At 37.6% G+C, this 72,089-nt stretch overlaps 1 protein-coding gene across 7 annotated transcripts; it reads left to right on the forward strand.

The window, feature by feature from the left end:
• The first annotated feature begins 11,425 nt into the window (after positions 1–11,425).
• Positions 11,426–32,218, forward strand: LOC135585885 (uncharacterized). Of its 7 annotated transcripts, XM_065127500.1 has the most exons (15): positions 11,426–11,673; positions 12,556–12,660; positions 12,743–12,886; positions 13,091–13,207; positions 15,159–15,269; positions 16,038–16,100; positions 16,182–16,308; positions 17,515–17,597; positions 17,681–17,897; positions 28,846–28,973; positions 29,339–29,413; positions 29,544–29,664; positions 30,991–31,019; positions 31,117–31,219; positions 31,605–32,216. In XM_065127500.1, exons 1-14 carry the CDS (start codon positions 11,548–11,550, stop codon positions 31,174–31,176), a joined length of 1,506 nt encoding a protein of 501 aa, XP_064983572.1. In that variant the 5' UTR covers positions 11,426–11,547; the 3' UTR covers positions 31,177–31,219; positions 31,605–32,216. The 7 variants fall into 7 exon arrangements, with proteins under 7 accessions (XP_064983572.1, XP_064983564.1, XP_064983555.1 ...); XM_065127492.1 differs by having other exon boundaries at positions 31,117–32,218; XM_065127483.1 differs by lacking the exons at positions 30,991–31,019; positions 31,117–31,219; positions 31,605–32,216 and adding an exon at positions 30,463–30,786.
• The last annotated feature ends 39,871 nt before the right edge of the window (positions 32,219–72,089 follow it).

Raw genomic sequence — 72,089 nt, forward strand, 5'->3', positions numbered from 1 at the left:
CTAGTTCGTAGATTTTTACGTACCAATCTTCACACGACGACAAACATATCTTTGGGAATTAGGGATTTTGTTTTCTGTTCTTCTACTACATATGTGATGTTGCCCCCAAGATTTCCCAACACATGTGACATGATACATTTTTTTTTTTACTTATTATATTTTAGTATTTTATCATTGTATATTGCTTATTGCATATATGCATATATATTGTGATGTCGGATCTATGTAATGAGAATTGGATAATGATGAGATCATAATAATGAGACCGATTCACCTTTAAACACAGACCTTAAATAATCCTGGTCATAGGTTACTCGAAAGGAATATTGAGATAACCAGACAAACTAGTGTGCTGTACACCCATCTATATGATAGAGGCAACTGGTCTCATAGCTGCTAGTGTGGGGACACTAAGAGTGCAGTGTAAGTGCTCATCGGAGAATGAGTTCACTAATTGATCTGCTCACGGAATACTGGATGGTTGATGATGCCTTATTGTCAAACAATGATTCTGTAATCCTAGTAGTGTATCTGGTCCTTAGACTTAAGATACCAAGGATGTCCTATATGAGTACTCAACTCTTTGATACCAGACTTAAATATAGTACAACCAGTTATTGGGAGTGACAGCCAACCTTACGAGGGCTATTGAGTGTCGATAGAGGATCATCCACTCTTGGTATAATGAGAGGAATATCCTGTGTATTCTTATTCAGACAAATCCTTAGCCAAGGTCATTTAGATTAAGAGAGAAAGAGTTATTTGGGAGAATTTGATTAGGGTGAGACTCGAGGAGAAACTATATGGGCTTGACGACACCATGTCCGATATATGGCCTCTAGGATATTAGATGGTTAAAGGACTATAGGTACACGATAACTAAGGATAGATAGGTCCAAAGTATTAGATTTCCTTATATTATTTAGGGACTACAGCGTAGTGACCTAGTACGTCCTATCACAGACAAAATTCTAAATAGGATGTTTGATGTAATACTTATGTATATTCGTATCTTTTGGTTTGTTCATGCTTTGTACAGCATATAGAGGAACGGTTGAAGGCTTAATAATCCTATTTTAGTTGGGTTTGGTGGTCGTTTTAGGCTTATAAATAAAGGTTGTATCATATGGACACTTGTGAGAGATATTCGATCTGTAATGGACCATTTTGACCCTTTGTTGTGCAACCGTTCAGAGCTTGTAAAGTCTGTTTGTAATTTGCATTGTCTATGAAGTATTTCGTGAAATGTTTGCTTATGAATCCCGAGTGAGGCACTTTCTCTAACCCGTTTTCTCTTTTGTAGGTCCTAAGGGACTATGGGAGGTTTTAGGGAGGCTAACCTTTGTGGACAAATACGCAAGGGTGTCGTACGACTTAGGCAAAACCAGCTAAGTTCATGACAGTCCGTAGTCGATAAGTCGAGTGAATTATTATGGAGATTATAATTTACTGAGCTAGAAGGAGTTTTGATAGGTATGACTCACAGCCAGCTCGATATTGGGCCTAGAGAGTCACACACATATGGTAGGTGTTGCAACGAGTAAAGGTTCATATATGAGATATCCGTTGGAACTCCTATCTTATTGGATATCCAATAAGCCCCTGAATTATTGGATCCCATGGATGAGATCCAATAAGAGCTAATAAGATATTATTAGGTAAAGACCCACTAATTTAAGAGGCTTGGGTAATTGGATGGAGATCCAGTGCCCAATAGGGTAGGATCCATTAGGGTTAACTAGGGACCTCTATAAATATGAGGGAAGTAAAGGCCCATGGGCTAGGGCTTTTTGGTGGCCACCTCCTATTCTCCTCTCATTTTCTCTTCTTTAGATAGTAGGCATGGAGATTTGAGGAGCGTCGTCATAGCCTTGTTGAATCTCGGATTTTGATGATGAAGTCAATTATCATTTGGTTATCTAATCCATATGTTGAGATAAGTGTGTAGGATTAACTACGATGATAGTAAGATATGCAGTAGGTGTTGAGTCGGAGTCAAGACCAAGATCACACTAGGGGTTTGAGAGTTCGTCGGAAGTCCGGACAATCGTCGGAGGTTCTGCGGGAACAATCCAAGAAGTCCAGGATCTTACTAAAGAAGCTCGTCGGAACTCACCAAGCGGATCATCGCAAGTCTAGGAGTTTGCCGGAAGTCCACCGGAGCATCGCCGAGGGTTCGTCGGATGTTCACCGGAAACTCGCCGGAAGAAGCGATTGACGCACCAGAGCAAGTTGCAGTATTAATGTCTTAGATATCGCAGTTAGCATGTAGATTAAGTTAGGAATGGGAGGTGATCCCATTAATTTTATCTGGGGGCAATTGGGCCCTTGATAGACCCAAATTGGGTCGAATGGATTAGCCTATTCGGACCCAGAATTCTTGGCTGGTGGTGGCACCGCATAGGAGTTTAGTCTCCCAAGAATGTCAAGCAGTGGTACCGCCTGAGCTCGGTCTCCGAGCGAAGCTAAGCGGTGGTACCGCCCCTGTCAGGCGGTGGTACCACCTGAGCTCGGTCTCTGAGCAATGCTAGGCGGAAGTACCGCCCAATTATGGCGGTAGTATCGCCAAGACCCCGAAAATCCGGGAGATGACATTTTTGAGCTCCAAATTCAAACCAGTTGGGGCCTATATAAACCCCACCCTTTCCTACATGAAAGGGCATCGAAAATCGTGATCTTATTCTGAAAATTTGAGAGCTCAAAAGTGTTGTAAAAGGCCAAAAGTTCTTCCTCTTTTCATCTAAGTTTTGATCATTCAAGAGGGGAGTGAAAATCTGTAAGGGTTGTTTCCTAAGCCTGTCAAAAGGAGTAAAGCTATAAAAGGGTAGTTGGCCTTCGCCTATTGAAGGAAGGCCTCTAGTGGACGTCGGTGACCTCATCGGAGGAGGAAGCCAAAGTGGATGTAGGTCAAGATTGATTGAACCACTCTAAATCTCGGTTTGCATTTACATTATGCTCTCTATCTTAACTGCAAACTGCCTCCATTGCTTTTCTTCAACGGTACTTTCCTTAATCTTAAGTTGAAGAACTTTCCGAAATGATTTTTCATCAAAAGTGTTTTTATCGTATGAACGTCGTTTTAAATCACTAAAAGTTATCCGCTGCACTAATTCACCACCCTCCCCCCCCCCTCTTAGTGCTCTTGATCCTAACAATTAGTATCAGAGCAGGGTTAACTCTCAATCAGATTAAAACCTAAGAAAGATGGCATACGTTGGAAACCAAGAGGGACACTTTATTACATGTCCACCCATGTTCAATGGGACGGACTACACCTACTGGAAGACCCGAATGAGGATCTTCCTTATTTTCATGGATTTTGAACTTTGGAATCTCATTGAAAATGGATTTTCAATGTCTTCTCCTCCAATGAGCGATTGGAATGAATCGGAGAAGAAGACTTTCACTCTTAATGCAAAGGCTATGAATGCCTTATTTTGTGCGCTTGATAAAAATGAGTTCAATCGTGTTTCAGTTTGTGAAACTACATTTGATATTTGGCACACACTCGAAGTGACTCACAAAAGCACGAGTAGAGTGAAAGAGTCAAAAATCAATCTTTTAATACATTCTTTTGAACTTTTTCAAATGAAACCGAGCAAGACTATAGGCGACATGTATACCCGTTTCACGGATGTCGTCAATGGTCTAAAAGGACTCGGTAAAAGTTTTTCGGATTTTGAGCTCATGAATAAGATTCTAAGATCCCTTCCAAAGAGTTGGGACCCTAAAGTTACTACTATTCAAGAGGCTAAAGATTTAAACAACTTCCCTCTTGAAGAATTAATCGAGTCATTAATGACCTATAAAATGACTTGCAAAGCTCACGAAGAGCATAAAGACATCCTTCCAAAGAATAGGAAGGATATGATACTTATAACTCAAGAAGACCACTTGAGGGAAAACTCAAGTGATAGGACTTTGACGATGACTTGGCACTTCTAACAAGGAAATTTAAAAAATTCATTAAAAGAAACAAGTTTACAAATGACACTAAAAATAAATTTGAACCCAAAAAGGACCAAGTTATTCGCTACGAATGCAAGAAGTCGGGACACTATAAAAGTGATTGTCCCCAAGCCAAGAAGAGAACACCAAAGAAGAAGGCGCTCAAAGCAACGTGGGATGACTCAAGCGCGTCCGAACAAGAGGAGTCCAACACCGAGCAAGTTGCTCACTACGCCCTAATGGCCATCGGAGAGGAGGTAACGAATTTAATTGATGCAGATTTATCATTTAATGAATTGTTAAATGCTTTCCATGACTTAGTTGATGAATGCAAAACAATTAGTAGAAAATATAAATTGTTAAAAAAGGAGCATGATATTCTTATTAGTAATTTTGATAAATTAAAAACTGAACATAATGATAGTTTAGCTCCATGTATGAAATGCCATGATCTAGAAACTCTCCAAAATGAGAACTTGCTACTTAAAGACACCTTGAAGAAATTCGAGGTTGGTAGCAAGTCTTTGAATATGATCCTTACAAATAAGGGTCACGTTCCTAAACGAAGTGGAATTGGATTTGTGAGAAGTCCTCACCAAAATCCAACTACCTTCATTAAAGGTCCTATCTTGCATATTTCATACCAAAGAAAATGTAACTTTTGTTACAAATATGGACATAGAATTTATCATTGTCCATTTAAGAAAATTAGTCTGAACGAATTGATTTAGGTTCCTAAAGGAACCATGATAAATTCATGCAACATGACAAACAATTTAGATCAGTTTTTGAGGCACCCAAGATTAAATGGGTACCTAAAAATCATCCTTTCTTATAGAAACATATACCATCACAAGCTAGGAGCAAGAGATGGTACCTTGATAGTGGATGCTCAAGGCATATGACCGGAGATCCATCTCAATTCTCTAAGCTCACTAGCATAGACGAAGGCTATGTCACCTTCGGAGACAACAACAAGGGTAAAATCATTGGCAAAGGAACCATATGTAACAAATCCAACTTCTTTATTGAAGATGTTTTGTTAGTTGATGGTTTATAACATAACCTCTTAAGTATTAGTCAATTGTGTGATAAATGATATATTATTAAATTCGAATCTAATGCTTGCATTATTGAAAAACCACACAAGAACACATCTATGATTGCATTAAAACAAAATAACGTATACACTATTGACATCAATGATCTTTGCAATGAAATGTGTTTTTCGGTTTTGAATGACAATGTTTGGCTTTGGCATAGGAGATTAGTTGATGGTTTATAACATAACCTCTTAAGTATTAGTCAATTGTGTGATAAATGATATATTATTAAATTCGAATCTAATGCTTGCATTATTGAAAAACCACACAAGAACACATCTATGATTGCATTAAAACAAAATAACGTATACACTATTGACATCAATGATCTTTGCAATGAAATGTGTTTTTCGGTTTTGAATGACAATGTTTGGCTTTGGCATAGGAGATTAGGTCATGCTAGCATGAAACTAATCACCCAAATTTCATCCAAAGAACTTATAAGAGGAATTCCTTATATCAAGTTTATCAAAAATAATGTGTGTGATGCTTGTCAATTAGGAAAATAAATAAAGGGTAGCTTCAAATCTAAGAATCAAATAAGCACCTCTAGACCTTTGCAATTGATCAATATTCGGACCAATCTCTACATCAAGCCTAGGAGGTACGCTTTTGTTATAATAGATAATTATAGTAGATATACATGGACTTATTTCTTGAAATACAAAAGTGAATGCTTTAGATATTTCACTAAGTTTTGTAAACTTGTTCAAAATGAAAAGGGATTTATGATTTCATCAATTCGAAGTGATCACGGTGGTGAATTTCAAAACTATGATTTCCAAGAATTTTGTGAATCTAATGGATACAACTACAACTTCTCTACTCTAAGAAATCCTCAACAAAATGGAGTAGTAGAAAGAAAGAATAGAAATTTATAAGAAATGACAAGAACCATGTTGAATGAACATAGTCTACCCAAATATTTTTGGGCCGAAGCCGCAAACATGGTATGCTATGTTATGAATAGAGTTCTAGTAAGACCCTTACTCACCAAAACTCCTTATGAGTTGTGGAACAACAAAAAACCCAGTGTTTCACATTTTAAAGTTTTTGGGTGTAAGTGTTTTATCTTGAATGAAAAAGATGCCTTAGGAAAATTTGATGCTAAATCCGATGAAATTTTTTTTTTTTATTCCTCGATTTTTAAAGCATTTCATATTTTCAATAAGAGAACTTTAATTATAGAAGAATTCATTCATATTGTTTTCAATGAGATTTCCAAAATCAGGAAAAATGATTTTGATGATGATGTTAATTTTGATACATTAAATTTAAATGAAACCCCTTCTCCAACTAGCAACTTGGATGCATCCACTTCCGAAATATCCTTACCCAAGGATTGGAAGTATGTAGATGCTCATCCTAATGAGCTAATCATAGGAGATACATCTAAAGAGGTTCAAACACATTCTTCTCTTAAAATTTTTTGTGCCAATGCCGCTTTTCTCTCCCAAATTGAACCTAAATATATTGATGAAGCCATGAAGGATTATTCATGGATTATCGTAATGCAAAATGAGTTAAATCAATTTGAGAGAAATGAGGTGTGAAAGCTTGTTCCTAGGCCAAATGACCATCTAGTTATTGGTACTAAATGGGTCTTTAGAAACAAGCAAGATGAATCTGGTATTGTTGTTAGAAACAAGGCTAGATTAGTAGCTAAAGGTTTCAACTAAGAAGAAGGCATCGATTACGAAGAAACCTTCACTCCTATGGCTCGATTAGAAGCTATAAGGATTCTCTTTACCTATGCTAATAGTAATAATTTTAAGTTATTTCAAATGGATGTTAAAAGTGCTTTTCTTAATAGCTTTATTTCTGAAGAAATTTATGTTGAACTACCTCCCGGATTTGAGAATAATAGTCTCCCTAATCATGTGTTTAAATTAACTAAAGCTCTCTATGGTTTAAAACAAGCCCCAAGGGCTTGGTATGAGAGACTTAGTTCTTTTCTTATTGAAAATAATTTCTCTAAAGGCAAGGTCGATACTACATTGTTTACAAAAATTTTGAAAATAATTTTCTCATTGTTCAGATTTATGTTGAAGATATTATCTTCGGTTCTACGAATAAATCTCTTTGTGAATCTTTTGCTAAAACTATGAGCCTTGAATTTGAAATGAGTTTGATGGAAGAATTAATCTTTATTTTAGACTTACAAATTAAGCATCTAAGCAAGCATCTTTATTAGTCAAACTAAATAAACTTTAGATTTGCTAAAAATATTTAATATGGATAGCTCAAAAGCTATCAACACTCCTAAAAGCACCTCTACTGAGTTAGAAATAGACGAGAGTGGAGAAAGCATTGATCAAAAAACTTATAGGGGTATGATAGGAAGTTTAATTTACCTCACTACAACTAGACCGGATATCATGTTCAGTGTAGGACTTTATGCTAGGTTTCAATTGAATCCTAAGATATCTCATCTTAAAGTTGTTAAAAGAATACTTAGATATCTTAAAGGTACCACAAATCTAGGATTATGGTATCCAAAATCCGAAAATTTTAAGCTAATTGCTTATACTAATGCAGATTTTGTTGGGTGTAGACTAGATAGAAAAAACACATTAGGAACATGTCAATTTTTAGGACATGCCCTTATTTTCTAGTCATCTAAGAAATAAAACTCGATTGCACTATCAACAACCGAAGCTGAGTATATTGTAGCTAGTGCATGCTGTGCACAAGTTGTGTGGATGAAAAACACCTTAGAAGATTATAAAATTCATCTTAAAAATATTTCCATTAAATGTGATAACACAAGTGCAATATGCTTAACAAAGAATCTCATTCAACACTCAAGAATAAAGCATATTGATATTAGACATCACTTTATACGAGATCATGTCACTAATCACGATGTAATTATAGAGTTCATTGATACTAAACATCAACTAGCTGATATTTTTACAAAGTCTTTAAGTGAAGAACAATTTGATTTCATTAGAAGAGAATTAGGAATGTTGATTTGTCCGAATACATGAATTTATTGAATTTATTTTTTCGGACTTTCTTGATTCTATGATTCAATCACTTAATGATGAAAATCTCATTATACAAATTTTACGTATATGCTTTAATAACATGTTGGAAATTGTGTGGTTTGGATGCAAAAATTTCCATGATGATGAGCATGTTTTACCTCTATGATTGTGTTTGTAAAGCCTTGGCAAAACTTTGTCTAAATGCATGAATTTCATTTTCGGACTTTCTTGATCCTAACAATATTGTCCGAATAAATGATTTTGTATTTCTCTTCCGGACTTAATGGAGCTTTCATGAGCCTAAATGATTTTATATCAAGTTCATTTCATATCAATGCTCCATGATTTTTGACATATGGAATTGATTAACAAATGCATCTCTTATGGATTTACCTTATGAAAAATAATTTTTAATCAAGAAATGAAATCCTTCTTGATGAAGGAAGACTTTTTTTTTAAATGAACACTTGCAAGAATTTAATTTCACATGTATATCTTGATTTGTGTAAAAATGAAGCATGATTTAATCTCTTATCGTTTTGTTTAACTTCATTTAAGTAAGCTCACAATGGCTTTCCTCCTTCATGCAAATAGATAATGACAAATAAAAAGGAAGATATAATGAAAGCTATCTCCATGTCATGTTTCCTTGAAATGTTTGTATCCTATCATTTATTATTGAAAAATGACATGAACCTTTCTATGACACGAATCATTACCGCACTTATGCTCGATGCTTAAATCGTTCTCCTTTTTGTTGATGACAAAGGGGGAGAAATATGTGGTAAATTGATGATAGATAAAATTACTATAATTATCATATTTGTATTATTTTAAAATATCAGAGAAATATGTGGTAAATTGATGATAGAATTACTATAATTGCTATGATTGTGATATTTGTATTATGATAAGATATCAAAAGCTTACATCACAATTTTACAAATTGATATCTTGCCATACGATGAATTGCTATGATAGAATGAATTGCTATACATAGAGCTTACATTTGAAATATTTGCATTATGATATCAAGGGCTTACATTGTAATTTTACAATGTTGATATCTTGCCATGTGATGAATTGCTATGAATGTCATATTTGCATTATGTTAAGATATCAAGAGTTAACATTACTTACATTGTAATTTTACAAAATGATATCTTACCATGTGATGAATTGCTATGATTACTATCTTTCATATTTGAAATATAAGACTTGAAAATGGATATCAAGCCTTGATATCATTTTCAGAGAGAGTTCATCGGAAGTCCGGACGGTCATCGGAGTTCTACGGGAATAATCCGAGAAGTCCAAGAGCTTGCCAAAGAAGCTCGTCGGAACTCACCAAGAGGATCGTCGCAAGTCCAGGAGTTTGCCGGAAGTCCGCCGGAGCATCGCCGAGGGTTCGTCGGATGTTCACCGGAAGTTCGTCGGAAACTCACTAGAAGAAGCACTTGATGCACCGGAGCAAGTTATAGTATTAATGTCTTAAATATCGTAATTAGCATGTAGATTAAGTTAGAAATGAGAGGTGATCCTATTAACTTAATCTGGGGGTAATTGGGCCTTTGATAGACCTAAATTGGGCTGAATAGATCAGCACATTCAGACCCAGAATTTCTGGCCGACGGTGGCACCGCTTGGGAGCTCAGTCTCCCAAGAATGCCAAGCGGTGGTATCGCTTGAGCTCGGTCTCCGAGCGAAGTTGAGCGGTGGTACTGCCCCTGTCAGGCGATGGTACCGCCTGAGCTCGGTCTCCGAGCAATGCCAGGCGGAAGTACCGCCAGGACCCTAGAAATCCGGGAGATAATATTTTTGAGCTCCAAATTCGAACTAGTTGGAGCCTATATAAACCCCACCCTTTCTTGCATGAAAGGGCACCGAAAATCTTAATCTTATTATGAGAATTTGAGAGCTCAAAAGTATTGTAAAGGCCAAAAGTTCTTCTCCCTCTTTTTATCTAAGTTTTGATCATTCAAGAGAGGAGTGAAAATCTGTAAGGGTTGTCTCCTATCAAAAAGAGGAAAGCTGTAAAAGGGTGGTTGGCCTTCACCTATTGAAGGAAAGCCTCTAGTGGACATCGGTGACCTCATCGGAGGAGGAAGCCAAAAGTAGATATAGGTCAAGATTGACCGAACCACTCTAAATCTCGGTTTGCATTTACATTCTGCTCTTTATCTTAACTGCAAATTGCCTCAATTGTTTTTTCTTCAATTGTACTTCACTTAATCTTAAGTTGAAGAACTTTTCGAAATGGTTTTTCATCGAAAGTGTTTTTATCGTATGAACGTCATTTTAAATCGTCGAAAGTTATCCACTGCACTAATTGACCCCCCCCTCTTAGTGCTCTTGATCCTAATATTACTATGTGAATCACCACTAGAGAGGAGGATGCTTGACTTCCTTTATAATCTCTAATAGATCTATAAGGATTCAGGGATATACGATCTTCCTATGTAACATAACTATCTCATACGTGGTTTTCTATATTGCGAGTTTTGTGCACTAATCTTCGCTCGACGATGAACACCTTTTGGGAAATTTAGGATTTTTGTTTTCTGTTCTTCCGTTACGCATGATGTCACCTATATATTTCCCTATAAAGAGCCTATTTGAATCATGTATAATATTTTAAAATAAATTTTATAGTAATTTTATTTTGATGATCAAAACACTAAGTAGGTCATTTTTAATTTATATTTATACGATGATATTTTAAATTATTATAAATATATATTTGAATCTCGGTTTTATCAAATGGTTTTTGGTATGTTTCGATTCTATTGGTTTAGTTACAGTGTTTTCAATAGCGTTATAATATTTTTATTAAGGTACTAAAAATATTATAGTACTATTAAAAAAATATAAATAATATTTTATTATGTCTTTCTGATTGCTCATAGACACTGTTATAAAATCAAATTTTTAGACTGAGAAGTTCGATTGTGAATCCATTTATATTATTATTTATAATGTTTTCAAATAATTTTTATAATATTTTTATTGTGATGACTAAAACACTATAATAAGTCATAGTATGGACGGATCATAAGATGACTCCAAAAAGGATGAGGATGATATTTTTGAAACTGATACGAGGGTAGTATACGAGGGTATTTTGGGATATCATTTTAAAAAATAAAACAGGAGGCCTTTTAAAAAAAAAATGAAAAAGGAGGCATTTTAGGAAAATCACCTTTTCTTACGAAATTTTCTTTTTCACCATTTCCATGTTTCTATCTAAATTGGTTATAAAACTTCCCAATGTTCATATGTGACTAAATATATAAAATAAATTTTACAATTTTTTAAAACATTAGAAGCAATTTTTGCAGTAGAAAGACAAGAAATGCCTTCACTCCACTCACAGGAGATCCCGTTTCTCGTTTCCTGCCGTCCAAGATCGTTTCGCGATGGGAAGAGCCAACCTCCACACTTGCAATTGGTTGATCGCCTCCGAGAAGTGAAACGGCTGCTCGCGTTGCTCTCCAAATCCCGTCGAAATGGCGGCTCTCGCGGCCTCTATTGGCCTTCGTCCTAAGCCTCCGAGCTCTCTCAAGTCTTTTCCTTATACACTTTTTCGTAGGATTCAGTGCTCCATCGAGGATCTCAAGGGCCAGAGAGTTGCGGTCAGTCTTCCTCACTCTCCTCCTCCTCCTCCTCCGGAAATATATTGTTCTTGTAGTTTCTGTCGATCTTTTCCCTTAGAGGTGACAACAAATCCAAGAATAGAAAATCTTTGTACTGATCAACAGATGTTGGATCGAGTTCCTCAAGGTACTTTCATAGTCCACTCTACCAAATGTCAATATGTTCACAGTCGAATGTCCTTTTCCTTTTAAACCTTCTGTTTAGAATCTCAAGCATACTTACATTTGACGAATCACAACCGACGAAATAAGTGAAAAGTTTTGAATTTTTTTACCAATTTTCATTTAGAGAGACTTAGGGCTTGCTTCAACAGGGTGTTCCATTACTAATAATTTCTTTTCCATTTTGGATGGTATTGGAGAATTTGCTCGAACAAGGGAGAGAAGACATGGGATGGTCTTGTTAATGGAAGAGCATGAATGCAATTCATTGAGTTTCCTGGGTTTTGCATGTGATTTTGCCTATGGAATATTGTTCAGTAGAGGTCTATCCTTGTTTATGGGGTAAAACACACGCAATTCATTGATTTTGGTGGGACATTTATGTGAATTTTCCCGTTAAAATTGTTCAGTAGAGGTCTATCCTTGTTTATGGAATATCACGTTTGCAATTTTGGTGGAAGTTTTAGAGAAAAATACCTAATGCACTACATGTATCAGATTGAAGAACTGAAAGCCTAGAGTGTCACCATTTATGTTGTTTACTGCTTTACTTTACATGAGAAACTGTTTTAGATTATCTTAAATGCTGCAAACTCTCATAGTTTAAATTATGTGTTGCTGCTTAGCTTGCGGGTCTGCCTTAAGGCTTCTTACAGCATTACCACACTTCATTGAGTTGATGTTATCCTAGTTTGGCAGGTTGTAGGCCTAGGTGTTTCTGGGAGAGCCGCGGTTAAGCTTGCACTTTCTAGAGGTGCTTCTGTTCTTGCGATTGATAAAAATGAGCAAATGGTTCCTCTGGAGGTTTGTTATCATATTGATCATGTCAAAATTATTTTGTATTCATTTTTGTCTTTAATCTAATCACAGACATCCATGATGTCAGAGAGATCCTCAGTTTGTGGAATATGCTGATTTGCAAACCATGCTTGGTTATTGTGACAACATGCACCTTGCTAATGCAGATAGAATAGTTGTATCTCCTGGGGTTCCCCTCCAGGAGTATGACCTTTCCTCTTTGCTGCATTCTGTAAGTTTCATTGGCCAACCCTTTCCTACCTCTTGGTTTCTTCTATACTCCGTCTACCTAGAGATAGAAGTCAATGAAAGTGTTCACTGAGTAGTTCAGGGCTCAGATATAATGGCTCAATAGATTTTTATATTTATATTGTATTTCATGAAAGAACTTTGACATATGGCAAAACAAAACTAGTTATGTTGTCACTAACTGCAGGGAAAGCTAGTGATGTCTGAACTGGACTTTGCAGCTGAAGCATTGCCTCAGAGCATGAAGATTTTAGCAGTGACAGGAACAAATGGAAAATCCACCGTCACTACTTTTGCTGGACAGGTAACTTGATATTTTTTTTCTGTACTTAGGAGTTACACCTAGGCTTTCTCCCTAGACAACTTCCTGTGGCATTGTTATCAAATTAATTATTATGGCTAAAGATATCTCTGCCTTTCTGATCTATGATAGCTTGGCCATCGGTTTTAATATAACCAGTGATTTAAAAAGCTTTAGGCGCCAGAAGGCGCCAAGGTCCAAAAACGTCCGAGGCGCTAGGCGCTCGCTCGAGCGAAGCGATGCGCTAAAATATAAAAATATATAATATAATTAATAAATATAATTATTTAAAATTTTAAATAAAAATATGCTATTAAATTAAGAAAATCTAAGATACAAAATCACAATGTCACATTAACAAAAAGTTTCAAAATTCAAAACAATAAAATTTTACATCAAAATAAAAATTAACAACATTAAAATCAAAATAATATATTATTAATCTATTAACAGTATTGAAAATTAATCATTTCAAAATTCAAATAAACTTAATATTAAGAGTATACTGTATACTGAGCCTGACAGAGAAACGAGGAAGCAGCGGCGAGCAGCGGCAGTGGCAGCGGGAAAGGGAAAGGGAGCGGGAGGCGCGAGCAGCGGGAGGGATCGCGGGAGTTGCGAGCAGCGGGAAGGCTCGCGGGAGGGCTCGCGGGAGGCGCGAGCAGCGGGAGGGCTCGCGGGAGTCGCGAGCAACGGGAAGGCTCGCGGGAGGCGCGAGCAGCAGCAGCGGGAGCAGGAGCGACAAGCAGCGAGATCGGGAGCGGCAGCGGCCGCGGGTTAGGGTTGGGTAAGAGTTATATCGTTTTAGTTGGTTCGATTGAACCAACTAACAACTGAACCAGGACTGAACCAGACCTAAAATCCTGGTTCGGTCACTTGGTTTACCCAGGCGCTCGCCCGAAGCGCCCAGCGCCTAGGCTCGGGCGAGCACCCAGGCGGCGCCTGTTTGAAACACGCCGCCTGAGACATTAGCGAGGCGCTCGGGCCTCGCCTCGCCTCGCCCGAGCGCCTAGGCGAGCGCCCGAGCACCTCTTTCAATCATTGAATATAACTGGAATGAGACCTTGATAAAGTTTATGATTTTTTCCTGTTATCATTCTGAACAAGCAATTGAGAATTCTAGCATGTTATCTTTTGATAGATATACATTTTTAAGACATTGAAATAGAGAGGAGTCCTACTAGTGGCACTTTAAGTTTCCCACACCACATTGTAAATCAATTTTTTTAATTTTGACTGGTTAATTTGAGGTTTGTCAGCAAACCTGCTCCGGGTCAGGTTCAGGTAGGAAAAATCTGAACAATTATTGATAAAACAGCCAGACCTGCTCTGTACACAATCCCCAGTCTTCGGATGCTGCCTTTTCCAACTGAATTTTTTTTTCTTGACAAACTAAACATGACCTAATTTGATCCAAATTTTGACTAAAAATAATAAATGGATACAATCAATGTATTTAATCAGTCTTGATTTTCTCAATCTACCTGTATTTGTCATGGTTTGACCCTGAGATTTCTACAAACATATAAAAAAGTAGCTGCTTTACATTTTATTAACAAAAAACAACATAGAACAAGATGTAACAAAACCTGTTGTGGACCTATCTGAAGCAGACCTGGTATGTTGGACTTAATGTTAACATAGTAATTCAGACCCATTTAATTCCTAATTCAGACCTGACAGAAATTATCCATGTGATTTTTCATGTTCTAAAAGATAGTTTAGAACATGCATCATGCAGGTTATTGGTGTTAATATTTATTATACTGAGTTTATCACCACTAATCAAAATTTGTTTTGGATGACATAGGTGGAAACTGGCTGCATTTGTTACTTTCTACCTTGGTGTTAATATTTATTTTACTGAGTTTATTACCACTAATCAAAGTTTGTTTTGGATGACATAGGTGGAAACTGGCTGCATTTGATTACTTTCTACCTTTATTGGATACAGATGCTTCATCATTTTGGCATTGAAATCTTTGTTGGAGGGAACCTTGGAAAGCCACTCTCAGATGCTGCCTTCCTCTGTTTGCATGCAAATTCCATTGAGGATATGATTCAGGCAAATCTGATTATCTCTCTGTCAATGGAATACATGTTTATTTTCTTTCTTCAAGATTTCACGCTTTCAAAATAAGAATTACGCGAATTATGTTAATTCTGGATCAGTTGCCTGGTCATTGAAAGATGTTATTCTCTACCATAGTAATCATGGGTGGTTGATTTATTCAAGATAAAAATTGCTAGGATGGTATAGATTCAAGTATTCTTTGTTGGACAAATTTAATGACATTGGACATCACAGTTGTGATATATATTGTCAAAATGAGGCTTGTAATGCTCTTGGGCTATGCACCTTAATAAGCAATCCCGCTGCAGTCGTCTCACCATTGCTTGGTTGGATTACGTGCACAACTGTTTGATTTGTTTTAGCTAATGCATGTGCTAACATTTTCTTTTTTGACAGAATAGTTTGTTGATAAATGATACTAAAATACTCTATGTATGCATCTTTTGGCAGTATCATTATTCCTTGATAAATTTAATGCAAAAGATAGTCTTAACTCTCTGCTTATATGTCTTTTTATCAATTGCAAAGATGGACTAGGGTATGTGATAAGCATAAAAAAGTGAAGTACCTTTTGCAATTTTGATAATGGTAGGACATAAGCAGCACAAGCAATAAACTTCTAGCATTTCACATGTGGCATAATATCCATAATTCAACCTTTATTATCTTATAACCTCTATACTTACAACATTGGTGAGGCTTTATGTGATCATCTCAATTAGATTTATGTGTTAATGACATCTAATTTTGTTGTCTTAGGTTGCTGTGGTGGAGGTTAGTAGCTACCAGCTAGAAATTCCAACCAAATACTTCTCCCCATCAGTAAGTTTGATTTGTTTGTTTTTTTCTATATAGCATCCAATTAGCAAATTATTGATTGATTAATCTCAATTATCTTTGAAGGTTGCAGTCATTCTAAATCTCACTCCTGATCATCTAGAGAGGCACAAGACGTTGAAGAATTATGCTGAAACAAAATGCCGTTTGTTTTCTCATTTGAAGCATAACAAGCTTGCGATCCTCCCCGTTGGTACATTTCTACAAAGTTTTAGATATGTGTCTAGATTGAGATCAAGATATTTACATTGCGTTTGTTGGTCGAAATTGAAGTGTTATAACACATCAACATGAGAATAGTGAAGCAATTGTTGGTTTAGAAAATTCATGTTGACAATTTTATTGATGCTGAAATATTTAGTTTATCATCAGCCTTGATTCATTTATCTCATGTAGGAATAATTCTAGTGTCTAGGAAGTATGCAAGTGTTCTAATTATTCTGATATGCACTATTATTTTTCATTTTGGTTATCTGCTTGTCAATAACACTATCTGATAGCTAACACATCTCATGTACTTGCTGTCATATATGACTGAGAACTGAAAACAATTACTCCTAGGATTATGCTATGAAGATAGACTGAGAACTGCAGATGCATATGTTTCTTAAAAATTTAGTGCATGAGGGGTTAAGTATAGTTGTTAAGTTACTGACTCTTCTCTTAATGGTGCTGCATTTGGATTCTATGTAGCTACCCCATTGTTCTGTTACAGAGATGCCCTTTGCATACTCTTTAATCAACTCCTCAAAGAGCATATAAATTAGTGCATCTTGCATATTACTGCTCACTACAGTAATCTCCTGAACACAATGTGAAGTATGATGACACCATGACTCGACTAATATCATTAATTCCTTGAGTTGGAGATCCCATGATCTTCAAATTCAGTAGTAACAACAATGCAAGGGACAAGGGTGAAGTCCATTTGCTATGTCTTCTCTCAACATTAATGTAATACGTGGTGTATTCTATTTAAAGTTGAATTTGCTTTCCATTTTGGCTTTGACTGCTTTGTTATGTTTTTCACCTGATCATTGACATGACTTAAATACATAAGTGATGCATGTAATTTTCTGGTAACTGTTATTTAAATTTTTTTAGCATGCATCTCTTTTGGAAATGGTGCTGTAGTTAGGCATCAGGAACAAACATGGGAAATTGATATCAGGCTAATTGGTAGAGCAAAATGTTTGAGTTAAATGCATCAGACTATAAAGGAAACTAAGATATGGGATCCATATGTAGTTAGATGTTGAAAATAAAAACCAAAAATCAAACATGTTCCGGAAAACTGGATAATAAGAGGAAGTGAACTTTAAATTCAATATCCTATCACCTTGTTTCATTTTAATATCCCATTGCTTTCTGTATTCTTAAGATTTGACTCTCATGGTAGGAAATCAATACATGGAGGAAGCTTACAGCAAATATACTGATAAGTGCAATCTAGCTTGGATTGAAGGAAACCCAGGCATTAAGGTAATCTTGAGTTCTCTGTTTCTGTTTGGTCTTTTAAATGTTTTTTTTACTTATAGTCTTTGACTTTGTGTTTTGTTTTGAAGACTGATTTTGGGTCAAAGGTCGCCACATTTAGCTTTCCTACAACTGGGATTGTGACACATCTACAACTAGGAGATCTAAAGGCAATAGGGGCCCACAATCATAGTAATGCAGCTGTGGCTGCATTTTCAGTTCTTGGGTTGGATGTTGGAATTGATTGTGACTTCATTAAATCCACAGTGGGTATTCTCAGTATTCTGCCACATCGGATGCAAGTAGGTTAGTTTGCTAAATTCTTTAACATGGTGGGGCTTTGTTCAATAATGAAATTTGTACTTAACTACCAGTAGGTTCTCTCACACTCTCTTAGTACACTTACATTTCTGTTAATAACAGGTTCAACTTCATGATGATTTGATGCTCCGCTAACAAGCAATGGGATTACTAACTTTGAGGTTCCCTGGAAATGATATAATTTCACAAAACCAGTGTAGAATACTGAATTGCTTCTATTAAGAAAAGTCATATTTTGATGTATGATATTGGTGTGATGTAGAATAGGGGTAAAGTAGAATAGATTTCGAAAGAAAACTGATGATACAATTTTTCAGATAGAAAATGTACGAACTCAGGATAATACTTAATAAGATCGAAAAAAAATAGCTCACCACCAAGTTTAAAATCACAAAGGGATACAGAGAGTTCACCACCCTAAGGAAATTAAACAAGGATACAAAACTGAAAATAAAAGACTCACCACTCAAGAAAGCATCCAAGAGACAGAGTTTTAGAAAGAACTCCAAGAGAGCTTCTACCAAAATATCATCAGTTTTTAAAGTCCTTTCTAAGCCCTAAATACCAAAATAAGTACTAGTGCACGAAACAACCCTTCGTGCATAGGGAATTTCAAAATTAAGTGTTATACAGTTGCAAACCAATTTCTTTAAAGCATTCCTTGGTCATGAAGAAAAGTACCTTGAAATAGCTTTAACTTTGTGCAGGAAATATGCTGATAAGCTGTCATATTTGAGTGGGCTGAGTTGAAGATTATGAGGCAACATTGTTGGCTGAAAAAATACCATATCATCAGCTAGGTCCTTATGAGCAGATTGTAGCAAATTAGACACTCCCGTGTCAATCTCCCATGGTTGAAAAAGGCTTGTCCTCAAGTCCTTGTTTGTTTCGTCAACATAATTGTGTAAAAGACTTAAATCAACAATATTAAATGTTGGGGACACTCCATAATCTTCAAGTAGCTCAACCTTATAAGCGTTTTTGCCAATTCTCTTAAGCACTTTGAATGGACCATCAGCCTTTGGTTTCAATTTTCCAAATTTGCCCAATGGAAACCTCTCATTCCTTAGATGAATCCAGACCAAATCACCAATATTAAACACCATATGTTTTTTGTGTTTGTCGGCAGCTTTCATGTACCTCTTATTTTGCTTTTCTATATTTGCTTTAACACCCTCATATAGTTTCTTTATCTGCTTTACTCTCTCATTAACATCTCCACTAAATTGCTTAGTTGTCGAATAAGAGACGAAGTCTAAAGGACCAGTAGGATTAGCACTATAAACAACCTAAAAAGGACTCTTTCCAATACTATGATGCATAGAACGATTGTAGGCAAACTCAATTTATGGAAGAATGAGATCCCACTGCTTAATATTCTTGCCAACATAGCTTCTAAGCAAATTTCCCAAGCTTCTGTTCGTTATCTCAGTTTGCCCATTTGTCACGGACTTAGCTGGTTTTGCCTAAGTCGTGCAGTACACTTGCGTGTCCGTCCGCAAAGGTCAGTCTCCCCGAAGCCTCCTATGTCCCTTAGGACCCACAAAAGAGAGAACGGGTTAGAGAAAATGCCTCATTCGGGATCCACAAGCAAACATTTCTGAAAACACTTCATAGATAATGCAAATTACAAACAAACTTTACAAGCTCTGAACAGTTGCACAACAAAGGGTAAAATGGTCCACTACAGACCAAAAATCTCTCACAAGTGTCCATATGACACAACCTTTATTTACAAGCCTAAAACGGCCACCAAACCCAACTAAAATGGGACTATTAAGCCTTCGACTGTCTCTCTACATGTTAGGCAAAGCATGAACATACGAAAAGACACGGACATACATAAGCATTACATCAAACATCCTGTTTCGAAGTTTGTCCGTGACATTCTCCCACACTTACTCCTTCGACGTCCTCGTCGAAGCCTTTGCCGACACTGCAACTCCTTGCCTTTGCTGAGTCTTCAATATTCTACTCTAGCTGCAATTCGCCTCCTGGCTCCCAGCTGCTCTCCGCTGTTGTTTTTGAGTAGTCGAACCTTTGATCCGCCATACTGCTTCAACTCGCCAATGACTCTGACTCTAGTGTGGGGTTGGCTGAGTTGTGTTGATCCCTGTTGGTTCCTGCGGATCCTCCAGATGAAGGAAAAGACCATCCTTACTGCGTTAGTCTCTCAAATGCCTCATGCTGCTTGAACTGGGTGGATGCTTGTTGGAGCTTTAACGAGCATCGTCTCGCAAACTTCTGAAGTTTTGGGTCTTTCCTCCATAAAATTTGTCCATTGACTCTTCTTTCACTTAGTTGTCACTTCCAAGTAGGTTCGCATCACTTCCACTTTCGATTGGCATTTCGTTGGGAAATGAAGCGGACAATCTACTCTCAGTAGCACTGATCACCGTTGGTGAGGATTTGATAACTATTGTCTTCCATTATCTTCGAAGGGTATTTGAACTTGTGCAGAGCTCCTCTGCTGGATAGATAAGAGAATTGGGGTACTCGGTTTCGCCCATTCTCTTAAGGGTTGAGAAGGCAAAGGTTACTTGACTTCGCCCGCCTCCTCGAGGTTGTACTCCATGCATCGAGCTGGTTCATGACCTTCGCTTGCTCTTTGCTCACACTTCTGAAGCACTTGAAGTGTTTGCACTCCTTGCGTTGAGTTAGCTACTGTGATTCACCTTCTCAATGCCATCGAACTTCTGGAATGCAAGAAGTTTTCATCCCAACTTGGAGTAATTCTCTAATAGATTTGGTCGCCTCTGGGATTGTACCGTCTTCTCCATCAACCCTGTCGCCTACTCCATTGAGTAGCAAAGGTACAGCACCGCGTACTGCTTGCTTCGTTCCTTGGTCGTGCACTCTTGCATGACCCGAAGTCCTTCACTTTCGGCTATCTTGATGAGAAGCTCGTTGACACCGGTCTTACGAAGTTCCTTGGCCTCTACGCTTCAGCTTTGTCTCGGTACTTGGAGTTTGCCTCTGCATGCTCTACCTCCTCGGCCCTTTTCACGACCAAGCGCTCTCCCTCCATGAGAGTAAGGGATCAATGACTTTCACGGAAGTCCCGCCTCTGCAGTACCATGGCGCTACCATGCCCATGGCCCTACTATCCGTCGCCTCGCATCTGCGTTCCTTTTCTTCCCGCTCAGTAGATATGTCTCTGTGACACTCGTTTGAGTCCACCTCCATTCTAACTGATGCTTGATTTTGGGTAGCTAAGTCCCTCTGGACTCGTCGTTGCTTCCTCGTCCCTTTCGACCCCTTACTTCAACACCTCTGTGTTTTCCAAACAGCTCCCTTTGGTCGATGGAAAGACAGACTGCAACTTTCATGCATGGCCTCTGCCATCACGTTGTAGGATTTGCACCGATTCTGTTCTCCTTAGCTTCCTTAGTAGCAACGTTCGTTTACTCGACCTTGTCCTCTAACTTGTCGGGCTCCCTTAAGCGAATATGGGCTCTGGAGCAGTCCAACTCTCCAGCTGCTTCGATCATATCTCTGCATGATCAAGTCCCTCCCATAGGACTTACTGGTACTTGCATTCGAACTTTTTCCTTGGTGAAACACAGCCCCCATATGCTGATGACCAAGGCTTCCATCCGATGCAAAATCCGATGCACGTATGGAAGACCCACCTCTGTGGTACCATGGCCTTCACTCCTTGAATCCATAGCCCTTCTTGCTGTCATGTTGTTCACCGAAGTGGAGCTTCCAGAAGCTCCCGATCATACCTTTATATGATCTAGTCCCTCACGGGACTCATTCATGTGTATCGCATTGCCACGAACTGTTCCACCACGATCCGCTGTATCATGTCGCCTCCTGGTGACATCTCCATTGCATTCTGATCCTTGTGGGATGAACTCGAATTGTGATCCCTCCATGTGTGGCCTCTGCCAATACATCGCAGGGTTTCTTCCGCCTTCGATTTTGTTCGCTCCTTTGCCAATCGACCTTCATCCACCCACTCTTGGGTCACACCTAGATGAAGCACCGCTCTAGGACAGTCCGTTGCCTAGTAGCTCCCGAAGTCCCCCGACTTCGCTGCAATTAGTGCACCATTGTCTAGATCCTAGGCCTCTGCCCCTACCAACACAATTTTCGCTGCGCACCGCTTCCTTCATGGCAACTTGAATGGCAACATTGTGGCATATTCTTCAAGAGTACCCGCCTCCGCGTCCTCTTACCCCGTGCCAAGGCCTTCTAAACCCAACTTCGCCTCCGCAACTTGAGTTGCCTTAGTTCCTCCATCAAATGCTTTTCCGAGATAAGGCGTATGTGCCTAGAAGCTCCCTTCGTCTTTGGCACCATGCAAGATGAGTCTGCTCCGACAGAATGAAGGACCCATAGAACAACATGATCCTGCTCTTGCCTCTGCAAGAGTTCATGTCCTTGACCATTGTCCAAGGAAAGCACTGTGCCTTTGCTCCATGTTCCATCTTCTAAGTTGGCTCCCTTCATGCGGCTTGGGTACTTTGCCAAGTTACACCCAAGTTGCTCCGCTCCTCGTTTTTGCATTGAGTTGATGATGGCCTTCTTGCCCACCATTCCACGGGTCAGCCCTCCCTCGAGTCCGATCTCCATATCGACTCCATGTTTGCCTTCATTTGTGTTGCTTTGGGTCGCTCCCCCACTTGATCTCGCAATGCATCCACTAATGTATTCTCTCGAGCGAGATCATGCGACGACTCCTCGCCGCTTGCTCAGTCCATTGAGCTTCGTGGAGTTGTTGTTTGTTGAGGTACTCCTCCTCAACATGTGAGGTTCGTCCCACATGATTCTCCCTTTGGAGAGCCGGGACTTATCTCTCCTGGATAACTATCCCGTTGGAGCAACATCTCTCTTCGTTTCGGAGTCCACCATCCCCTTGGACTACTCCGATTTGCTGAACAAACTATGCATTGTTCTGCCTCCTACAAACGCACTTGCTAGATTGTGACTCCACGTCAATACAACCCCCGTTGCACCACTCAAGGCCTAGCAACATGCTGAACTCGTTGCACACTTTAGCCTCCTACGGACGTATCCTTCACATGCCGAAGAGAAAGTTTCAATGCTCCATGGCGTTGAGTTTTGGTCGCCTTGGGATGGCCGTGAACATTCCATCGTCCACATACAAGCTCATGCATGAGTACCAAATTCTTTGAGTTAGCAATTCCCCTTACCTCTGTGAGCATTGCACAACTCTTTCGGTCGCTGAGCAATTCATTCCACCTTACATGGTCTTATCTTTTACTAAGCGCCTCGCTTGCCTTGAGCACCATCAAGTCTAGTTGTCAACGTTGAGCCGTAGCTCAAACTCACCCATCCCAACCTTTGTGTGCTCCGCATTCTTCCAAGCTTGCCTGTTCTCGTGGTGCCTCTTGTGCGAAGGGTTGGCCATTCCTCTGAATACCAATCTCAAATGCGCGCTCCTCCGAGCGACTCCTTTTCCTTGCATCTCCATGCCCGTTTTCCCCCAAAAGGTCACGCGTGTGCTGACTGCCCTCAACACAGCCCCGCTAGGTCCCCCACGTTTGCATGCTAAGTGTTTCTATGAGTGCTTGTCCCGCTCTGATACCATCTGTCACGGACTTAGCTGGTTTTGCCTAAGTCGTGCGGCACCCTTGCGTGTCTGTCCGCAAAGGTCAGCCTCCCCGAAGCCTCCCATGTCCTTTAGGACCCACAAACGAGAGAACGTGTTAGAGAAAACGCCTCATTCGGGATCCATAATCAAACATTTTCGAAAACACTTCATAGACAATGCAAATTACAAACAGACTTTACAAGCTCTGAACAGTTGCACAACAAAGGGTAAAATGGTCCACTACAGATCGAAAATCTCTCATAAGTGTCCACATGACATAACCTTTATTTACAAGCCTAAAACAACCACCAAACCCAACTAAAATGGGACTATTAAACCTTCGGTTGTCCCTCTACATGTTAGGCAAAGCATGAACATACGAAAAGACACGGACATACATAAGCATTACATCAAACATCCTGTTTCGAAGTTTGTCCGTAACACATTGGTTTGTGGATGATGCGAGCTACTGAAATTCACAGAAGTACTCATCTTCCTCCAAAGAGTTCTCCAAAAATGACTAAGAAATTTTGAATCTCGATCATACACTATAGTTCTTGGAATACCATGCAATTTAATAATCTCCTTAAAATACAAATCAACAATATGAGATGCATTATTCAATTTATTGTAGGGAACAAAGTGAGACATTTTTGAAAATCTGTTAATAACAACCGTGATAGAATTCTTGTTCCTTTGAGTTCTTGGCAGTCCCAAAACGAAATCAAAACTCACTTCCTCCCATGGAGCATTTGACACAGACAATAGAGTGTACAATCCAGAATTTTAACTTCTTGTTTTTGCCAAATGATACACTCGGTATTGTCTCTCCACATCTCTAAACATCTTAGGCCAATAAAAGTTTTATTGAACAAGAGCTAGTCTTGTCTCTATCGAAATATCCACCCAAAACACCACCGTGAGCTTTAGCTAGAATTACTTGTCTCAAAGAACAAGATGGAACACATAAAACATTAGCTCGAAAAAGAAAATCATCAAAGATAGAAAATTGTTGAAAGGAACATAATTTACAATTCTACCATATTGAGCCGAAATCCATATTGTTCTCATAAAGATATTTGAATGTTTTAAATCCAACCACTTTGGCTTTCATTGCTGATAATAAAAAATACTTTCTGCTCAATGCGTTCGCAACTACATTTTGAACACCAGATTTATGCTTGATTGTAAAGTTATAAGATTGCAAAAACTCCACCCAAGCTGCATGCCTCTTGTTTAGCTTGTGTTGGTGATTAAAGAACTTTAATGCCTCATGATCAGAATATAGGACAAATGGCTTGACAAGAAGATATTGACTCCAATGAGATAAAGCTCGATAAGTGACATAAAACTTCTCGTATCATTTAGTTTTTCACTAAATAATGCAATAGGCTTTCTGTCTTGACTCAAAACAGCACCAATTCCCACATTAGATGCATCATATTCAACCTCAAACACATTTTCAAAATTTGGTAGAACTAAGATAGGAGCTTCGGTCACCTTTCTTTTTAAAAGCTCAAAAGCATCATTAGCCTCACTAATCCATTTGAGTTTATCACATATCAGACATTCGGTGATTGGAGCGACAATAGAGCTGAAACTCTTGATGAATCTTCTGTAAAAGGAAGTTAAGCCATGGAAACTCCTCACATCATACAATGAAGCAGGTGTTGGCCAATTGAGAATAGCTTCTATCTTACTTTGATCCATCATGATTCTATCTTTTGAAACAACATATCCCAAAAACACAACACTAGAAGTAAAGAAATCATACTGCTTTAGATTAGCATAAAGTTTTTTCTACCTCAAAATAAGAAAGATCTCTTTCAGATGATTCATATGCTCCTCTTCGCTCTTGCTAGACACCAATATACTGTTAAAGTAAACTACAACAAATATTCTAATGCATGGCTCAAGTATGTGATTCATAAATCTCATGAAAGTGCTAGGAGTATTAGATAGCCTAAATGGCATAACCAACCATTCATATAAGCATTCTCTAGTTTTAAATGTTGTTTTCCACTCATCTCCAAGCCTCATTCTTATTTGGTGAAAACCACTCCTCAAATCAATTTTAGAGAAAATATAAGCACCACACAATTGATCAAGTAAATCATCTAACCTTGGAATAGGAAAACGATAGTCCATTGTGATTTTGTTGATGGTGCGACTGTCCACACACATTCTCCAAGAACCATCATTCTTAGGCATCAACAAGATTGGAACTGCACAAGGATTCATGCTTTCCCGAATCAATCCCTTTTCCATCAACTCGTCCACTTGTCTTTGAAGTTCTCCATGCTCCTTGGGACTTATTCTGTAGGCGATCTTGTTAGGTAGAATAGCCCTTTGAATAAGATCCATATGATGCTGGATGTCTCTCAAAGGTGGAAGGCCATGTGAAATCTCTTCCAGTATAACATCTTTAAACTTCTCTAGGATTTGTTTTATGATTGCTGGTGTCTTCTTGTGTTATTCATTTTCCTCTACTACTACTAGAGCCATAACATAACCACCCTTGTCTAATTCACCTTTGCATTCGCCATAGGACATAAAAGCACTAACTTCCTTCTTTAGTGCACTGATTTCGGAAGATTGTAATGGAGCTAAGATAATCTTCTTTTCATTCATCTTAAAAGAATAAGTATGTTTGTAGCCATCATACAACACCCTTCTATCATAATGCCAAGGTCTTCTCAACAGCAAATGACAAGCGTCCATAGGAGCAACATCACACCATACTTCGTCTTTATAATACTTGCTAATAGAAAACGAAACTAAATATCTTTTAGTTACCTTGATGTCATTTTCTTTTTGCAACCAACATAATTGGTATGGATGTGGATGAGGGATTGTGTCCAACTTTAGCTTCTTCATCATCTTCAAAGATACCACATTCTTAAAGCTGCCACTGTCGATGATCACCAAGCACACCTTGCCAAGAGAAGTGCATTTAGTGTGATACACGTTTTTTCTCACCCAACTTTTATTCTCGGCCACATAAGATACTTGTAAGCTACGTTGCAATACAATAGACAAACCATGATCTGCATAAGTAACCTCTTCCTTATCTTTATCATATTTTGGTTCGTCGTCGGCTTCATCTACTCCTCCATCACTATGATCTTCAACCAAAGTTACAATCCTCCTATTTGGACAATCTGAAGCAATATACCCAAAACCATGACATTTGAAGCATTTTCGGCCACTTGGGGTAGAAGAATTAGGTTTTTTTTTGCTCCCAACAGATTCTTCACCCTTTTTTTGCACCTTCGATATCACCTTGCTTTGTAAAGTAGGCTTGGAACTTCCTCCTTTTGTATAGCCTTCTTTTGAACCGTATCGAGAACTCTTTTCAAATTTCTATTGCTTTTTAACTTTTAATGCCAGCTTGCTCACATCATTTAAAAACCAATATGATTGCAGTTGAACAACTTTAGCAATCTTATACTTCAGACCTCCTAAGAATCTTGTAATGGTTTGCTCTTCTGGTTCCATAAGCTCTCCTTTTAACATTAGGTTATCGAATTCTGCTGTGTACTCTTCCACACTAAGATCTTTTTGCTTAAAATCATGGATTTTGAGAAATATCTCTTGTCGATAATTGTCAAGTAAATATTTTCTCTTCAACTCCCTTTTCATTTTTTCCCATGTCACGATCTTACTCTTCCCCTCATGTTCTCTTTGTTTCTTCATATTTTTCCACTGAAAAGATGCATTCCGTCTAAGTTTAAGTGTCACAAATTTTACCTTTTGTTATGGTGGTTCTTGAAAAATGAAAATTATTTCCACTGTATTAAGCCAATCAATAAAGTCATCAACATTAATTTTATCTTCAAACTCTGGAATATCCAATCTTGGGTTGTATTTTTTCTGCCACTCGTCTTGGACTCCATGCCTTGTCCGAAATCTTCTCGACTCCTTTGGATGAGGAGGTGTATAATCATCAGAAGTAAATTCATGGACATCATTTTCATGCTGGTTGTGTCTACTTTGAAGTTCTTCGATTATTTCATTTTCTTCTTGTAGACTACGTAGCAATCTTCGTAGCTGCAGCCTCAATGACTCAGCATCATCTTCATGGCAACTACCTTTACCAACTATATCTTTTCTATTCCGCCTCACTATGATCTCTAACCTTTAGCTCTGATACCAAACTGATACCGGTGTGATGCAGAATGTGGGTAAAGTAGAATAAATTTCGAAAGAAAACTGATGGTATAGTTTTTCAGATAGAAAATGTACGAACTCAGGATAATACTTCAATAAGATTGAAAAAAAAACAGCTCACCACCAAGTTTAAAATCACAAAGGGATACAGAGAATTCACCACCCCAAGGAAATTAAACAAAGATACAGAATTGAAAATAAAAGACTCACCATTCAAGGAAGTATCCAAGAGATACAGAGTTTTCAAGAGAACTCCAAGAGAATTTCTGCCAAAATATCATCAGTTTCTAAAGTCCTTTCTAAGCCCTAAACACCAAAATAAGTACTAGTGCATGAAACCAGTGTCTGCCATACCGAATCGTACTGCCCGGTACGGGCAGTACGTACCGGTCCGATAGGCCAGCGGTACACGGACCGCCCGGTACCGGTCCGCACTGTAGCAGTTCTACAGTGCTCGGTACACTTGGGTGTACTGCTCGGTACATCGTACCGTACCGGTACCGAGCCTAGGTCGAAATACCGGTACGGTACGGTATTGCGAACCTTGCATGAAACAACCCTTCATGCATAGGGAATTTCTAAATTAAGTGTTTTACAACTGCAAACCAACTCCTTTAAAGCATTCCTTGGTTACGAAGAAAAGCATATTAAAATAGTTTTAACTTTGTGCAGGGAATATGCTGATGAGCTGTCATATTTGAGTAGGCTGAGTTGAAGATTGAGGCAACATTATTGGCTGAAAAAAATACTATATCATCAGCAAGGTCCTTATGAGCAAATTGTAGCAAATTAGACACTCCTGTGTCATTGTAGTTCAATGACATCAAAGACAAGAATTTCAATTTGCTTGAGGTAAGAAAACCAATGAACTATAGACACAGATCATCATAGGATTGAGTTGACACTCAAATTTAAAATGTGGGGTCTTGCTCAAATGATAAACATTATTGCTGACTTGCATAAGTTTGGGGCCTGCTTTACCTGAATACTATGTGATTAACTGTTTGAATTATCTTACACCTCTTTTTACAAATTATTTCAAGTGGAATTGTTGGTCAAAATAAATTTTCTTCTGAAGATGTCACTCCTGTTCACTCAGAAAAAATATATATTACTTTGTTCATGGTTGTTCTGGATTTGATTTATTCCTGGACATGGTTTTATATTATTTGCAAGTTTTGATGGATTTGCTAAATACAGTTTGCATAGATGCACATGGAATAACATGGGTGAATGACAGCAAGGCAACAAATGTTGAATCAACCTTGACAGGATTAAAGGGTTTAAAAGAACATAATGCTGTTGTTCTTCTTGGTGGTGTTGCAAAGGTAACTTTAGTTTGACCTTCAACTCATAACATGTGTTTTCAACAGAACGATTTTAATCATAATGGCTTTTAATATTTTTTTCTTTCTTTGTAAGTTTTTTAAATGTTGGGAGGTACATGAGTTCTTGAGTATCACCATATCCCTATGATAACATTGATATTGTAAACATTATAGGTGTTTTTAGAATATTGACTTGCCTATGTATAAACTGTCATGTCAGTACAGTCTTAAAGTTTCTTAATGGTGGCTGTTGGATTCAGTTGCTTATACTTGATGTCTACATCTTTAATTAAGTTACAAATTTTTAAGAAGGGAAATCATATGGCATTATATGTCTTACTTGTCATGCTTATGTGCTTTTCTAGGCTTTGAATGATCGAGAATCCAATGGTTTTGAACAACTAATAGACGATCTTAAACACCACAAAGGTGTTATCACGGTAAGATATTTTCTAGTTGAAGCTGGTTGTGCTTATATGACTAGATCCACTAGTTTATACTTTTCTTACTTTATAAATTAAATTTCTGATGATAGGTTTGTTAACCAACAATATCATGGATTTTTTTTAGTTTGGATCATCAGGTGCAATGATCCAGAAAACACTCTGTGATGGTGGTCTAGAAGTTCCTTGTGTCAGAGCCATGAATCTTAAACAAGCTGTGGATATTGCCAAAAACATGGCAACATATGGTTTGGCTTTTTTCTCTTTGAAGCATACTTGTAGTCTTTATCAGGAACCAAAGTTGTCTAGTTTTGGACATTTTGCTTTTTTCCTTCCTATTAAAAGATTTAGGTGCATGTAGGAGCTTCCGTCTTCCTATTTTTTCTTGTTGCTGTTGGAACTAAGAAATATTTATCTTTTATAGCAATTCTCCTTTGCAATGCAATTTTTCATTGGTTTTACAAGCAAGTCCAAATTTTTATCTTCAGAGAATTAGCTGTAGTCTGGATATTTCAGTTGCCACATGCTCTTGGGGCTTTGGGTTTTAGATATAGAAACCCTAAAAAAACTGTAAAAAGAGTTTGAATGTTGTGGACAACATTCATGTAGCAGACCCCATATAGTTGGGACCTTATGATTTGCTGTTGTAGACACACACATCTAATGAAAAAAGGGCACGGTTTGTAAAAGTGGAATGATCTAGCCTACTTTGTCCGTAACTAGTATTAGTTTACTGACAGTCCTTTTGACTTGTCTTTCAGAGTAAAACAAACCTTGCTTAGCTTTCTAAATATTCTATGAAATCTTTCCTTCATTGTGATGCATCATTGTATCCATTGTTTTTTGCTGAATGGTAACCAATGCACATAAATCACTTTGCTGTATTTATTATTAAGATCACATGACAGTATACTTATGAGAAATTTTAACTTTTTCAGGGGCTGCATGTTTGGTTATATGCTGTTTTATATTTTCTGTTCCATCAAAGCTTGTATGTTTGGTTAGATTCTTAAGAGAAGCTGATCAAATATTTGTGTTATGTTTAGGTGATACAATTCTTTTGAGTCCAGGATGTGCTAGTTTTGATGACTTCAGAAACTTTGAACACCGAGGAGAAGTCTTCCGAGAATTAGCACTGTTGTCATAGCTTATTTAGTGCTTTACTGAAGCCTCTAGTTAAGAGGGGCTGTAGCCTGTCCTACTTGTTTGGAATCAGTCACATGCTTTATTTGTTATATTCTGAGTAATAACTCAGGACGTCGGAATTTTTTCCCCTTCCGGCCTCTGTTTGAGTGGCCAGAATGTAATGAAGCATAATAATCTGTACTAAAACTTTAGTTCTATTTTGAAATTTAATATGCTTATATTCATTGTTTTGTAACATTATCTTGTCGAGGATTTTAGCTAGACCATGGCTGAAACTTCAGATGATGTCAGCCTAATAAATTTCCATATTTTCTTGTTTTCTTCTGTTTGAAACCTGCAAGTCCCTGTGGCCTTGTAGCATGCCAGAGAACTTGAAGCTACTAAATTTGGTACATGTTACTTTTTCTCTCTTTTTTGCCTGATTTCAGGTGGTGAGAAAGCAAATGAGTCTAATCAGGTTTGTGGTGCTGCATCATCTTACAACTAGTTATTTTCAAACCAATTAATGGAGAAAAATCACTCTAGTCTCATCTTGTATCACCATATTTTTGCAGGGACCTTGCAGTGCAAGTGTAATGATCTCAGGTGCAAATTTCTTGAAATCATGCCCGTGAGTCAATCATGTTTCTAGAGCTTCTAATTACAATCACAATACAGGTATTTGTTATATTATTTCCGTCAATCATGAAATTATTTTTCATTGTCATGTGTACAATACAATAATACTTACAAAGGTATGCTTCAAACAATATAACTCATTTTGTCAGTGAAGTTCTCTTTGATTTCCTGCTCTTCTGATGTAGTATGATGGCAGCACAGTATCAGATACATTAATAATCATAATATGATAATGGAATCTTATTGTTCATCATGTTTAAGAATTGTCCAAATGTTCTTAGAAATTGGTTCCTCGTGAATTTATGGTAAAATCTTGAAATTTCTTCTCCCTTGAAGCAATCGACTGTTAAAAATGCATGTGTCACAGTGAGGAATATACCAATGTCAATATGCATGTATTTGTGTTCGAATCCCTTGTTTGTAGGATGTTGGAGGCCTTCCACAACAGTTGTAGGGGATGGCTTGAGGAGGGGTGACAATCTCCTCTCGGATGAAGTGGATCCAGAGTGGGTTCAGGTTATGGACAAGGAGGGGTCGAAAGCTAGGAGAAAGCCTCCTAAGAACGTCCCTTCAGTCCCGTTTTTCCTATCAATTGCTCGGAGTAAGAAGAAGAAGACCCTTCATACCAGCGACAATGTTGTTGATGCAGCGAATCTCTCGCCTCCATCCTCTGAACTTGTTTATTTTATCCTAGAATTGCAGTGGTGCAATCGTGTGGGAGGGTCGCGTGTGACTTAGTGCCCTCACAAAATCTTAGTCACACTGGAGAGTCATCTGTTGAGGACCACAACCTTGCCTTTTTCCGAAAGCTAGGATCTGCTTGAGAGGGTGACGTCATCCCTGCCAATGGATGCTCTAGTGACATTATAGTGGTATGGAGAACTGCTTCGGTCAAGGCGACACCTGGTAAATTTCCTCAATGTCTTAATATCATCCTGGAAACACCAGGTGTGCCTTCTTGCCTTTTTTTTTGTGTTTTTTCCATGGTTTATTCCAGTACTTTGGTTGTCGTTGTGACCTTTAGAATATATTTATGGATATCAGTACTATTAATTCTCCTAGGTTGGTTTGCAACGATTTTGATCCCATTCTTTCAGCCGAGGATGAGCTTGGAGATAAACCTTTCAACCTTTGTGGTTCTGTTGTGGATTTCCAAAACTTCATTTTCAATGTTGGTCTTATTGATTTGGGATTTCACGACAACTGTTTTACTCAAGGTTCAAAATATCGTATCATACCGGCGTTTAGACGTTTGCTCGGTACGGTACGGAATGGTATACCGAGAGATATACTGAGCGGTATATATATATATATATATATATATATATATATATATATATATATATATATATATATATATATATATATATATATATATATATATATTTAAAAGTCGATGTTGCATCGCCTCGACGACGTCGCCTTTTCCTTCCCCACGCAGGGTGACGTCGTCGAGGCGACGCGACGTTGCCTCGTTTATTTAAATAATAAATAAATAAGTGCCTCGGTTACGTCGCGTCGCCTCGGTGACGTCGTCGAAAAAGGCGACATCGTCGAGCTTTTTCTAAAATAATAATAATAATAATAATAATAAATAAATAAATATTATTTTATTATTATTATTCGTTTTGTCCAGTAACGAACGGTCCGCATACCGGTATACCGTCGGATCGATACGTATCGCCCAGGCGGTATTATTCGATATTGCTTACCTTAGTTTTACTTGGAGCAACAACCACGACACTTCTCTGGTTTCGCCCAGGCGGTATTATTCGATATTGCTTACCTTAGTAATAACATCTGATTGTCCTTTTTGCAATAGGATCACTGTGCAACACTTAGCTCATATTGCTTCTGATCATGCTCTCCTCCTTATGACTCCACTATACTTTAGAAGAATGGATGTAAAGCTAGGATTTTCTGGTTTGAGCCTTATTAGGTAGACTTCCAGGAAGTCAAAGATATTAATTCTTCTTGGACGTCTGACGACGCTTCTATTGATCCCTTACCGATCTCTCCCAGACCAGTGGACCTACCCTCCTGTTGGCTTGCAATAATGGTCATAACGGTCGTAGGCTTGAAATATCTATCGTCCATAACGATAAGAAGATCATCACATTGGAGACCAAGGACTCTCATGGGTCGTTGACTCCTTTGTCTCCGCAACGAGCTCTAAACTCTAAACAAACAACTTCACTCTAGGGAAAGATGTAGCGTCGATATCGATAAGGAGATCGTCACATTGGAGATCAAGGACTCTCAAGGGTTATTGATCCTGGAAGATAACTCTTTGGCCTCCACAATAATTTCTCAGCTTTAAACAAACAACTCACTCTAGGGAGATCAGATAACTATTTCGAGCTCTCAGCTTTAAACAAACAACTCACTCTAGGGAGATTGATAACTCTTTCGCCTCCACAATAAGCTCTCAGCTTTAAACAAACAACTCACTCTAGGGAGATCGAAATATCACTTTTCATAAAGTGGCCACCCTCAGTTAGGAAGAACCAAATCAATCTCCTTAAAACTGATAATGGTAATGTTATCTACGATGATAATGAGATCCTCTCTTAGTTTTCTAGATGGTATTCGGATCTTTGGTTCACCATGAGTCCTATATCTCTCTGGTTCTCTAGAATTCTGTTGACTCCATTCCTAGACTTTCTACTGTTAACAAGGTCTTCCTGTGTGAACCTTTTCCCCTATTGGAAATTAAAAACCCCCCTTTAACAGATGAGTAGGGGCAAAAGTATGGGCCCTAATGGTTATAATGTTGAATGTGTGTTTTTGAGTTTCTGGGATTACCTCAAGGATAGTACCTCTTCAGCTTTCAAGTGTTTCAACCATTATAAGTTTCGGCCTCCTAGTTAGGGGATGACTTTTATTGTATTCATCCCTAAGAAAGATAACCTCGTGAGAATCAAGGATTACATATTGATTACCCTGTGTAACATTATTTACGAGCTCCTCTCTAAAGTATTGGCGAATAGAATTTAGCTGCACTTTGATACTACCAAGAACAGTCTACTTTCGTTCCTGGCTGTTTTATCCATGATACAAAGGTCTCTACCCTTTGTCCTGACCTAGAGAAGGTCTTTGATAGCATCTCTTGGGATGACATTATGAAAGTCCTTAACCTAATAAATTTCCTTGATATGTTTACTTCTTGGATTTTTGCTTGTCTTACCTCTTCCTCCTTTGCTTGCCTAATAAATGGTTACTCTAGTTGGTTCCGTAGCCATAGGGGCACTCGGTAGGGCCTAGCCTCTATCTTCTCCGACCTTGATGACTCTAACAGCCTTATCTTGTTTAAAATCAAAGGGCTTAAAATTTTATATTTTATGTTTGCCGATGATGTCTTGATTACCTTTCGTGCTAATCCCGAGTAGTGTGTTGCCATTCTTTCCTCTTTTGACCTCTTTGAAGCTCACCAATCTTAAAGTCAACAACGACAAATCTAATATCTTTTTTTCCGAAGCACTACACTCCTTAGTCCAAGCATAGGATCATCTATGACACACTTGGGACTCAAGGAGGAGGCTTGGCCTATGCGTTACCTTGGCACATTCATCTCCCCTGGCAGAATTCTTGAGTGCTCCCAGTGTAGGATGGTTGGCAAAGCCATTAGAAGAATCAAGGGCTAGTACAAGGGCCTTCTTACCTTGGTTGGTAAAACCATTTTGATTAACTTTGTTATCAACTCGATTCTGACATAACTTTTTGAATTCTTGGACTTCTGATAAGATCAGAAGGTAACATTACTAGGAAATATTTTTTGGAACAACCATTCTAATCATAACAAATGCAAATTAATTTTTGGGACTAGGTCACCGATCCTAACTGTCTTGGTGACCTTAGTATTCACGACCTCAAACTTGTCAACAAGACCATCGATGCTAAGCACATCCTACCCCTCTTGAATCACGAGAATAAGTGCATCCTATCAATCATGCCTTAGGCCAGTTATATGCACACTAGAACGTCCCATGCCAGTCGAGGCCTCTTCTGACTTCTGTATTATGTTTGGGGAGGGCTTTAGAGGATCGTTGGCAAGGGGATCCAAATCAAGGTGTGGTCTAACCCTTGCATCAGTAATTGTTCATTTAGTTTCCAGCCTACGTGATCCATACCATATGGGGTTTGGGTTCGACAATCCATCGATACGATACAATTTCTTGGATGAAAAATTTTGACGGAAGAGAAATATATCACTATGGAAAGCATAAAATTAAAAGAAAACAATCTCTATTGCTTTAAAATAAAAAGTGCCAAATTACAAGGGCTAAACATTGGAATAAAGAGTGTGAAAAGACTCAACTAGGTGCATAATGTTGGGAAACCTGGAAGAGCATCACATGCATAGCGAAAAAATAAAATAAAAATTAATTTTTTAAAAATAGGTTTATATCAAATCGCGTGCAAATATTGGGAGTGAAAAACTTGTCAAATAAAAAACTACATAAGACATAAGATGATCTCGCGTAAGGGAACTTGTATATCCTTGATTTGTAGATCCTAGTGTTGAATCTTAGATTTTGATGATGAAATCAATTGGTAAATTATTAATCTAATCCATATGTTGAGATAAGTATTGCAGGATTAACTACGATAGCAATAAAGACATAAAGCAGATGTTAGGCCGGAGTCAAAGATCGGACGATACGTCGAAGATTCGGACGATGTGTCGTGAGTTTGCCGGAAGCTTGATGAGAGTTCGTCGGGAGCTCGCCGAGAGTTCATCGAGAGTTCGTCGAAAGTTCGCCAAGAATTCGTTGGGAGTTTGTTGAGAGTTCGTCGAGAGTTCACTGGAAGTTCGCCGAGAAGTTCGCTGGAAGTTCATCGAGAGAACAATTGACATACCAGATAAAGATTGCTTAGTCAAATGTCTTAATTATCATAATTAAAATAAAAGTTGAGTTAGGATTGGGAGGTAATCCCACTAACGTAGTTAGGGGCCAACTAGGTCCTTAATAGGGCTAAATTGGGCTGGTTGAATAGCCCATTCAGTACCTGAAGTCACGGCCAACAGTGGCACCACCTGGGACTCAATCTCCCAAGTAGTTTGGGCGGTGGTACCGTCCAAACTGGACGGTGGTACCGTCAATAGTTAATGCTGCCAAACGATAGTACCGCCTTGTCAGGCGGTGGTATTGCTAGAGCTCGGTCTCCGAGCTTTGTTAAGCAGTCGTATTACCTAGACTGAGCAGTGGTACCACTCAGTGTCAGTTTGCAGGCGATGGTACCACCCAATAATGGCGATGGTACCGCTAGTATCCTGGAAATCCAGGATGAGACATTTTGTGGCTTAACTTTTGAAGCCATTGGGGCTTATAAATACCCCAGCCTTTTCTACATGAAAGGATATGAAAGTGTGAACAATATCTTGTAGTCTTGGGGTATTAAAAGTGTTGTAAAAGTACTAAGAGTCCTCCTCCCTTTCTAAGTCTTATGATTATTTAAGAGAGGTGTGAGGCTTATAAGGGTTGTCTCCTAAGCCCATGAAAAGGAGAAAGTGCTATAAAGAGGGTGGTTGGTCTTCACCCATTGAAGGAAGACCATTAGTGGATGCCGGTGACCTCAACAGAGGAGGAATCATAAGTGGATGTAGGTCACAACTACCGAACCACTATAAATTTCGATGCGCTCATTTCTATTCTGCTTTTTAATACTGCTATTACTTTCTAAGTTAATTACTAGTTCATTTACTCTATAGTCAAGCACTTTCCGAGATTGATTTTTAACGAACGAATATCTTACAAAATGATGATTTTTTCGTTGCACTAATTCACTCCCCCCCCCTCTTAGTGTCGCTCTTGATCCTAACAATTGGGTATTAGAGAAAGGTCACTCTTATTTTTATTTGAAACCCAAGAGAGATGGCATTTGCTGGCAACCAAGTATTAGGATCGAGTTGGCACTAAGAGGGGGGGGGAGGTGGGTGAATTAGTGTAGCGGATAAAAACGTCGGTTTTAAAAATCTTTCGTACGTTCAATGAAAACCGATATTGGTAATGTGAGTTTAACTTAAAAGCATATGGAAGAGTGTAATAAGAAAGTAAAGCAAGTAAGGCGGTTTGCAATGAAAGTAAAGAGCTTAAATTAAATACAAACCGAGTTTTATAGTGGTTCGGTCGTCGTGTGTCACGCCCCCCCCCGAATTATCACATTTAGGAGGTGTGACCCTGTCTAAAATCAATAATATTATAATTCATCATCAATTCAATCCAGGATCCAATATAATAATTTGAGGATACTAAGAATCATTCAAAATCAATATTCACAAATCATAAACCAGTACGTTACATAAATCATAATCCACTTCACTTAAAGATTCACAAAATCTAAAAGCAACTCAACTAAACATCAACCACAATACAAATCCATAATCATAGAAATATATATAATCATAAAAAAGATAATTATTTACCATGAGTTCTTATCCTTATACAACTTAAACTTATCATTCCATACACATGAGCGGTCCTTTAAACTTTTACAACACATAAGTATCAACAGATTCCTTAACATTACATCAGAAGTAAAGTATACTATACAACAAAAACCTATCATCCAACAAAGATTAGCTCAAAAATCTTCTAGCCTTTCACTGCTTTAACCCAATTCTAGCTTTTTAGTGCGTGACAAGCTACCCCGAAAAAATTATATAGCAACGAGGTGAGCATAAAGAGCTCAGCAAGCGTCTAACATATCCATGGCGATAGGAGAAGTTCAAGCAGGCTTAGTATCAAGATACAAAAGTAGCAATACAAGTGTTCATTTGAAATTATCTCATTTGATATAAAATCACAAAGGTTTACCTCATTCAAAAACAAGCATTAGACATAACAATAGGAGAAGGGAAAATTGGAGCATTTCATTGGCAAAAGAAATATTTAGGCATGTATCAAATGGCACATGAAGCATTTAGGCGCAAATCAAAGGCGTAAGAGTGTTTGGGGGCATGATAATGACAAACGAAACACTTCAAAGTATAACAAGTGAACCGAATAATAAACACAAGCTTGTATGACATTTTTGATGTAGCATGCATTCCATTTTTATCCAAAGCATAATATGAACTCATAAACAAAGCTTTGGATATCATATCAATAAACATAGAGGGCACTGTGGGACCACATACATAATGTGATTCATCCATTTCTAGATGACCACCAAGCATAAGTCTCCCACGTCTGGGAGCTCCATCCACCCACGTCTGAGTGAAGTCAATGGGGCTGACAGAGCAATCACGGGCTCTAAGCATAACTCCCTTTACCATTTCTGGCAAAGGTTCACAATATCCCATAAGACACCAGAGTACAAAAAGGGTAGTATGAATAATAATATCGGCACATATCAGAAGCACATGCGGAACAACGAAGATATGCATGTGCCTTTATCAAACAAGGAAAGAAAGGTTTGGTACTAAGCTGAAATATTTTGAATTATGAAGTATTAAAAGGAAAACAGAGATTAGGAGTTCCGTAGGAAGAGGTTAGAACACTTGCCTTAGATGAGTTTGATTCCCAAATATAGGGAGTTGATGCAAAACCTCAAACAAAGTTTCCTCTTCTTCTTCTTCTCCTCAAACTAACGTTGGTTGCAAAGTTTCTTTTTAATGGTACCTTAAATTACTTAGGTTTGGCTCATGCTAAAATAGTGAGGTGGCAACCATGCATGGGGTTTAGGTGTCAACTTTAGAATAAATACAAGTGACTCATCCTTGTTAATGACACATGTCCTCCATTTTATTTTATTTTATTTTTATTTACTCAATTCTAAATATTCTATAAATCATATCAAAATTTTATTATTTACTCTTAGGTCCTTAGCCATAAACTTTAATATAATATTATTTAATTAAAAAATATATTTAAATAATCCTCATATTTACAAACAAACATTTACTATTTTTTTTTTTTAAATGGGGGATGTTACATCGTGACCTACATCCACTCCCGATTCCTCTTCCGTCGAGGCCACTAGCATCCACTAACGATCTTCCTTCAATGGGTGAAGATTAACTATCCTCTTACACTCTTCCTCCTTTTCATGAGTTTAGGAGGCAACCCTTACAAGCCTATCTTTTTAGACCTCACTTCTTCCTTTAGACAAATTTCTAAATACTAGGAAGAAGTGATCCTAAATCCTAAGAGAGTTTCCTATTTTTTTTCTCAAGTATTTTTCCCCATTTTTTAACTCAATTTAGTTCTCAATTCTTGCTACTCTATGCAGGTATAGTTGAGGTATTTATAGACCCCAAATGACTTCAAAATTGGAGCAAAAAAAGTCTCATCCCGGGTACTAGTAGTACCACCGCCTACAACACAAACATTGGGCAGTACCACCGCTCAGTCTAGCGGTACTACTGCCTGACACAATTTGAGAGACTTTGCCTGGGTGGTACAATCGCTTGACACAATCTTAAAGATTGTGTCTGGGCGGTACCACTGCCAGACCCTGCTATAGGATCCTGAATGAGCCAAACAATAGGCCTAATTCAAGCCCTGATTCAAGCCCAATTGGCCCATAATTCAAGTCTTTCTATTAGGATCAAGAGCGCATTAAGAGGGGGAGAGTGAATTAGTGTAGTGGAAAACTTTCGCTATTTCAAAAATCTTGTTTCGATTAACGCCGATTCAACGAGAATGATCTCAACTCAATTCATTTCGGAAAAAATTTGAGCTTGAAATCTTAAGTGAAAATGCAAGAGAAGCCTAAGTGATTTGCAGCAATGTAAATCACACAAATGAAAAAATGTAGATTTCGTAAATTCTTCATAGAAAGCCGATTTCGGAAGATGTTTTACGTCAAAGTGAATGTAGACATATTTAAAGCACAGTAAGGAGAAGAGGCAGTTTGCTATAAAGGAAAGATGCTCAAAGTAAATACAAACCAAGATTTTAGAGTGGTTCGGTCAACGTGACCTACATCCACTATTAGTTTCCTCCTCCGACGAGGTCACCGGCGTTCACTAGAGGCCTTTCTTAAATAGGCGAAGGCTAACCACCCTTTTATAGCTTTTCTCCTTTTGACGGGCTTAGGAGACAACTTTTACAAGTTTTTACTCCTCTCTTGAATGATCTCAACACTTAGAAAGAAGGAGGAGTACTCTAGCTTTTACAACAATTTAAGGCCTCAAAGCCTCAAAGATTTCGGTGCCCTTTCATGTAGGAAAGGGTGGGGTATTTATAGAACCCAATGAGTTCAAAACTACAGCCTAAAAGTGTCTATTCCTAGAGTTTTGAGGTTCTGGCGGTACCACTACCATTACTGGGTGGTACTGTCGCCTGTCATCGGGCATAAGGCAGTATTATCTCTCAATCTGGGCGGTACTACCGCTTGACAGCGCTTGAAGACCGAGCTCTGGTGGTACCACCGCTTGATAGGAGTGGTACCACCGTTGGCAGCAATAATTGCCGGCGGTACCACTTACCTGACAGGGGCGGTACCACCACCCAGAAATCCTAGGAGACCGAGTCTCCTGGGCGGTGCCACCGTAGGCCCTAGCGGTGCCATCATTGGTCAGGAATTCTAGGTCCGAATAGGCTATTCTATTCGGCCCAATTTGGGTCTGTTAAGGGCCCAATTGGCCCCTAATTAAGTTAGTGGGATTACCTCCTATAACGCCCCCCCCGAATTTAATTCTCATTCAGGAGGTGTGAACCTAACTCAAGATTGATAATATTATAATTTAACAAACAATCCAGGATCCAATCACACATTTGAGGTCACTAAGAAAAACATTCAAGTCATTTACCTCTACAATCCACAATTCACAAAACCTGTATAGTTTATAATCATACATCATGTCACTAGATGATTCTTAAAATCCAAAATCAACTTAACTAAACTATAACTATATCATAAATCCATAAGCGTGGCAATTAATGCAATCACAAAACCAACATGTACTACATGTTTATATCAGTACACAGTTTAAACTTAACATTTCCAAAATCCTGACGTAAGAGGTACTTTTCAAATATTTACAAGATACATCAATCTAGATTTGTCATTGATATTTCATTACACACAAAAAGAACTTATACAACATCAACCTATCAAGTACGAAATATTTGCCCCAAAATCTTCTAGCCTTCCACTGCCTCAACCCAATTTACACGTTTTAGTGAGCGATAAGCTATCTTGAAAAATTTATATATCAATGGGGTGAGCATATAAAGCTCAGCAAGTGACTAACATATCCATAGCAAAGAGGACAGGTTTCAAACAAATAAGGTATCAAAATACAAAGCAAAGATACAAGATGAAACAGTAGCATGTTTTGTTTGAATGCAGAATTACAATGTCGTATCGTTCGAAGCGCGTTTTGTTCATACAATCGAGGAAAGGTAATTGGAGCATATTATTGGCATAAGGAGCATATCGATGACATATGGTAATTTCAAGGCATAACAAAGACGTAAGGAGCATTTTGGATATCATGAATGTAGAATTACGATGTCATTTTGTTCGAAGTACGTTTTGTTCATACAATTGAGGAAAGGTAATTGGAGCATATCATTGGTATAAGGAGCATATCGATGACATATGGTAATTTCAAGGCATAACAAAGACGTAAGGAGCATTTTGGATATCAATGGCATATGAAACAGTTCTGAACATATCAATGGTGAATGAAATGCTTCAGAACGTATCAATGGCATATGGAAATATTTCGGAAGCATAAGAAGCATTTCAAAACATATCAAAGAACAAATACGAAATAGAAGCTCAAACGTCGTACTCTAGCATAGTGCATGTGAGGTTTAACTCAATGGTGGCTCCACGCCGTGATGAGTTCTCGACTCCATCCACGGGTAGCCCTTTCCTACTCGAGCCCTCTCACCCTGCCCAAGTGCTAGGTTGGCTCTGAATTTAATATCAAATAGATAAAAGGTGAAGTGGGATTCCAAACATAATATGGTCCATCCATTTCTGAATGACCACCAAACATAATCTAGAGCATCGCGGGCTCTAAGCACATACCCTTTACCATTTCTAGCAAAGGTCCAAATAATCCCACAAATACCAGAGTACAAAAGGGTATTGTGAATAATGAATTTGGACATATCGAAAGCACATGCGGAATAACGAAATGTACATATGCCTTTCGAGTCAATACGATACAAACATAATCTTTCATAAATGTATTCAGATTTGAAAGAAAACAAAAGCAAGAGCATACAAGGATTTCAAGAAATCACATATAGCTCACTTGAAATAAGAAAGTTAGGTGAATTCAATGTCCAATGAAATGAAACTGGAAGAGGCACATATCGAAAGCAAATGCGGAACAATGGGATGCATGTGCCGAATCATTACGATGCAAACATGATCTTTAGATGATAGCTGCAGATGTACAAATAAATAAAGGACAAAAGTATACAAGAATTTAAGGTAATAATGTAAAGCTTAACTAAAGTAAGATTTTTTGCCGAAATCGATTTCCAAAGAGAAAAAACAAGGAAAGCCGAAATCGACCAAAGCTCGATTCTAGCAGAATTTGATGGGAAAATTATATGAACTATTTGGATAACCAATTATGCTCCAATTTATACAAAATAGGTTTCATTAGAAAGCTTTGTCAATATAATTTTAGGCAAATCAAGTTTAACAAGAGTTGGAATTTACAACAGGGAGTTACAAATAATTTCGTAATGAAAGGTCTGAAAATATTAGCTCTGTTTACTAAATCCATAGGGTCGATGAAAGCAGATATTTCAGTTAGCAATTGTATTCTAAAAATTTCAAATCAGGTATGTACAAAAAGAATTTTGAGTCTAGCTTCGAATAAATCATACTTTGTATGAATCTGAGTTCACAGTAGAAAGTTATAAGTAGTTAAGTAACAAGAGGTCAGCAATTTCAGTCCCTATTTTGCAGAATCTATAGGGTTAATTTAAACAGAAGTCTTAGTAGGTATTTAAACTCCAAATCATTCAATCTTAGTATCAAAATAAAGATTTTTTGTCTACTTTCAAATGGAATAGGTCTTGTCTAAATCAGAGTTTATTACAAAATGTTATGACCAAAACATTACATAGAGGTCAGATTACCGAAAAATTACAGATTCATAGCTTTATATCAAAACGAAAGAAGGTATGATTCTCAGTTGAAATCTTTCAAATTTTGCAGAATAAAAATGGAAACATAGATTAAGGTTACTGTGGGATGGGATTAGAACACTTGCCCTAAAATTATTTGAATCCCAAATGTGAGAAAATTGATGAAAAACCTCAAGCTCTTCTTCTTCTTCTTCTTCTTCTTCTTCTTCTTCTTCCCTTCTCTTCTCAAACTCACGTTAGCTGCAACTCTTCAGGTTTATTTTCTTTAACCTTTCATCTAATTATTTGAGTTTTGGCTAATGCAAAAGTTGCAAGGTGTCATGCATGCATGAAAGGGGCTAGGTGTCATCTTTAGAGCAAAGATAAGTGGCACCAAACTTAGGTTAGCTAGTGACACATGTCCATTATTTTTTTTTTTTTAACTTAAATCTGAATCTTTCATAAATTATATCAAACTTCTAATATTTACTCTTAGGTCCCTAGCCATAAACTTTTAATATAATATCATTTAATATAAAATAATTATTAAATAATCCTTATTTTTACAAACAAACTTTTTACTAAATTTTTTTTTTAAATGGGGGATGTTACACCTCCCAACCCTAACTTAATCTATACTCTAACTATGACAATTACGACATGATTACTGCAATTCTGTGTTCCGGTGCGTCAATCGCTTCTTCCGGTGAGCTTCATGCGTACTTCCGGCGAACATCCGACGAACCCTCGGCGATGCTCCGGTGGACTCCCGGCAAGCTCTTGGACTTTACGACAATCTTCTTGGCGAGTTCCGATGAGCTTCTATGGCAAGCTCCTGGACTTCTCGGTTGGTTCTATAGAACTTTCGACGAATGTCTGGACTTCCGACGAACTCTTGTAGTACGTGATCTTGATCTTAACTCCAGCACAACACCTGCTACATGTCTTACTGCTATCGTATTTAATCCTGCACACTTTTCTCAACATATAGATGTTAGGATCAAGAGCACTAAGAGGGGCCGGGGGGGGGGGGGGGGGGCGGGGTGTGTGTGGCGGTGGATTGAATTAGTGCAGTGGATAACTTTCGATGATTTAAAACGATGTTCGTACGATAAAAACACTTTCGATGAAAAACCGTTTCGAAAAGTTCTTCACCTTAAGATTAAATGAAGTACAGTTGAAGAAATGCAATGGAGGCAGTTTGCAATTAAGATAGAGAGCAGAATGTAAATGCAAACCAAGATTTAGAGTGGTTCGGTTAATCTTGACCCACATCCACTTTTGGCTTCCTCATCCGATGAGGTCACTGACGTCCACTAGAGGCCTTCCTTCAATAGGCGAAGGCGAACCATCCTTTTATAGCTTTACTCCTTTTGACGGGCTTAGGAGACAACCCTTATAGATTTTCACTCCTCTCTTGAATGATCAAAACTTAGATGAAAAGAGAGAGAAGAACTTTTGGCCTTTTATAACACTTTTGAGCTCTCAAATTCTCAGAATAAGATCAAGATTTCGGTACCCTTTCATGCAGGAAAGGGTGGGGTTTATAATGTTCAAGATAGCAAGTTCTATATCATGCTAGCTAGAAAATTAAAGATGATTAAGAAAGCAACTTTTGCTTCTTGAAATATGCAAGTTGCAAGCTAGCAAATTTTTGCTTCCTTTGCAATATTTGAGCTAGCAATTTTGCTTTCGTTGCCAAGTGCAAGTTACATGTTTTGCATTTTGAGATAGGCAAGATAGCACTTTTGGTATGCAAATTTATAGTATGCAAGCTATCAAATTTTACACATAAAGAAAGTTAGCAAAATTTTACATCTTTTGAGGTGTGCAAGATGAACTATTTTGCCTCTTTTTGAAATGTGTAACTTAGCAAACATTACTTTTCTTGATATTTGCAAGATAGCACTTTTTGGTTCCTTTTTGAGATTAGCAAGCTAGCAAGTTTGCCTTTTTTTTTTGTGCAAGCTAGCATATTCACTTTCTAGCATGTTTTGCTCCCCTTTTGTCATTGTCAAAAAGAAGGGAAGACCCTTTACATCAATTTCTAAATTATGACAAAGGTAAGGTAACAAAGATGAAAAAATCAAGATGTGAGTGTCAAAACAAATTTTTTTTATTATGAATATTTTATCATTGCATGCATTATTATTATAAGTGTTTCATGCATTCATATCATCACATGAAGAATATTAAAAAGAAAATAATTGGGTGATGAGATAAACATTTCATGAATACAAGGAATTGCATAAAAATCATATCATGAAAGATTAGAACATGTGAATACCAAAAGGCATGATTTCTTTTTGAAAAACCTCCTCATAAATAATCAAAAGAAAATATTAGGAGATCGATTAAAGAAAAATCTTGATTCATAATAAAATTTCATGCATTGAATATTGAGAAATCAAGATGATGATTCATAAAAAATATCACAAGTTATATTCAAAAGAAAAATCATCATTCATTTTCAATCCATTCAATTTGTCAAATCAATATTTCTTGGGTATCCATGATATCAAAACATGGTTTCAAATGTTCAATATATAACATGCATAAATTCAAAATTCGAAAGGAGAAGGGAAGAATTCAAAGGTACAAAGATTTCAACCATCTCATAAACAAATGAAGGATCAAGTCATGAATCCAAAATTCCATGAATCATTTCAACAAATCTCCTTTTAAATAATCAAAATGATCATCAAAGGAAATCTCATGTTATTCCAAGAAATCAAGATCATGATTTTGATAAAACTCATTTCAAATTCAAATCATCAAAATCATTTTTATGGTTCACAAAATTCATAACATAAGTAGATTCATGATTTCATTGATAATATATCCCCCCCCCCCTCCTCTTTTTTTTAAGTGTTTCATTTTAAGTGATTGATTTCATGTTAGCATGCTTTTTCATTTATATCAAATAAAAATATGCATCAATGTTTAGGATCGAAAAATGAATTTCGTTATAAAACCATCAAGACCAATAAATCACAAAAATCATCATGTATAACTTTAAAATCTCATGCATAAAATTGTTAATCATGGTATCAAAATATTTAATATTTTTATTACATCATTATGCATTACTTCAAATCAAACATGATTTTATTTAATCAAAATTGAGAAATAACAATGGAAATCAACATGATACACATTATTACTTCTTAACCACATATAGCATGATTTCATAAGGTATTTTTAATCAAAATCATTTTGTTTATCATAAACATGTAATTTTCATGATCATTTTCAAAATTACTAGAATGATAAGCATGATTCCTAATTTTTACATTTTTATTATTAAATTATTAAACTTGTAATTTTTAATAAAATTAATTTTAAACTAAATAAAAAAGGAAAATGCATCATGAAAAATATCATGTAATTTCGAAATAAATTAAATGCATTTTGATTACCTCATCATCAAATGCTGTTAAGGCATAGTTTGCCACTCACCTTTCTTGATTTTTTTCTCGTCTTCGGAGGAGCTTGATTTATCCCAATTTTTGTTCTTCTTCTTCTGTTCAAAGCAAGTAGTTGTGTTCTTTTGGTTTTTAAATTTTTGTTTCAAAATTTTCATTGAAAGTTGAAGTTCACCATCACTTGAGCTTATGCTTGAGTGATCTTCAAATGTTCTATGTCCCAAATCCTTCTTATTCTTTGGAAGGTGATTCTCAAGTTCTTCATGTGCATTGCACGTTAATTCATAGGTCATCAAAGACCCTATTAGTTCTTCGAGAGGGAAATGGTTCAAATCTTTTGATTCTTGAATAGCGATTACTTTTGAATCCCAAGTTTTATTAAGAGAACGCAAAATCTTGTTTACAAGTTCAAAATCCAAAAAATATTTGCCAAGAGTTTTTAAACCATTGACGACATCCGTAAAACGAGTGTACATGTCAACAATAGTTTCGCTTGGCTTCATTCGAAAAAGCTTGAAATCATATATTAAAAAATTAACTTTAGAATCCTTAACACTACTTGTGCCTTCGTGTGTGATTTCAAGAGTATGCCATATGTCGAAAGCCGATTCGCAAGTAGAAACCCGATTAAACTCGATTTTGTCTAAGGTGCAAAATAGAGCATTTATAGCGCTAGCATTTAAAGAAAATGTCTTCTTCTCGAAATCATACCAATCTTTCAATGGATGAGAATACCTTTTAAAACCGGATTCGACAATTGTCATAAATTCAAATCTAATGAAAGTAAGAAAACTCTCATTCGAGTTTTCCAATAAGTGTAGTCCGTCCCATTGAAAAAGGGAGGACGAATGAGAGAGTGACCCTCTTGGTTGCCGAAAAGAGCCATTTCAATTTGGGTGTTAAACTAAATATGAAAAATGAGGCTCTTATACCAATTGTTAGGATCAAGAGCACTAAGAACGGGGGGGGGGGGGGGGGGGGGTTGAATTAGTGCAGCGGATAACTTTCGACGATTTAAAACGACGTTCGTACGATAAAAATACTTTCGATGAAAAACCATTTTGGAAAGTTCTTCAACTTAAGATTAAGCGAAGTACAGTTGAAGAAAATCAATGGAGAAAGTTTGTAGTTAAGATAGAGAGCAGAATGTAAATGCAAACTGAGAATTAGAGTAGTTTGGTCAATCTTGACCTACATCCACTTTTGGCTTCCTCCTCCGATGAGATCACCGACATCCACTAGAGGCCTTCCTTCAATAAGTGAAGGCTAACCATCCTTTTATAGCTTTACTCCTTTTGATGGGCTTAGGAGATAACCCTTACAGATTTTCACTTCTCTCTTGAATGATCAAAACATAGATGAAAAGAGGGAGAAGAACTTTTGGCCTTTTACAACACTTTTGAGCTATCAAATTCTCAGAATAAGATCAAGATTTTCGTGCCCTTTCATGCAGGAAAGGGTAGGGTTTATATAGGCCCCAATTGGTCCTAATTTGGAGCTCAAAAATGTCATCTCTCGGATTTTTGAGGTCCTGGCGGTACTACAGCGATAACTGGGCGGTACTACCGCCTGACACAGTTCGGAGATCGAGCTCAGGAGGTACCATCGCCTGATAGGGGCGGTACCACTGCCCAGCATTCCTAGGAGACTGAGCTCCTAGGCGGTGCCATCGTCGGCCAAGAATTCTAGGTCTGAATAGGCTAATCCATTCAACCCAATTTGGGTCTATCAAGGGCCTAATTGTCCCCAGATTAAGTTAATGGGATCACCTCCCATTCCTAACTTAATCAACATGCTAACTACGATATTTAAGACATTAATACTGCAACTTGCTCTGGTGCGTCAATCGCTTCTTCCGGTGAGCTTTCGGCGAACTTCCAGCGAACATCCGACGAACCCTTGGCGATGCTCCGGCGGACTTCCGGCAAACTCCTGGACTTATGACGATCCACTTGGCGAGTTCCAACGGGCAAGCTCCTGGACTTCTCAGATTTGTTCCCGTAGAACCTCCGATGATCGTCTAGACTTCCGTCGAACTCTCAAACCCCCAACGTGATTATGGTCTTAACTCCGGTGCAACTCCTGCTGCATGTCTTACTGCCATCGTAGTTAATCCTGCATAGGTAAAACAAACTTCGATCTAGACAATTAATACCAAGCATTAATCAAGTTATCCAATATGTCATTGGTCCCTCGATGCTTCGTCCGATTCTTCGGCGCATCGTCCTCTCTTGCGGCCCATTGCCCAATTAGCCAGTTGACTCCGCAACTCCGATATCCGTGGCATAATATCTGCTCTTCTTGGCCCGATGCCCGAATCTATAGCTTGAAGCCTTCTGTCGATACGTCGACTGATCCACCGGCCCGACGTCCAATCTTCTGACATGTTCTCCTCTGGCACAACTTGATTTTTCCTGCTTTAATTGTCTCATCCTGATCGAAGCATCCTACGTCACTCAAAACACAGATTAAAACATAAACACAATTATCAATTGGTTTCATCATCAAAATATGAGATTCAACAATAGATTAGATCAATAAATGACGATTTCGTCATCAAAATTTGAGATTCAACAATCTCCCCCTTTTTTATGATGACAATCAATTGATGACGGAGTTTGTTGAATCTCAGATTTTGAAGATAAAATCAATTGATGGGTTAATTGATCTAATCCATATTATTGAGCTAAGTGTGCAGGATTAACTACTATAACCAGAAAACATAAAGCAAGAATACCGGAGTCAAGTTCGATGGACGTTTAAGAGTCCGAAGAATCGTTGGAGATGCTGCCGGAACCAACCGAGAAGAAATCGGGAACCTGTCGGAATTTTCGGAAGTTCGCCGAAGAGATCGTCGGAGGTTCACGGAGATCACCGAGAAGGCTCGGCTACTCGTTGAAGTCGTCACAAGATCGGGAGCTTGCTGGGAGTCCGTTGGAAGAAGTTCGTCAGAAAGCTCGTCGGAACAAGACTCGACGTTCGCGGTTAGAAACTTGCTTAGGATGTTTTTAGTTATGTAGTTCACATGTAATTAGGATTATGGTTAAGAGATAATCCTATATCCTGATTATGGGTCAACTGGGCCTAAAATTAGACTTGGTTTGGGCTAAATTTAAAGCCCAACCAGTGAATCGAAGGGTCTGGCGGTGGCACCGTCCAGCACCCGAGAGTCAGGCGGTGGCATCGCCCAGCACCCGAGAGCTGGGCGGTGGCACCGCCAGTCCACTGTCAGTGTCAGACACTAACAGGCGGTGGCACCGCCAGCATCGGGAACCCAAGAGAATTCAAATTTTGGAGCCCAAATTTGAATCCTCTTGAGGCCTATAAATACCCCTCAAATCTCAGCTGAGATTACAACTTTTTGAGAAGCAATTGATTGAGAGAAAGGTCTTAGAAAAGTCTTAGCAAGTCTTGTTTTCAATTTGCTAGAGTGTTCACCTCCTTCTTTTTTACTGAAAATTTGTAAGAGTGTGAAGTGCTTGTAAAGAGTTGTAAGAGGGGTATTTGCCCTTCCCCTTCAAGAGATTTGCTAGTGGAAGGTGGGAGCCTCATCGAGGAGGGCCTCGCAAGTGGATGTAGGTCATTTGACCGAACCACTTTAAAATCGGCGTTATTTCTGGTTTGCATTTCATTATTGCTATTTACATTACTGCAAACCTTCTTACGTGCTTTATTTCCTCATTACCTTTGCTGCACAACTTTACGAATACGCTTTCAAGTTTAGCACTTCGGAGTTCGATTTTTATCGTACGAAAGATTTGTCAAAACCGACGTTTTAATCTGCTGCACTAATTCACCCCCCCTCTTAGTGCTGCTCCGATCCTAACAATTGGTATCAGAGCTAGGCTCACTCTCATATTTGGTTTCATACCCAAGAGTTATGGCTTACTCTGGTATACATGAGGGTCATTCTATCACACGTCCACCCTTTTTTAATGGGTCAATTATACTTATTGGAAGACTCGTATGAGGATCTTCCTCATTTCCATGGATTTCGAGCTTTGGACTATTGCTGAAAGCAGATTTCAAAAATCTTCTCTTCCGATGAGTGAATGGAATGAATCGGAGAAGAAGGTTTTTGCTTTAAACGCAAAGGCTATAAATGCCTTGTTTTGTGCACTAGACAAAAATGAATTTAATCGTGTTTCAATTTATGATTCGGCTTTTGATATTTGGAGAACTCTCGAGGTCACTCATGAAGGCACTAGCCGAGTGAAAGAGTCCAAAATCAACATCCTTGTGCACTCTTACGAACTTTTCCGAATGAAACCAAGTGAGTCCATCGGAGACATGACACCCGGTTCACGGATGTCATCAATGGACTCAAAGCTCTTGGTAAAGATTTTACTATTTTGAACTAGTAACTAAAATCTTAAGATCCCTCCCTAAAGGTTGGGATCCAAAAGTTACAGCAATTCAAGAGGCCAAAGACCTTAAAACATTCCCTCTTGAAGAACTTATTGGGTCTCTAATGACCTACAAAATGACATGTCAAGCTCATGACGAGCTCGAGAACCCCCTTCCAAAGAACAGGAAAGATATGACACTCACATCACAAGAAGACCACTTGAAAGGAACATCAAGTGATGAGGACAGTGACAATGACATTGCACTTTTGACTCAAAATTTTAAAAAATATTTAAGAAAGAACAAATTTAAAAATAATACAAAAAATAAATTCGAACACAAGAAGGACCAAGTGATTTGCTATGAGTGCAAAAAACCGGGACACTATAAGAACGATTGTCCTTAAGCCAAAAAGAGAACATTAAAGAAGAAGTCGCTCAAGGCAACGTGGGATGATTCAAGCGCGTCCGAAGAAGAGGAGTCCAACACCGAGCAAGTTGCTCATTACGCCCTAATGGCCATCGGAGAAGAGGTAACGGATTTAATTGATGCATATTTACCTTATCATGAATTATTAAATGCCTTCCATGAGTTATTTGATGAATGTAAGACAATTAGTAGAAAATACAAATTGCTAAAAAAGGAGCATGATAGTCTCACTTGTAATGTCGATAAATTAAAGACTGAATATCATGATAGTTTAGCTCCATGTATAAAATGCCATGATCTAGAAACTCTCCAAAAGGAGAACATGCTACTTAAGGACACCTTGAAGAAATTCGAGGTTGGTAGCAAGTCTTTGAACATGATCCTTACAAATAAGGGTCACGTTCCTAAAAGAAGTGGAATCAGATTTGTGAGAAGTCCTCACCAAAATCCAACCACCTTCATTAAAGGCCCTATCTTACATGTTCGGCACCAAAGCAATTGCAACTTTTGTTACAAATATGGACATAAAACTTATAAATGTCCATTTAAGAAAATTAGTCCGAACAAACTAATTTGGGTTCCTAAAGGAACCATGATCAATTCTATGCAATATGATGAACAAGTTAAATCAGTTTTTAAGGCACCCAAAAGAAAATGGGTACCTAAAAATAATCCCTTCTTGTAGAAACATACACCATCACAAGCTAGGAGCAAGAGATGGTATCTAGATAGTGGATGCTCAAGACATAGCACCATCACAAGCTAGGAGCAAGAGATGGTATCAAATATGTGTATTATTGAAAAACCAAACCATAATATAACTATGATTGCATTAAAACAAAATAATGTCTACACCATCAACCTTGATGAACTGAGTAATGAAATGTGCTTCTCCGCTTTAAATGATGATGCTTGGCTTTGGCATAGGAGACTAGGCCACGCAAGCATGAAACTAATCTCTAAGATCTCATCTAGAGAATTAGTGCGAGGAATTCCAAATATAAAGTTTATTAAGGACAAAGTATGCGATGCATATCAACTAGGTAAACAAATAAAAACTAGTTTCAAACCAAAAACTCAAATTAGCACCACTAGACCATTACAATTGATTCATTTGGACTTATTTGGACCAATTGACATGACAAGTCTAGGAGGAAGCAAATATGCATTTGTAATTGTGGATGACTATACTAGATACACTTGGACCTATTTCTTAGCTCACAAAAGTGATTGTTTCAAGTGTTTCTCTAAATTTTTTAAACTCACTCAAAACGAAAAAGGTTTCATGATTTCATCAATTTGGAGTGATCACGGTGGTGAATTTCAAAACCGTGACTTTCAAAATTTTTGTGAAGTTAATGGATACAATCACAACTTCTCCACTCCGAGGAATCCCCAACAAAATGGAGTAGTTGAAAGAAAAAATAGAAACCTACAAGAAATGGCAAGAACGATGTTAAATGAACATAGTCTACCCAAGTATTTTTAGGCCGAAGCCGTAAATATGGCTTGCTACATCATAAATAGGGTCCTAATAAAACCATCCCTATCAAAAACTCCCTATGAATTATGGAATAACAAAAAACCAAATATTTCCTATTTTAAAGTTTTCGGTTGCAAATGCTTTATTTTGAATGAAAGGGATGCCTTAGAAAAATTTGATGCTAAATCCGATGAAGGCATCTTTCTTGGTTACTCTTCCGTTTCTAAGGCTTTTCGGGTTTTTAACAAAAGAACCTTAGTAATAGAAGAGTCTATTCATGTAGTTTTTAATGAAAATTTTAATTTAAAGAAAAATAATTTTGATGATGATCTTGGTTTTGATAATTTGAATTTAAATGAACCCCCTCCTCAAAATAGCAACTTGGATGCACCTTCTTCCGAAATTTCCTTACCCAAGGAATGGAAGTATATAGGTGCTCATCCAAAGGAGCTAATTATAGGAGATATATCAAAAGGGGTTCAAACTCGTTCCTCTTTCAAGAATTTTTGTGCTAACGCCGCCTTCCTTTCTCAAATCGAATCTAAATGCATTGACGAGGCCATAAAAGATGATTTTTGGGTTATTGCAATTCAAGAGGAATTAAATCAATTTGAGAGGAATAAGGTATGAAAGCTAGTTCTTAGACCTAGTGACCATTTAGTCATTGGTACTAAATGGGTCTTTAGAAACAAGCAAGATGAAAATGGTATCGTGGTTAGAAACAAGGCTAGATTAGTGACCAAAGGTTTCAACCAAGAAGAAGGTATCGATTATGAAGAAACCTTCGCTCCCGTGGCTCGATTAGAAGCCATAAGGATGCTCCTTGCCTATGCTAGTAGTAATAATTTTATATTGTTTCAAATGGATGTCAAAAGTGCTTTCTTGAATGGTTTTATTTCCGAAGAAGTATATGTCGAACAACCTCCCGGATTTGAAAATTCTCTTCTTCCTAATCATGTATTCAAATTGACTAAGGCTCTCTATGGCTTGAAACAAGCTCCTAGAACTTGGTATGAAAGACTTAGTTCCTTTCTTATTTTAAATAATTTTACCAAAGGCAAGGTTGATACTATATTGTTTATCAAACATTTTGAAAATAATTTTCTTATTGTGCAAATTTATGTTGATGATATTATTTTTGGCTCTTCGGATGAATCACTATGTGAATCATTTGCCAAATGTATGAGTCATGAATTTGAAATGAGTTTAATGGGTGAATTAACTTTCTTTTTGGGATTACAAATCAAACAACTTAGTGATGGTATATTTCTTAACCAATCTAAATATACATTAGAATTGTTAAAACGATTTAACATGGATAATTCAAAAGCAATAAACACCCCTATGAGTACTTCGACTAAGTTAGATATGGATGAAAATAGTAAAAATTTCGATCAAAAAACATATAAGGGAATGATAGGTAGTCTACTCTACCTCATCGCGACTAGACCGGATATTAAGTTTAGTGTAGGACTTTGCGTTAGTTTCAATCTAATCCTAAATTATCTCATATTAAGAGTGTTAAAAGAATATTTAGGTATCTTAAAGGAACTCCAAATTTAGGATTGTGGTATCCAAAATCTGAAAAATTCGATTTAATAGCTTATGCATATGTCGATTTTGGCGGATGCAAGATAGATAGAAAAAGTACATCCGGAACATGCCAATTTTTAGGACATGCACTTGTTTCTTGGACATCCAAGAAACAAAATTCAGTTGCACTATCTACAGCAGAAGCCGAATACATTGCTGCAAGTGCATGCTGTGCACAAGTTGTTTGGATGAAAAATATATTAGAAGACTATGGAATTCACTTCAAAAACGTTCCCATAAAATGTGATAATACTAGTGCTATATGTCTTACCAAAAATCCAATTCAGCACTCTAGAACTAAGCACATCGACATTAGGCATCATTTCATACGCGATCATGTCCTTAACAATAATGTTGTTCTAGAATTCATTGACACAAAGTATCAATTAGCAGATATATTTACAAAAGTTTTGAATGAAGACCAATTTGAATTCATTAGAAGGGAATTAGGTATGTTAAATTGTCCCTAAGAATAAACTTGTTTGAATGGATTTTCCATAAAATTTTTCATCCTCTCTCCATTCCTCGGTGAATTTGATCCTTCTCTTTCGATTCTAAATGACACATTAAATTATCTTATCCTATCTTGAGTCAAACACCGCTCCCATCTGATCAAGATTAATGATTTTATGATATTTTGTGAATCTCGAAATTGATTTTGATGGCTTGATTATGAGTTTCAAGTTGACGATTTGAATTTGAATGAGTTTGTATTCGAATTATGATATTGACTTATTGGAGTTACTACTTGAAATTTTTTTGATCACAATCTCTTCCTTGTACACCTACAATTTTTGTTAGTTATAGAAAGAAGAGATTTGATAAAATGGATGAATGCTGAATTTTCCTTTAAGATGAACTCTGCGTAAATATTTTAGCATACTTAATTTTGAATGATAAATTTTTGTATGATCAATGCTGAATTCCTGATGTTATAATCACAAATTATGTGCTTCAAGTCTCATTCCCTTTTTGTTGATGACAAAGGGGGAGAAGTTATGATTAAGTGATGACTTATACCACTTCGATAACATGACTTAATAAAAATGTCTTATGCGCATCGATAACATGACTTATATGAATTACAAAAGCTTGTGTGATATGAATGTCTTATATGCCTTGCAAAATCTTTGAGAATATCGCAAGATTGATTGATCATATTGAAAGCATGCCTTACATCTATATCATGAAATTCATGTTGAAAATCTTTATCTCCTGTCGTAGTAAAAATCGTCCCTTATCATTTGACTTGAAAATGATTTTCATCGAAGTTTCGTATTTACTATTGCTTAATGAGAATAACGATAAGTTCTACGGTTAGAACTTATCGGTTTATGCTTGAATTCAATGGGATGAAATTCAAGTATTTTTATCTTCTCATAATATGGCATATAGATAGGGGGAGTTATGTTTAACTCCGTCATCAATTGATTGTCATCATCAAAAAGGGGGAGATTATTGAATCTCGGATTTTGATGATAAAATCAATTGATGGGTTAATTGATCTAATATATATTATTGAGCTAAGTGTGCAGGATTAACTACGATAACTAAAAAACATAAATCAAGAATACCAGAGTCAAGTTCGATGGACGTTTAAGAGTCCAAAGAATCGTCGGAGATGTTGCCGGAACCAACCGAGAAGAAATCGGGAACCTGTCGAAATTTTCGGAAGTTCGCCGAAGAGATCGTCGGAGGTTCACAGAGATCACCGAGAAGGCTCGGCTACTCGTTGAAGTCGTCACAAGATCGGGAGCTTGCTGGGAGTCCGTCGGAAGAAGTTCGTCGGAATAAGACTCGACGTTCGTAGTTAAAAACTTTCTTAGGATGTTTTTAGTTATGCAGTTCACGTGTAATTAGGATTAGGGTTAAGAGATAATCCTATATCCTGATTAGGGGCCAACTGGGCCCAAAATTAGACTTGGTTTGGGCTAAATTTAAAGCTCAACCAGTGAACCGAAGGGTCTGGTGGTGGCACCGCCAGACTAGGCGGTTGCACCGCCCAGCACCCGAGAGTCAGGCGATGGCACCGCCCAGCACCTGAGAGCTGGGCGGTGGCATCGCTTGGCTGGGCGGTGGCACCGCCAGTCCACTGTCAGTGTCAGACACTGATAGGCGGTGGCACCGCCACTGACAGGCGGTGGCACCGCCAGCATCGGGAACCAAAGAGAATTCAAATTTTGGAGCCCAAATTTGAATTCTCTCGAGGCTTATAAATACCCCTCAAATCTCAGCTGATATTACAACTTTTTGAGAAGAAATTGATTGAGAGAAAGGTCTTAGAAAAGTCTTAGCAAGTCTTGTTTACAATTTGCTAGAGTGTTCATCTCTTTCTTTCTTGCTGAAAATTTGTAAGAGTGTGAACTACTTGTAAAGAGTTGTAAGAGGGGTATTTGCCCTTCCCCTTCAAGAGATTTGCTAGTGGAAGGTGGGAGCCTCATCGAAGAGGGCCTCGCAAGTGGATGTAGGTCATTTGACCGAACCACTTTAAAATCGACGTGATCTGTGGTTTGCATTTCATTATTACTATTTACATTACTGCAAACCTTCTTACGTGCTTTATTTCCTCATTACCTTTGCTGCACAACTTTATGAATACACTTTCAAATTAAGCACTTCCGAGTTCGATTTTTATCGTACGAAAGATTTATCAAAACCGACGTTTTAATCCGCTGCACTAATTCACCCTAACAGAGTTAACCTTAACTCCCCCTATCTATATGCCATACTTGAGAAAAGTCATTCTTAAATTCAAAGCATTTGAATTCAAGAGACACATTGATAAGTTAAGTTCATTTTAACTTATCAATACACCCATCATGATTCCTATCATGATGTAACTTTCTGAAAATGATGTCAAGGCATGACATCCATTTTCAAGTCTTATATTTTAAATATGAGGGATAACAATCATAGCAATTCATTCTATAACAAGATATCAATTTGTAATATTTCAAATTAATCTCTAGATATCTTATCATAATGCAAACATTTCAAGTGTAAAATTGCATACATTTATCATCAATTTACCATATATTTCTTTCCCTTTGTCATCAACAAAAAGGAGAACGATTCAACAATAAATGCAAGGGTGGTAAAAATTCATGTCATTTTTCAACTTGTAAAGAAATTCAAATAAATTATTTTTCAAGCATTCATGACATGATATCATTCATTTGCTTCTTTCTTTTTATTTATCATCAAAACTTTGCATGAAGAAGGAAAGAAGGAAGGTAAAAACCATTGAGAACCAACTTTAAATGAAGTTAAGATCGATAAGAGAGTTTCATGATGCTTCATTTTTCACAAGGATCAAGATATACATGTGAAATTAAATCCTTGCAAGTGTTCATATAAAAAAATCTTCCTTCATTAAGAAGGAATTCATGTGAGAGAATCATTACATCAAATCCATTTCTCAATTAAAATTCACAAAAGATAAATCCATGAGAGATATATATGTCAATTAATTCCGTGTATAAAAAATTATTAAGTGATAGAGCATGGATATGAAATAAATTCGATATGGCATAGGCTCATGAAAGTTCCATTCAAGAAATACATTAAGTCCGGAAGAGAAATTCAACAAAATCATGCATTCGGACATGTTTTGTCATAGCTTTTCAATCACAATCATGAAGATAAACATGATATTGCATGTTCATAGAAACTTTTAGCATCAAGGCACACAACACAGAATTTAAGTGAGTGATCAAAGAAAGACCGAAAATGAAATTTAACAAATTCATGCATTCGGACACATTAACATTCCTAATTCTCTTCTAATAAAATTAAATTATTTTTCACTTAAAGGCTTTATAAAAATATCAGCCAATTGATGTTTTGTATCAATAAACTCTAGGATTACATCATGATTAGTGACATGATCTCGTATAAAGTGATGCCTAATGTCAATATGTTTTGTTCTAGAATGTTGAATGTTATTTTTTGTTAGACATATTGCACTTGTGTTATCATATTTAATGGGGATAATTTTAAGATGAATCTTATAATCCTCTAAAGTGTTTTTCATCCACACAACTTGTGCACAGCATGCACTAGCTGCAATGTACTTAGCTTCGGTTATAGATAGTGCAATCGAGTTTTGTTTTCTTTGATGACCAAGAAACATGTGCATGTTCCAAAAATTGACATGTTCCTAATGTACTTTTTCTATCTAGTCTACATTTAACAAAATCCACATCAACACAAGCAATTAGCTCAAAATTCTCAGATTTTGGATACCATAATCCTATATTTATGGTACCTTTAAGATATCTAAGTATCTTCTTAACTGCTTTAAGATGAGATATCTTAGGATTAGATTGAAACCTAGCACAAAGACCAACACTAAACATGATATCCGGTCTTGTTGCGGTAAGGTATAGTAGACTTCCTATCATACCCCTATAAGCTTTTTGATCAAAGCTTTCTCCACTTTCATCAATTTCTAACTTAGTGGAGGTACTCATAGAAGTGTTGATTGCTTTTGAGCTATCCATATTAAACCATTTTAGCAAATCTAAAGTGTATTTTGTTTGACTAATAAAGATGCTATTACTTAGTTGTTTAATTTGTAAGCCAAAAAAGAAGGTTAATACTTCCATCAAACTCATTTCAAATTCAAGACTCATACTCTTAGCAAATGATTCACAAAAAGATTCGTTCGTAGAACCGAAGATAATATCATCAACGTAAATTTAAATAATAAAAAAATTATTTTTAAAATTTTTGATAAATAATGTAGTATCAACCTTGCCTTTAGAGAAATTATTTTCAATAAGAACTGAACTAAGTCTCTCATACCAAGCCCTTAGGATTTATTTTAAATCAAAGAGAGCTTTAGTCAATTTAAATACATGATTAGGGAGACTATTATTCTCAAATCCAGGAGGTTGTTCAACATAAACTTCTTCGAAAATAAAGCCATTAAGAAAAGCACTTTTAACATCCATTTGAAACAACTTAAAATTATTACTACTAGCATAGGCAAGGAGCATCCTTATGACTTCTAATCAAGCCACAAGAATGAAAGTTTCTTCGTAATCGATACCTTCTTCTTGGTTGAAATCTTTGGCTGCTAATATAGCCTTGTTTCTAACCACGATACCAGATTCATCTTGCCTATTTCTAAAGACCCATTTAGTACCAATAACTAAATGGTTATTTAGCCTAGGAACAAGCTTCCACACCACATTTATCTCAAATTGATTTAACTCATCTTGCATTGCGATAATCCATGAATCATCTTTCATGGCTTCGTCAATACATTTAGGTTCAATTTGGGAGATAAAAGAGGCGTTGGCACAAAAATTTTTAAGAGAAGAACGTGTTTGAACCCCTTTAGATATGTTTTCTATGATTAGCTCCTTAGGATGAGTATCTACATACTTCCAATCCTTGGGTAAGGATGTTTTGGAAGTGGATGCATCCAAGTTGCTAGTTGGAGAAGGGGTTTCATTTAAATTCAAAGTATCAAAATTAACATTATCATCAAAATCATTTTTCTTAATTTTAGAAATCTCATTAAAAACAACATGAGTGGATTCTTCTATAATTAAAGTTCTTTTATTGAAGATACGAAATGCTTTAGAAATCGAAGAATAGCCAAGAAAAATTCCTTCATCGGATTTAGCATCAAATTTTCCTATGACATCTTTTTCATTCAAAATAAAATACTTACACAAAAAAACTTTAAAATATGAAACATTGAGTTTTTTGTTGTTCCACAACTCATAAGGAGTTTTGGTGCGTAAGAGTCTTACTAGAACTCTATTCATGACATAGCATGTCATGTTTACGGCTTTAGCCCAAAAATATTTGGGTAAGCTATGTTCATTCAACATGGTTCATCCCATTTCTTATAAATTTCTATTCTTTCTTTCTACTACTCTATTTTGTTGAGGATTTCTTGGAGTAGAGAAGTTATGGTTGTATCCATTAGATTCATAAAATTATTAAAAATTATGGTTTTGAAATTCACCACCATGATCACTTCGAATTGACGAAATTATGAAACCATTTTCATTTTGAACAAGTTTATAAAACTTGGTGAAATATCTAAGGCATTCACTTTTGTATGTCAGGAAATAAGTCCATATATATCTACTATAATCATCTACAATGACAAAAGCGTATTTGCTACCTCCTAGGCTTGATGTAGAAATTGGTCCGAATAAGTCCATATGGATCAATTGCAAAGGTCTAGAGGTGCTTATTTGATTCTTAGGTTTGAAGCTACCTTTTATTTGTTTTCCTAATTGACAAGCATCACACACATTATCTTTGATGAACTTGATATAAGGAATTCCTTTTACAAGTTCTTTGGATGAAATTTGGGTGATTAGTTTCATGCTAGCATGACCTAATCTCCTATGCCAAAGCCAAGCATCATCATTCAAAACCGAAAAACATATTTCATTGCGAAGATCATTAATGTCAATAGTGTATATGTTATTTTGTTTTAATACAATTATAGATGTGCTTTTGTGTAGTTTTTCAATAATGCAAGCATTAGATTCAAATTTAACAATATATCCTCTATCACACAATTGACTAATGCTCAAGAGGTTATATTTTAAACCATCAACTAACAAAACATCTTCAATAAAGAAGTTGGATTTGTTACCTATGGTTCCTTTGCTAATGATTTTACCCTTGTTGTTGTCTCCGAAGGTGATATATCCTTCGTCTATGCTAGTGAGCTTAGAGAATTGAGATGGATCTCCGGTCATATGCCTTGAGTATCCACTATCAAGGTATCATCTCTTACTCCTAGTTTATGATGGTTTACGTTTCTACAAAAGAGGATGATTTTTAGGTACCCATTGGACCTTGGGTGTCTCAAAAATCGATCTTAATTGCTTATCATGTTGCATAAAATTCTTTTTAGTTCCTTTAGGAACCCATATCAATTTGTGTGGACTAACTTTTTTAAATGGACAAAGATAAGATTTATGTCCATGTTTGCAACAAAAGTTATATTTGTTTTGGGGTGAAATATGCAAGATAGGGCTTTTAATGAAGGTGGTTGGATTTTGATGAGAGCTATTCACAAATCCGATTCCACTTCTTTTATGAACATGACCCTTATTGGTAAGGATTATGTTCAATGACTTGCTACCAACCTCAAATTTCTTCAAGGTATCCTTGAGTAGCAAGTTCTCCTTTGGGAGTATTTCTAAATAATGACATTTTGTACATGGAGCTAAACTATCATTATGCTTAATTTTTAATTTATCAAAATTACTAATAAGAGAATCATGTTCTTTTTTTAACAATTTATATTTTTTACTAATTATTTTACATTCATCAAAAAAATCATGAAAAATATTTAATAATTCATCAAATGATAAATTAGCATCAATTGAACTTGATTCTCCAAGGGCCATTAGTGTATAGTGAGCAACTTGCCCGGTGTTGGGCTCCTCTTCTTCAGATGCACTTGACTCATCCCATGTTGTTTTGAGCGCCTTCTTTTTCGGTGTCCTCTTCTTGGCTTGGGGACATTCACTCTTGTAGTATCCCGACTTCTTGCATTCGTAGCAAATTACTTGTTCTTTCTTGGGTTCAAATTTATTTTTAGTGTCATTTTTAGATTTATTTCTTTTAATAAATTTTTGAATTTCTTTGTTAAAAGTATCAAGTCATCATCAAAGTCCTCATCACTTGAGTTTTTTCTCAAGTAGTCTTCTTGTGTTCTAAGTGTCATATCCTTTCTATTCTTTGGAAGGGTGTCCACAAGCTCTTCATAAGCTTTACATGTCATTTCATAGGTCATTAATGACCCAATTATTTTTTCAAAAGGAAAGTTGTTTAAATCTTTGGCCTCTTGAATGGTCGTGACTTTAGGGTCCCAACTCTATGGAAGGGATCTTAAAACTTTATTAACGAGCTCAAAATCTGAAAAACTTTTACCAGGTCCTTTTAGACCATTGACGACATCCATAAAATAGGTGTACATGTCTCTAATGGTCTCACTCAGTTTCATTCGAAATAATTCATAAGAATGTACTAAAAGGTTGATTTTTGACTCTTTCACTCTACTCGTGCCTTTGTGAGTCACTTCGAGTGTGTGCCAATTATCAAAAGCTGTTTCACAAATTGAAATATTATTGAACTTGTTTTTATCTAGTGCATAAAGTAAGACATTCATAGCCTTTGCGTTTAAAGTGAAAGTCTTCTTCTCCAATTCATTCCAATCGATCATTGGAAGAAAAGACTTTTGAAATCCATTTTCTACAATGTTCCAAAGCTCAAAATCCATAAAAATTAGGAAGATCCTCATTCGAGTCTTCTAATAGATGTAATCCGTCCTATTGAACATGGGCGGATGTGTAATTGAGTGACCATCTTGGTTTCCGGCAAATGCTATCTCTCTTGGTATTTAAGCCAATTGAGAGTGAACCTTTCTCTGATACCAATTGTTAGGATCAAAAGCGCACTAAGAGGGGGGAGTGAATTAGTGCGGTGAAAAACTTTTGCTATTTCAAAAACCTTGTTTCGATTAAAGCCGATTCAACGAGAATGATCTCAACTCAATTCGTTTCGGAAGAAATTTGAGCTTAAAGTCTTAAGTGAAAATGCAAGAGAAGACTAAGTGATTTGCAGTAATATAAATCATACAAATGAAAAAAATGTAGATTTCGTAAAGTCTTCGTAGAAAGCTGATTTCGAAAGATGTTTTACGTCAAAGTGAATGTAGACATATTTAAAGCACAGTAAAGAGAAGAGGCAGTTTGCTACAAAGGAAAGATGCTCAAAGTAAATGCAAACCGAGATTTTAGAGTGGTTCGATCAATGTGACCTACATCCACTATTGGCCTCCTCCTCCGACGAGGTCACCAGCGTCCACTAGAGGCCTTCCTTCAATAGGCGAAGACCAACCACCCTTTTACAGCTTTTTTTCCTTTTGACGGGCTTAGGAGACAACCCTTACAAGTTTTCACTCCTCTCTTGAATGATCTTAACACTTAGAGAGAAGGAGGAGTACTCTAGCTTTTACAACACTTTAAGGCCACAAAGACTCAAGATAATGTCAAGATTTCGGTAACCTTTCATGCAAGAAAGGGTGGGGTATTTATAGACACCAATGAGTTTAAAAATGGAGCCTAAAAGTGTCAATTCCCAGATTTTTGGGGTCCTGATGGTACCACCGCCATTACTGGGCGGTATTGTCACCTGTCATCGGGCAATATGCGGTACTACTACTTAGTCTGGGTGGTACTACTGCCTGATAGTGCTCGAAGACCGAGCTCTTGTTGAATCTCGTATTTTGATGATGAAACTACTTGATATATGTTTATGATTTAATCTGCGTTTTGAGTGACGCAGGATGCTTTGATCAGGATGAGACAATTAAAGCAGGAAAATCATGTTGTGCCGGAGGAACATGTCAGAAGATTGGACGTCGGGCCGGTGGATCGGTCGACGTATCGACAGAAGGCTTCGGGTCGTGGACTCGGGCATCGGGCCAAGAAGAGCGGGTATTGTGCCAAGGATATCGGAGTTGCGGAGTCAATTGGCCGATTGGGCAATAGGCCGCAGGAGAGGACGATGCGCCGAAGAATCAGACGAAGCGTCGAGGGACCAATGACATGCCGGACAACTTGGTTAATTGCTTAAGATTAATTGTCTCGATCGAAGTTTTGCTTTAAGTGTGCAGGATTAACTACGATGAAAGTTAGACAAGCAGTAGGAGTTACGCCGGAGTCAAGTTCATGATCACGTTGGGAGTTCGAGAGTTCGACGGAAGTTCGGACGGTCGTCGGAGGTTCTGCGAGAACAGATCCGAGAAGTCCAGAAGCTTGCCAAGAGAAGCTCGTCGGAACTCGCCAAGTGGATCGTCGCAAAGTCCAGGAGTTTGCCGGAGTCCGCAGGAGCATCACCGAGGGTTCATCGGATGATCGACGGAAGTTCGCCGGAAACTCGCCGGAAGAAGCGATTGACGCACCGAAGCAAAGCTGCAGAAATTGTCTAAGATCTAATCGTAGTTAGCACGTTGATTAAGTTGGAAAATGGGAGGTGATCCCATTAGCTTAATCTTGGGGCAATTGGGCCCCTGAAAAACCCAAATTGGGCCGAATGGATCAACCCATTCCGACCCTAATTTCTGCCAGGCGGTTGAACCGCCTAGGCCAGGAGGTGGCACCGCCTGGGCTAAGCCTCCCAGCGAGACTGGGCGGTGCAACCGCCCCAGCCAGGAGGTGGCACCGCCTGAGCTCAGTCTTCGAGCTAGACTGGGCGGTGCAACCTCCCTACAGAGAGGTGGCACCGCTTGAGCTCGGTCTTCGAGCTCTGGCAGAGAGGTGCAACCGCCTCAGTCAAGAGGTGGCACCGCCTGGGGCTCAGTCTCCGAGCCAGACTCAGGAGGTGCAACCGCCCCTGACACAGAGGTGCAACCGCCTGGGCTCAGTCTTCGAGCTCTGCCAGGCGGTTCAACCTCTCCAGTCAGGAGGTGCAACCGCCTGATCCCGGAATTCCGGGATTTGATCGTTTTGAGCTCCAAATTTGAACTGGGTTGGGGCCTATAAATACCCCACCCATTCAGCACTGAAAGCATAGAACACACACTCGAAATCTTGCTATCTTTCTGTGTTTCTTAGAGCTCAAAATTGCTAGTGCTCCTCTTTCTATTCTTCAAGTTTGAGTTGTAAAGAGAGGAGAGAAAACTTCTGTAAGGGTTGTCTCCTAAGCCCGTCAAAAGGAGTGAATCTGTAAGAGGGTAGTTGGCCTTCGCCTATTGAAGGAAGGCTTCTAGTTGATGTCGGTGACCTCGTCGGTGGAGGAAGCCGAAAGTGGAGTAGGTCAAGACTGACCGAACCACTCTAAATCTCTGGTTTGCTTTTATTTTGAGCACTTTATCATTACTGCAAACCTCCTACATAGCTACTGCTCTCTGCGCTTTTACGAACAAGTTTCTAAGTTCTGATCTTTCCGAATCTGCATTCAGACGTAAATCAGTGATTTCGTACGATCCTTACATTGCAGTTTACATTTACGTTTTGATTCTATTTATAACTGCAAACTGTCTTCTGCGCTTTTACGAATGAGTTTCTTTGCAGTTTACGTTTACGTTTTGATTCCATTTATAACTGCAAACTGCCTTCTGCGCTTAGACGCAATCTGCGCTTAGACACAAACTGCGCTTAGACGCAATCTGAGTTTAGACTTAAACTGCGCTTAGACGCAAACTACGCTTAAACGCAATCTGCGCTTAGACGCAAACTGCACTTAGACGCAAACTGCGCTTAAACGCAATCTGAGCTTAGACGCAAACTGCGCTTAGATGCAAACTGCGCTTAGACGCAATCTGCATTTAGACGCAAACTGCAAACTGCGTAAATTGCGCTTAGACGCAAACTGTGTTTAGACATAAACTGCACTTAATCATAAGTAATCTTAGAATTGGCTTTTGCATCAAAATAGTTTTTATCGAATGAACGCAGCTTTCGTTTTTAATCGCTGAAAGATTTCCGCTGCACTAATTCACCCCCCCCCTCTTAGTGCTCTCGATCCTAAGAATTGGTATCAGAGCGGGGTATTTCTCATTTCGGATTTACACCCGAGAGAAATGGCTCTTCAAGAGGGCTTTTCGGTCTTTCGTCCATCGTTCTTTAACGGATTGGACTATACTTATTGGAAAACTCGAATGAGAGTTTTCTTGATTTCTCTAAATCTGGATTTATGGAATATCGTTGAAAACAGTTTTCAACTTCCCTCTAAACCGACGAACGAATGGTCGGATTTGGAGAAGAAGTATTTCTCTTTAAATGCAAAGGCTATGAATGCCTTATTTTGCGCTTTGGACAAAAATGAGTTCAATCGGATTTCTACGTGCGAAACAGCTTTTGACATTTGGCGAACACTTGAAATCACGCACGAGGGAACTAGTAGTGTTAAAGACTCGAAAGTTAACTTTTTATTGCATGATTTCGAGCTTTTTCGAATGCAACCAAGCGAGACTATAGGCGACATGTACACCCGTTTCAAGGATGTCGTCAATAGTTTAAGAGCTCTTGGAAAATGTTTTTCGGACTTTGAACTCGTAAACAAGATTTTGCGTTCTCTTTCTAAGAAGTGGGATTCAAAAGTAACTGCAATACAAGAAGCTAAAAACCTAAACAACTTACCACTTGAAGAACTAATTGGTTCATTGATGACATATGAAATGGTGCACAATGCACATGATGAACATGTTGAACACAATTACCTTCCAAAGAATAGGAAGGATTTGGAACTCTGGACAAATGAATGCCACTTGAGCGATGACTCAAGTGATGAGGACAATGATGAACAAAACAACCTTCCAAAGAACAAGAAGGATTTGGGACATGGAACATTTGAAGACCACTCGAGCATAAGCTCAAGTGATGGTGAACTTAAACTACAAATGAAACGAAAATTAAAAATAAAAAAGAATCGAACTACTTGCTTTAAACGCAAGAAGAAGAACAAAAATTGGGATGAATCGAGCTCCTCTGAAGAAGAGAAAGTCAACAAAAGCAAGGCGGCAAACTACGCCTTAACAACCTACAATGATAAGGTAATCGAAATCCCCCTAATTTATTTTGAAATTACTTGATGCTTTCATGATGTATTTTTCTCTTTTAGTTTAGAATTAATTTTCTTACATGTTAAAAAAAAAATTTATTATGATCATACTAAGTAATTTCGAAAATGATAATATTGCATATTTTATGATAAACAAATAAAATGATCTTGATTGAAAATATGAAATCATGGTTAAGAAGTAATAATGTGTATTACGTTGATTTCCATTGTTATTTCTCGATTTTGATTAAAGATCATGTTTGATTTGAAGAAATGCATAATGATGAAATTAAATATTTTGATTAATAATTTTATGCATGAGATTTTAAGCCGATGATAAGCATGTGTTATTCTCATGAGTATATTTGAAAAACTATGGCAAAAATGTGCTCGAATGCATGAACGTGTTAAGATTATTTTTCGGACATTCTTGATTCAATGTTCAAAACACTTAATTGCCATGATGATTTTACACTATAACATGTTGGAAATTATATGTTTTGGATACATAATTTTTTATGATCATGAGCATGTTTTATCTTCATAACTGAACTTGAAAATCTATAGCAAAATCTTATCCGAATGCATGAAAGTACTAATTTCATTTTCGGATTCACTTAACAATTGGTATCCTAACAATCGGATTTTCTCATACACTTTTGAAAAATATTTTTCTAAAATGGATTTGATGAAATGATTCCTGCTTATAAATTCCATCTTGAAATATGAATGATACTGTCTTTGCTTGCAAAGATTTGTTTCACATACATATCTCCTATGATTCATGTGCAGAAAAAGAATTTATAAATCATAATACAATGAGATTTCTTATGCAAAAATAAAGTGCTTTTGTGATTCTTTGCTAAAGAGAATAATTATTAAAATCATGATCTTGATAATTATAACATGAAGCTCTTTATAAATCAAGATCGTTCATTATGCTCCTACATTTATCAAAAAGGAGTTCTTCAAATGAAATGCAACTTATCTTTTGATTTCATGATATTTTGTGAATTTCGAAATTAATTTTAATGACTTGATTATGAGTTTCAAGTTGACGATTTGATTTGAATAAGTTATGTCTAAATCATAATCATGATCTTGCAAAATTGAAATCACAAATAATATCTTTTGGTATTCATGAATTGATACTCACAATATGAAAGTATTGGTATTCATGGATTGATTTTGATTGAAACATTACATGCTTAAATTAATCATTCTTCTATGTTTCAAAAATTCTTTAAATGCCTTATGTGATGACTGAAAATTAATTTGCTTTATGATGAATCACGAATCATGACTTGATCTATGATATTGAAATATTTTAATCATGATTCTTGGTTATATAATTCCTTTGCCCTATTAAAAGGATTTGTTGAATGGATCATGTCCTTCTTGAACTTTCTTGATATCATGACAAGATTTTATAATATGGCCTGTATAATAATTAAAAATTTTTGGCCATTGATTTCTCCCTTCTTTTCGACAAAAACAAAGGGGAGAAAGCTTTTGCTAGTTAGAACATTCAAAGAAAAGCAAGTGCAATCTTGCACATGAAGCAAGTGTTGAATTGCCATGATTGAACCTAAGAATCTTGCTATGCTTTTGTGCTTATATGTTGTGATGAAAATATAGCTTCATGTTATAAAAACTTGCATATATTTTAAAATAGCTAGAGCTACTTCTCCTTTTGTTGATGATAAAGGGGGAGAAATATATGAATTGATACTATAAGTGCCATATTTGAATTTTCATCATGTTAAGATATCAAGAACTTGCATCGTAATTCTACTTGATGATATCTTGCCATGTGATGAAATGCTACGATTTGTTGCTAAAATGATGCATGCAATACTTATGCTTTCTACGTAATGTATTGCATATGATATGAACCTTGATTAAAATTGCCTTGATTTGAATTCAAGGTTTATCTCAATTATGGAATTTTGAAATAAGAATGATTACTCACCTTTGTCATGATTTAGAAATTGACAGAAAGGGTTTTCCCTTCTTTTTGACAATGACTAAGGAGGAGATAACTTGCATGCACAATTCAAGAAGAAAGCAAATTTTCACTTCTCAATGCTATCTTGAACATCTTAAGAAACAAAAAGAACAAAGGTGCTATCTTGCCTATCTCAAGAAGCAAAACATGCTAACTTGCGCATCTAGCAAAGTGGACAAAATTTTCATATTTTAAGAAGCAAGAGTTGCCTTCTTGAACATCTCTAATTTGCTAGCTTGCATGATGTAGAACTTGCTATCTTGAACATCTCTAATTTTCATACCAAGTGCTATCTTGTATGCTATAAAACTTGCTATATTTTCTAGCAAAATTGCATGATGATAAAACTTGATATTATGTTTTTCATGCAATGAGTTGAACCAATATCACAAACACTTGATTGTGATACTTCTCCTTTTTGTTGATGACAAAGGGGGAGAAGTATGTTGATGAAAGTATGTTGATGACATAAGTTTATGCATATGTTCATGTTGACGTGTTGCAAGTATTCATGATGAATATTGCAATGACTTGAATTCAGTTTGAATTCAAGGTTCTATCAATATGGCATATTGATAGGGGGAGTTTGTTTAAACTCCGGGAGTTAAGTTTAACTCCGTCATCAAGTGGTTGTCATCATCAAAAAGGGGGAGATTTTTGAATCTCGTATTTTGATGATGAAACTACTTGATATATGTTTATGATTTAATCTGCGTTTTGAGTGACGTAGGATGCTTTGATCAGGATGAGACAATTAAAGCAGGAAAATCATGTTGTGCCGGAGGAACATGTCAGAAGATTGGACGTCGGGCCGGTGGATCGGTCGACGTATCGACAGAAGGCTTCGGGTCGTGGACTCGGGCATCGGGCCAAGAAGAGCGGGTATTGTGCCAAGGATATCGGAGTTGCGGAGTCATTTGGCCGATTGGGCAATAGGCCGCAGGAGAGGACGATGCGCCGAAGAATCAGACGAAGCGTCGAGGGACCAATGACATGCCGGACAAATTGGTTAATTGCTTAGGATTAATTGTCTCGATCGAAGTTTTGCTTTAAGTGTGCAGGATTAACTACGATGAAAGTTAGACAAGCAGCAGGAGTTGCGCCGGAGTCAAGTTCATGATCACGTTGGGAGTTCGAGAGTTCGACGGAAGTTCGGACGGTCGTCGGAGGTTCTGCGAGAACAGATCCGAGAAGTCCAGAAGCTTGCCAAGCGAAGCTCGTCGGAACTCGCCAAGTGGATCGTCGCAAAGTCTAGGAGTTTGCCGGAAGTCCGCAGGAGCATCATCGAGGGTTCATCGGATGATCGACGGAAGTTCGCCGGAAACTCGTCGGAAGAAGCGATTGACGCACCGAAGCAAAGCTGCAGAAATTGTCTTAGATCTAATCATAGTTAGCACGTTGATTAAGTTGGAAAATGGGAGGTGATCCCATTAGCTTAATCTTGGGGCAATTGGGCCCTTGAAAGACTGAAATTGGGCCGAATGGAGCTAACCATTCGGTCCCTAATTGTACTAGGAGGTGCAACCGCCTAGGCCAGGAGGTGGCACCGCCTGGGCTAAGCCTCCCAGTGAGACTGGGCAGTGCAACCACCCCAGCCAGGAGGTGGCACCGCCTGAGCTCAGTCTTCGAGCTAGATTGGGCGGTGCAACCTCCCTGACAGAGAGGTGGCACCGCCTGAGCTCGGTCTTCGAGCTCTGGTAGAGAGGTGCAACCACCTCAGTCAAGAGGTGGCACCGCCTGGGGCTCAATCTCCGAGCCAGACTCAGGAGGTGCAACCGCCCCTGACACAGAGGTGCAACCACCTGGGCTCAGTCTTCGAGCTCTGCCAGGCGGTGCAACCTCTCCAGTCAGGAGGTGCAACCGCCTGATCCCGGAATTCCGGGATTTGATCGTTTTGAGCTCCAAATTTGAACTGGGTTGGGGCCTATAAATACCCCACCCATTCAGCACTGAAAGCATAGAACACACACTCGAAATTTTGCTATCTTTTTGTGTTTCTTAGAGCTCAAAACTGCTAGTTCTCCTCTTTCTATTCTTCAAGTTTGAGTTGTAAAGAGAGGAGAGAAAACTTCTGTAAGGGTTGTCTCCTAAGCCCGTCAACAGGAGTGAATCTGTAAGAGGGTAGTTGGCCTTCGCCTATTGAAGGAAGGCTTCTAGTTGACGTCGGTGACCTCGTCGGTGGAGGAAGCCAAAAGTGGAGTAGGTCAAGACTGACCGAACCACTCTAAATCTCTGGTTTGCTTTTATTTTGAGCACTTTATCATTACTGCAAACCTCCTACATAGCTACTGCTCTCTGCGCTTTTACGAACAAGTTTCTAAGTTCTGATCTTTCCGAATCTGCATTCAGACATAAATCGGTGTTTTCGTACGATCCTTACATTGCAGTTTACATTTACGTTTTGATTCTATTTATAACTACAAACTGTCTTCTGCGCTTTTACGAACGAGTTTCTTTGCAGTTTACGTTTACGTTTTGATTCCATTTATAACTACAAACTGCCTTCTGCGCTTAGACGCAATCTGCGCTTAGACACAAACTGCGCTTAGACGCAATCTGAGTTTAGACGTAAACTGCGCTTAGACGCAAACTGCGCTTAAACGCAATCTGCGCTTAGACGCAAACTGCGCTTAAACGCAATCTGCGCTTAGACGCAAACTGCGCTTAGACGCAATCTGCGCTTAGACGTAAACTGCGCTTAGATGCAAACTGCACTTAAACGCAATCTGAGCTTAGACGCAAACTGCGCTTAGATGCAAACTGCGCTTAGACGCAATCTGCATTTAGACGCAAACTGCAAACTGCGTAAATTGCGCTTAGACGCAAACTGTGTTTAGACATAAATTGCACTTAATCATAAGTAATCTTAGAATTGGCTTTTGCATCAAAATAGTTTTTATCGAACGAACGCAGCTTTCATTTTTAATCGCTGAAAGATTTCCGCTGCACTAATTCACCCCCCCCCCCTCTTAGTGCTCTCGATCCTAACAGCTCTGATAGTACCACCGCTTTACAAGGGCAG

The sequence above is a fragment of the Musa acuminata genome, chromosome BXJ1-3 (assembly GCF_036884655.1).
Source record: "Musa acuminata AAA Group cultivar baxijiao chromosome BXJ1-3, Cavendish_Baxijiao_AAA, whole genome shotgun sequence".
Taxonomy (NCBI): domain Eukaryota; kingdom Viridiplantae; phylum Streptophyta; class Magnoliopsida; order Zingiberales; family Musaceae; genus Musa; species Musa acuminata.

Coding starts and splice junctions, on each gene's coding strand:
- LOC135585885 (XM_065127478.1), top strand. CDS start 11,548: ATGGCGGCTCTCGCGGCCTCTATTGGCCTTCGTCCTAAGCCTCCGAGC. Junction 17,898..28,845: donor GCCACATCGGATGCAAGTAG/GTTAGTTTGCTA, acceptor TGCTAAATACAG/TTTGCATAGATGCACATGGA. Junction 29,414..29,543: donor ACCACAAAGGTGTTATCACG/GTAAGATATTTT, acceptor GATTTTTTTTAG/TTTGGATCATCAGGTGCAAT.